This window comes from Phyllobates terribilis, unplaced genomic scaffold, assembly GCF_046119375.1.
Source record: "Phyllobates terribilis strain yellow unplaced genomic scaffold, ASM4611937v1 Scaffold_7__3_contigs__length_470593459, whole genome shotgun sequence".
Taxonomy (NCBI): domain Eukaryota; kingdom Metazoa; phylum Chordata; class Amphibia; order Anura; family Dendrobatidae; genus Phyllobates; species Phyllobates terribilis.
Window position 1 is genome coordinate 426,636,507 of NW_027362767.1, and position 55,339 is coordinate 426,691,845.

The 55,339-nt window shown below is 50.2% G+C and overlaps 1 pseudogene; it reads right to left on the minus strand.

Moving 5' to 3' along the window:
- Positions 1-1,280: 1,280 nt before the first annotated feature.
- On the minus strand, positions 1,281-52,206 carry LOC141155602 (major histocompatibility complex class I-related gene protein-like; annotated as a pseudogene).
- Between the last annotated feature and the right edge of the window lie 3,133 nt (positions 52,207-55,339).

Genomic DNA, 55,339 nt, shown 5'->3' on the forward strand with positions numbered 1-55,339 from the left:
GGACCAGATTCATGTGGTTGCCACGCCACTGACTTTGTTTAAACCTCCCCCCTGCAAGAGGGAACGGTGGGATAAAAACTGTGAGTACATCCACACTTTAGTGTGTTTTCCACTGAGAGACAATCTGTGAAGGTCCCTCCATCAGTTTAATATTTCCTGGACTGTGCATAACATGTCCTGTACAAGCAAGTCAAGAGAACTCTGCTCCAGCCGCCCTGGACAATAACAATGCTTGTCTCATGAGGAGAAAACTATAACTTCCGTATGCACAGTATACTGTGAACTTTGCCTGTAAGAGAGACTGTACCCTGTTACCTCATTCAGTAAAATTGTTATGTTTACAAGTTCACCTGCGTGTCTGTCTGCATGAGATTGCACAAACATCACGGGCCCTCCAAAACCTGCACCCCGACATCACCGCTACAGGGGGGTCCTATACCATCCACAAGTGCCACCTCACGCTTTTGAAATTGTTGTGGACACGAGGGAAGCGCTGAGGGATCCAGCGACCCACTTCAGCTACCGTGATATCATTATCTGCTGCCAGTGAGGTTACACACCCCAACTGGCCCTTCTGCAACATCTGGCGCTTCCCCAGTGGCCCACCACACTCTATTTACAGTATCTCCCTCTCTCTCGCTTTATCTCCCTCTCTCTCTCCCTCTTTATCACTCTCTCCCTCTTTATCTCACTCTCCCTCTTTGTCTTCTTCTTTCTCCCTTCTTCCCTCTCATTTCTGTATCCATTCCATTCTGTAAAGTAAAGAAACTTTGCATTTGAAAAAAACAATAAATCACAATTGTTTATAGCATTGTACACATTTACCAGGGGGCGACCAAAACCTTCTAAATAGAGTGAAATTTATCAATGTGCTATTTTCATATAAATCATCTTACTAATATCAAAGGCTCTGTGCACATGACGTCTTTTATTATCAGGAGAACTTGCTGGGCAATGTGGCCAGATGTTATAAACTTGGGGCGATGGGCCGGATGTTATACACCAGGGGGGTGAGGGTCCGGATGTTATACACCAGGGGCGAGGGGCCGGATGTTATATACTGGGGGGCCGTAGGGTATATACTATCATTGAGGGGCCGGATGTTATACACTAACAGAAATTTAATGATGGATACTTTTGTACATCATCCACTGACTCCCTTTTAAGAGTCACCGTCGCTTTATTTTTTTTCATAAATCAATAGTATACATGAAGATAAGAAACTTTGTGATAAATGTCAGAGAAATCTGTTTCTTTCTCTCCTGGACTGATCTGTCATTCTCAAAAATCTCAATTTATTTGTAAAACCTCTCTTCAGTGATTAGACTTTTCTATTCCTGATATAGGAAAAAGTCAGTGTCCTGGTGAAGTAGACACTAGTGGCTGAGAGCCGGGCAGTAATGTTGTGTAGATGGTCGCTGATGTCACAATAACTGAAGGCAGTGTGTGTTTCCAGCATCATTAGATGCCGCCATCCTGCCGCAGGATCATTTGCAGAATTAGTTTTGGGAGCTGATAATGATCTTCGTGTCTTTAGTGTTCGGGGGTTTGTGACTTGTTCTTTATTCCCGCTCTATTAGTCTCATTGTCTTCTACTGATTAAATATACTGAACCAAATACAACGATGACGAGGACGACAGCCAGGCAGATAGCGATCACGAGGACGACAGCCAGGCAGATAGCGATCACTGCCCCAACAGAGGGGCCAGAGGGGGCGCTGCTGAGATTCCCAAAATCATCAGAAATCCCTGTTTAGAGAAAAAAAAAGCAGAAGGTTTTATGATCACGTCCATCAATGAGTATTTCTATGTCTACACATAAAGGTGAGGGATTGGAGAAAACCTTTTGGCATCTCAATGTAAGAGGAGGAGAATAAGAGGCACCATAGAACAAGAAAGACAGGAAAGGCAAAGGTCTTGTATCTGGCTACGTCTTTTTCCTATCCCTACATAGAACAAGACAGACATTGTTACTGATCTGCCATCTATAGATAATACCTTGCTTTAATGCAAGTGGACGACATAGAGAGGAGCCTCCTGTGGGGTTATTGCTCAGTGACATACAGTGGGTACGGAAAGTATTCAGACCCCTTTAAATTTTTCACTCTTTGTTTCATTGCAGCCATTTAGTAAATTCTAAAACGTTCATTTTTTTCTCATTAAAGTACACTCTGCACCCCATCTTGACTGAAAAAAAAACATAAATGTAGAAATTTTTGCAAATTTATTAAAAAAGAAAAACTGAAATATCACATGGTCATAAGTATTCAGACCCTTTGCTCAGACACTCATATTTAAGTCACATGCTGTCCTTTTCTTTGTGATCCTCCTTGAGATGGTTCTACTCCTTCATTAGAGTCCTGCTGTGTTTAATTAAACTGATAGGACTTGATTTGGAAAGGCACACACCTGTCTATATAAGACCTCACAGCTCACAGTGCATGTCAGACCAAATGAGAATCATGAGCTCAAAGGAACTGCCCAAGGAGCTCAGAGACAGAATTGTGGAAAGGCACAGATCTGGCCAAGGTTACAAAAGAATTTCTGCATTACTCAAGGTTCCTAAGAGCACAGTGGCCGCCATAATCCTTAAATGGAAGAAGTTTGGGACCACCAGAAGTCTTCCTAGACCTGGCCGTCCAGGCAAACTGAGCAATCGTGGGAGAAGAGCCTTGGTGAGAGAGGTAAAGAAGAACCCCAAGATCACTGTGGCTGAGCTCCAGAGATGCAGTAGGGAGATGGGAGAAAGTTCCACAAAGTCAACTATCACTGCAGCCCTCCACCAGTCGGGCCTTTATGGCAGAGTGGCCCGACGTTAGCATCTCCTCAGTGCAAGACATATGAAAGCCTTCATATAGTTTGCTCAAGAACACATGAAGGACTCCCAGGCTATGAGAAATAAGATTCTCTGGTCTGATGAGACAAAGATAGAACTTTTTGGTGATAATTCTAAGCAGTATGTGTGGAGAAAACCAGGCACTGCTCATCACCTGCCTAATTCAATCCCAACAGTGAAACATGGTGGTGGCAGCATCATGCTATGGGGGTGTTTTTCAGCTGCAGGGACAGGATGACTGGTTGCAATTGAAAGAAACATGAATGCGGCCAAGTACAGAGATATCCTGGAAGAAAACCTCTTCCAGAGTGCTCTGGACCTCAGACTTGGCTGAAGGTTCACCTTCCAACAAGACAATGTTTAGCACACAGCTAAAATAACAAAGGACTGGCTTCAGAACAATTCTGTGACCATTCTTGACTGGCCCAGCCAGAGCCCTGACCTAAACCCAATTGAGCATCTCTGGAGAGATCTGAAAATGGCTGTCCACCAACGTTCACCATCCAACCTGACGGAACTGGAGAGGATCTACAAGGAAGAATGGCAGAAAATCCTGGTGTGAAAAACTTGTTGCATCCTTCCCAAGAAGACTAATGGCTGTACTAGCTCTAAAGGGGGCTTCTACTCAATACTGAGCAAAGGGTCTGAATACTTATGACCATGTGATATCTCAGTTTTTCTTTTTTAATAAATTTGCAAAAATTTCTACATTTATGTTTTTTTCAGTCAAGATGGGGAGCAGAGTGTACTTTAATGAGAAAAAAATGAACTTTTTAGAATTTACCAAATGGCTACAATGAAACAAAGAGTGAAAAATCTAAAAAGGGTCTGAATACTTTCCGTACCCACTGTACAAAGGAAAGTTACTTTGTCATTTCCCCTTCCATAAAGAGGATTTTGAGACACCGCGCTGCTCAGTAATCACCGATTGCTGTGATATTTTTAGCAATATTTGCTATTTCATTAATAAAATGTCAATGTTTCTGGATCATGCCCTTCACCATGAATAGTCATCATGAATGTGATATACACCAACGTCAAATTAAAATAGCAGATGTGATGACACATAGGGCCAGAAGGTGATCAATAACCCAGATGTTTGCTCTTTGAAATTTTCCCATTTTCTCCTTTTTAGTTTGTGGTCACTTTGTCATTTCTGTCCATTAAGTAACTGTAGTAGTGTTGGAGGTGATAGTCTTCCCCTGATACTAGAAAGGGTTAAAAGTACGTTCCTGAACTTAGAACCCTCTGGGGCTGCAGTTTGGCCTAGGTAGAGTTAAGTATGACAGCTGACCCAGTAGAGGGAGGGGGAACTGAGTGCTAGTTGCAAGTACAGGAAGTGAGCACAGTCAGTAGTTGTGCAGTATTGAGAAGACCAACAGGCTCTGTAAGGGATGTTAGGGTAGACGTGGGCCTAGTATCCCAGACAGTGGATCGCTAGAGAATCCCTTCACAAAAGTCCCCTTAGGCGGCCTGGGAACCTCGAGAAAGTCGTCGGGGGCCTGGGGGCACATTCTGTCTGCAAGGCTGCAGAAGAAGTTAGGACTCAAGCTCTAGGACGTGGAGAGAATTGGGATCCAGATATACTGTCATTGAAGAGGAAGATTCTCTAGGGCTAGAGGAGAAAGCGACAGAGATGCTTCACCTAGATTGGGAACCAGGGCTGAAGCTGTATCCGGGACCTATGGGAAAGATGACAACCTGTTGGTTGGACCTTTTCCTTTATACCTGCCTGTAAATACTGCCAGTTACCAAGTAAAGTTCTGGTTGTTTTTATGAACTCTGTTCTCTGAATTGATTGCTACCCTGGTTCCAGAAGAGAAATTCCTGGAGTTAGAAGTAAGTGGGAAACACCACATACACAGCAGCACACCAGAGCGAGGACACAGTTTGTCTGTAGGGTGCCAAAGCGAGCATGGGCTACAGCTCGCCCACGACTACCTCATTTTGGCACCTTACATAACAAGAGGATGGTGCAGGAAAAAAAATTGCCCAAAGCAGCTAAATGTATAGCGCTCCTATGAAAGTTTGTACTATTGCCACTATAATCTCCATATAATGTCCCTAATATTTTGGAACAGAAACTTATTGGATGAGTAGTTGATAAACTTGTTTATTAAAGGGGTTTTCACCATAATAAATATTTATTGCAGGAGGATCGGGCATTCTTGCTCCTCCATACAAAGTTTCACCAGTCCCAGAGATTAATAACCCCTTTCTGACGTGGAGCGTAATAGTACGCCCCACATCAGATCCCCCTGTTTGGTGTCGGCTCCAGGGCTGAGCCCGCAGCTTTCCAGGCACATGTCAGCGGATCCATACAGCTGACATGTGCCTGCAATAGCCACGGGTGGAATCGCGATCCTCCCGCGGCTGTTAAGCAGTTAAATGCCACTGTCAATCTCTGACAGCGGCATGTAATTTGCACCTCCGGGAAGCGCATCATTGACCCCTCCCATCGGCGACCCCGTCACATGATCGTGGGTCGACGATGGGTTGGCATGACAACTCGGGGTCTGCGGGAGAGCACTGTGGTTGTCACTGCCAGATTACACCACCTAGCGGTCGGCGCTCATAGCAAGTCTGCTACACACAGGCAATCTGATCAACTGTGTGTAGCAGAGGCGATCAGACAAGTGCAGCTTCTCTGGTCATGAAGAGGTCAAACATTTATTACCTATAGTAGAAAATTGATTATAAATATTTATTCTGAGACCAGGAATATGACAACCTAGGACATGATGGCCATCTGGGGAGTAGCTCTGGGGGATGCACTATTAGAGGCAAAGTCAGTGCTGAAGATTGTGGTAGATGTGTCGTCATGACTCTATATTTGAGCAACAAGAAATCAATATTGTAAAATGAAGGTTTTACTCTACTTCCAGAAGTTCACTGCACTTACTCCAGTCCTGGGTGAAGTCCCGCAGCATACTACTGTGGTTGACCCTACAGGTATACACATCATCAGGCACGGATGTGACGTTGAACAATAAAGAGGTCAGATACGTCAGGTCCAGTAATGGCAGGGTCGTCCTTTCCATCATCTCATCCGATATCTGTTGTCCATTCTTGTACCACATTATGGAGATGTCTTTGGGGTAATGTCCATACGCCCGGCAGTGCACCCTAAGTGTGCCATTGTCTACAGGATAGTGGGTCACCTTCACAACTGGAGCTTCTGTAAGAGGAAGAACAAGTTGTGATGTTCACAAGCTTGGTTGTAGCGTCGGCATCCCTGCCTCCTGCTAGGCAGGGACGCTGTTCCCCTCACCTCTCCGCTCTGTGCCCGGCGTCTTCCTCCTGCTCTGCTGGCAGCGCGTGCTGCTTCCCGGCCACGGTGCTTAGGGCGCGCGCGCGCTCCCCCTCTCTTAAAGGGGCCGCGCGCGCCGTCCTAAGGAGTCCCCGGCCAATGGCCGGAGGACTTCACCATATATAAGGCACCTCCTCCAAAATGGAGGTGCCCGAGCAATGTTGTTGCAAAGCCTTTACTCTGCTTCAGCCCTCGGGTCCCGTTTCCAGTTACCTGCCAGATTCCTGCCTGTTACCTGCCAGTCACCTGCCAGATTCCTGCCTGTTACCTGCCAGTCACCTGCCAGATTACTGCTTGATACCTGCCAGATATCCGTTTACCTGCTTGCAAGCCTGCGGTCCGACGGTCTGCCTTCCGACACCTGTCAGTCTGTCTATGGACCAGCCTGCCCGCTCACCTGGGAGCGCTCATCTGCTACCTGCCTGCTAGCCTACCGGGAGGCTCCGCCATCACTTGCCGTGACCACCTGCCTGTCCAGAGACTCTTGTCTGCTCACCTGGGAGCGCTCATCTGCTACCTGCCTGCTAGCCTACCTGGAGGCTCCGCCGTCACTTGCCGTGACCACCTGCCTGTCCAGAGACTCTTGTCTGCTCACCTGGGAGCGCTCTTCTGCTACCTGCCTGCTAGCCTACCTGGAGGCTCCGCCGTCACTTGCCGTGACCACCTGCCTGTCCAGAGACTCTCGCCTGCTCACCTAGGAGCGCTCACCTGCTACCTGCCTGCTAGCCTACCTGGAGGCTCTGCCGTCACTAGCCGTGACCACCTGCCTGTCCAGAGACTGTCCCTGTCACTTGCCGTGAGTACCCTCCCTTCTACCCAGAGACTGTCCCTGTCACTTGCCGTGACTACCTGCCCTTCTACTCAGAGACTGTCCCTGTCACTTGCCGTGACTACCTGCCCTTCTACCCAGAGACTGACCCTGTCACTTGCCGTGACTACCTGCCCTTCTACCCAGAGACTGTCCCTGTCACTTGCCGTGATTACCTGCCCGTCTTCCCTGGGAGCCACCCGCTTCCTTACAAGGACCGCCCCCTTGTATAGTTGCTCAGAGGTTCCGCCTCCCAGACCCGTTACAGTTTGCTCGGGCCATGGAATCCGGTGGCTCCCAAGCTCCCTCGCTCTCGGACCTATGTCATGAACTGTCCCGTCAGAGGTCCCAACAGGAGTCCATCCTGAGTCACCTGCGGAGTGTCAACTCTCGCCTGGACACTCTGTCTGCTCCACCTGCAACCACCGCTAGTGTCATGACTTGCAACCCGGCAGCACCGCTGCCCACCAATACCATGGTATCCTGTCCCGGACCCCGGCTTTCTGCACCTCCTCGTTTCGGAGGTGACTCCGCTCAAGCTCGGGGCTTCATAAACCAGTGCACCCTGCACTTTGAACTCTTGTCCCACCAGTTTATCTCTGACCGGTCCAAAGTAGCCTTTATCATGTCCCACCTCACGGGGGAGGCTCTGGCTTGGCTAAATCCTCTGTGGGAGAGAGGAGATCCCCTGGTGTCCGACCTGCCAGCCTTTCTCACGGCTTTCCGGAAAGTCTTCGACGAACCCGGACGGAAGACCTCATCCGCATCGTCTCTGCTACGCCTCCGTCAAGGAGATCTCACCGTGGGCCAATATGCCATACGGTTCCGTACCCTTGCTTCGGAGCTGGCCTGGGATAACGACGCTCTGGTGTCTGTCTTCTGGGAGGGTCTGTCCGGCCGTATTAAAGATGAACTCGCCGGTCGGGACATTCCTACCACTCTCGACGACTTAATAACACTTGCCACCCGGATTGACATCCGATTCCAGGAGCGCGCCAAAGAGGTCACCCGTGAGAGGAGGTTTCCACGTCTAGCCCCCACCTTCCAGAAACCCGTCACTCCCTCCGTTACTCCCCAGGCACACTCACCTGAGCCTATGCAGGTCGACCAGACCAAGATGGTCAAAACCCGTCAAGACTTACGCCGTGCCGAGGGGAGCTGCTTCTACTGTGGCAGTAAGGAGCACCGGATCCGTTCCTGCCCAGAGAGGTCGGGAAACGCCTGTGTCTAGGATCGCTCAGAGAGGTCGCCCTAGACAAAAGTAAACCCTCTCCATCTCTGATGCTGTCAGTCTCTATCACCTGCGGAGAGAACCGCTATTTCGAACTGGCTCAACTTGACTCAGGAGCTGCTGGAAATCTCATTTCTCAGTCTCTGGTAGAGAAATACCGCATTCCCACCAAACCTCTGGCCGTACCTTTATCTGTCGCCGCCGTGGATGGGGGCCTCTTACCACATCCCATCCAACTCATCACCGAATCCATAACTCTGCAGGTGGGAATGCTGCATTCTGAGAGCATCTCCTTTCATGTTCTGCCTGGACTCTCTCACGCACTCTTGTTAGGCCTACCTTGGCTCCAGAAACATGCACCCGTGCTTGACTGGCAGACCGGAGAAGTCCTTCGCTGGGGACAGGACTGCCATAGGACTTGTCTAGTTCCCGTTCATCCTGCTCGTCCTTCTCCTACCTCAGTCAGTCTACCCGGTCTACCGGTTCCCTATTGGTCTTATGCAGATGTCTTCAATAAAAAAGAAGCAGAGACATTACCCCCTCATAGACCATATGATTGTCCAATCGACCTGATACCCGGCTCTACTCCTCCCCGTGGGCGTATCTACCCTTTGTCCGCAGCGGAGACCCGGTCCATGTCAGAATATATTGAGGAGAATCTGGCCCGGGGATTTATCCGGAAATCTACCTCCCCGGCGGGAGCAGGCTTCTTCTTCGTCAAAAAGAAGGACGGCTCACTCCGTCCATGTATAGATTATAGAGGCCTTAACCAGATTACAGTGAAGAATAAATACCCCCTCCCGCTCATTCCTGAATTATTTGACCGCCTGAGGGGGGCTAGAATTTTCACCAAACTGGATCTCCGTGGGGCGTATAACCTGGTCCGTATCCGTCAGGGGGATGAGTGGAAGACGGTATTCAACACCCGGGACGGCCACTATGAGTACCTTGTAATGCCCTTCGGTCTCTGTAACGCTCCTGCCGTCTTTCAAGAGTTGGTCAATGACATCTTCCGTGACCTTCTCTACTCCTGCGTGGTGGTGTACCTGGACGACATCTTGGTCTTCTCTCCGGACCTTCCTACTCACCAGAGGGATGTTCGTCAGGTCCTGCTCAGGCTCAGGCAGAACCACCTCTACGCTAAATATGAGAAGTGCATCTTTGAGCAGACCTCTCTTTCATTTCTGGGCTACATAATCTCTCAGACCGGCCTACAAATGGATCCTGAGAAACTGTCTGCCATCCAGAAGTGGCCCCGACCAGAGGGGTTGAAGGCTATTCAGCGGTTCCTGGGCTTCGCCAACTACTACCGCCTCTTCATACCGCACTTCTCTTCCCGGACTGTCCCTATCTCTGCGCTCACCCGTAAGGGTACTAATCCCAGAAGATGGCCGCCCGAAGCTGAGGAGGCCTTTCTTTCCTTAAAACAGGCCTTCTCCTCCGCCCCGGTGCTGCATCGTCAGGACGGCAACAAACAATTCTTCCTAGAAGTTGACGCTTCCTCCTCCGGAGCGGTACTTACCCAAAAGTCATCTTCCGGAAGAATGGTAACCTGCGTTTTTTTCTCCAAACTCTTCTCCTCTTCTGAGCGCAACTATTCTATTGGAGACCATGAATTGTTAGCCATTAAGCTGGCACTGGAGGAGTGGCGTTACCTGCTCGAGGGGGCTCTTCACCCGGTAATAATTTACACGGACCACAAGAACTTGGCTTACCTTCAGAGCGCCCAGAGACTTAACCCGCACCAAGCCCGGTGGTCCTTGTTTTTTGCTTGTGACGCACCCCTGGGCCTGTGTCGCGCTGCGTTGCGCACGCGGGAGCTTACCCGGAGCCGGATCTCTTGAGGGTTGTAGTCTCGTGGCGGTGATCCGGTCCGTGCCCAGGGAGTCAGACTAAGTGGCGCTGTATTAGCGGTAGATGTTGGACGACTACGCCACCCGTTGAGTACAGCTAAGGAGCTGCTGCTGCAGGGCAGACCGCTGAGGCCGGTGGTAGGATTGTGCAGCGTGATAGTATAACCCCCAACGGGAGGGGTATGGCCTCAGGGCAGCCGACGTGGATGATGGGGGTAGCAGGAACCACTCGGAGACGGTACGGTGTAGTTCAGGGTCTTTACTGGTGACAACGATAGACCCTCCCGGAGTACTGGCTAGCGATTGGGGCCTGGTCAGTCCTTGAGCAGATGGGATCTCCCCTGGCCAGGCGGAGTTGTAGGCCTCCCAAACTAACGATACTCTTCTGGCTACCTTGCTAGAAGCGGGTATAAGTAGCCCACGTCCCTGAGTGTACCGTGTGGTGCTCACCCGTATGGCCGGTGACTCGGGGCCTTCTAGTAGCTTCCGCTCCACGACGGCGGTGCTGGTCCCACGCGTGTGACCGTGCCTTCGGGTTTCTGGGCCAGAGGACCTGCAATCCCCTGCCGGTCGGTTTTTGCTGCTGGATAGGAGTTAGTCCCCACAGCCTCGGACTCCGGTGATAACTTTTCAGTCAGGGCGAGCTCTGCAGCTGCCAGCCCCTGACTCCTTGTAGTACTGCTCCCACAGAGCTCCTGATGTTCTTTTCCTATATCTGCTTCTCTGTCTCTACTTCTTCTCTACTCACTAACCCTGCCTCAGCCCTAGGTTTATATAGGGGAAGTTCTTCCCCTCCCAGGACTGGGCAGGAGGTGTGGCATGCATAGGATCCCTGACCAAGAGACCTCCCACCTGCTCTCAGACATAACATTGCCGTTACTGTGGAAACCAGACACCTGGGGTGCCACATTCCCCCCTAGTGAAATTTAGTACTCCGGGACTAAACATATTTTTAGAAAAACATAACAAGGTATAAACAATAATAATACAATAAGAAAAACACATAAAGATGGTTACGGCGTGTCCGCAACCGGGTGCAGTCTTTGAAGAAAAGCAAGGTGTCCATTTCACCAAAACAGGGAGACGTAACCAGGTAGGGGTCTGTCCTGCCCCGAGTCCTTAACAGTCTTTAGTCCGTCCTGGGTTACGCTCCAACTATACACAAAGGATTCCCGGTAAATCCACCAAGGACTCCTATAAATAACTAGAAACACATAATTATACACAAGCAACAAGAAAAACAGGTAACCACAAATAAAACAATTTATACACTTCAAATCCTCCAACGTGCGGGTAACTGGCCTCTAGTGGCCCTAGTGGACCTACGGAGCTGACTGTCTAGCCCTGAACTACAGGGTGTAGGAGCTGTCAAGGGTAAACTGGGCAGCTGTCTACCGGCTCTTTGGCTCACTAGGGGTACGGCAGGCTCACTATAAGCAGAGGGTTGATCCTCCTGTTCTGCTTGTGTGGAGTCTTCTGCCTCCTGGACCGGCTGCTCTTCCAGCTCTACCTGTTGCTCCGTAGGCACTTGGGATGCTGGTTGGAGGAACGTGAGGACGGGTACCACAACTGCACCATTGACTTGAGTCCAGGACCGAGGGAAGTCTCCGAGCACAGTACTAACCATATCCTCCCTTTCCTCTACGGGTCGATGGTCTTCTTGTTCCTCTTCAGGGTTCCGTAGCTGTTCAGGACACTTCTTCAGGTGATCCCGGGATACAATGGCTATGGTCTCCCCTCCGTCTTTACTGATGGTACAGACTTTCGGGTTCTCGTGGCTTGAGGGCAGTACGGTGTACGGGTCCTTCTCCCACTGGTCGTCCAACTTGTGGAGCCGTCTTTTCCTCTTCAAGACCTGCTCTCCGGGTACCAGGGGAACAGCGGGAGCATACTGGTTGTAAGTTTTCTCTTGTCTTTCCCTAGCCTGACAGAGACTTCGCTCTACGCTCTCCTGTACTTTCCGGTACTGCTGCTGCCTCTCTGTGTCCCAGTCTGCTTCTGGTGAAGTGTCCTCGGGTGTCAGGACTCCCATTTCCAGGTCAACAGGTAACTTACCAGGTCTCGCCCTCATTAGGTAAGCCGGGGTACAGTTGGTGGAACCTACCGGGATGTGGTTGTATAGGTCCACCAGATCGGGCAGCTTCTCAGGCCACAGACTGCGTTCTTCCAGGGGCAACGTTTTCAGGAGATCCATTACCACCTGGTTCATTTTCTCACAAAGTCCATTAGTTTGCGGATGATAGGGTGTCGTCCTTATCTTCCGGCAGCCATACAAATTGCAGAATTCCTGGAAGACCTCCGCTTCAAAGGCAGGTCCCTGGTCCGTCAGCACTTGGTCCGGGTACCCGTGTGGACGGCAGAAGTGCTGCTGGAAGGCTCTAGCTGCTGTTTGAGCCGTTAAGTCCTTGACGGGGACGACAACCAAGAACCGGGAGTAATGATCCACAATGGTTAACGCGTAGACGTAGCCACTTCTGCTTGGGGTCAGTTTTACATGATCCAAGGCTACCAGTTCCAACGGCTGCCGGGTGACGATGGACTGCAGGGGAGTCTTCTGGCTGGCACGGTCCTTCCTTCTTAGGTTGCACGGGCCACAGTCTCTGCACCACCTCTCGATGGTTCCCCTCATGCCTACCCAGTGGAACCGCCCACGCAGCAGGAACTCCAGCTTCTTCCATCCGAAGTGTCCAGCCCCGTCGTGGTATGCCTCCATCACCATGGCTGCGTCTCTCCGTGGCACCACTACTTGCCAGATTAGTTCATGCGTCCGGGAGTTAACCATTCTGCGGCACAACTTCCCCTTGTAAAGGAACAGTCGACTCTTCTCAGCCCACAGTTGCTTGGCTTCCTCCGGAGCGTCTGGGTCAAAGCGAGCCTCTGGCCGAGTCAGCATCTCTTTTACCAGCCGGACGGCAGGGTCACTGTCTTGCGTTTCCTCCCAGTCGTAGTGAGGCAAGGGGTTAAACGTAGCGGCTTGCTTACTCCTTACCCGATGGGAATACTGGATAGTCCCATGACGGTGGAACGCGGGGAGTTCGACTTCTTCCAGTCCCTCTGGATCTTCTCCTACGTCCGGTAGGTTTGGCATCCTGGACAGGGCGTCCGCGTTGGTATTGGAGCGTCCTGCCCGGTATTTGATTGTGAACTCGTAGTTGGACAGACGGGCCATCCATCTCTGCTCTAGGGCACCGAGTCTTGCCGTGTCCAGGTGTGTCAACGGGTTGTTATCCGTGTACACGGTGAACCGGGAAGAAGCGAGGTAGTGCTTAAAGCGTTCGGTGACTGCCCACACCACTGCCAGGAACTCTAGCTTAAATGAGCTGTAATTCTCAGGGTTTCTTTCGGTGGGTCGCAGTTTTCGGCTAGCGTAAGCGATTACTCGTTCTTTCCCCTGCTGGATCTGGGACAGTACGGCTCCTAGCCCGATGTTACTTGCGTCGGTGTAGAGGATAAAGGGCTGGCTGTAATCAGGGTACGCCAGGATTTCATCCCCCGTGAGGGCCATCTTCAGCTGGCGGAAGGACTCTTCTTCTAACTTCTCCCATTTGAAGGGCGGCTTCTGGTTCTTGGCCTTCCAGGACTGGCCTATCAGGAGGTCCTGCATAGGAGCTGCCTTTTTGGTGAAACCGGGGATGAATCTGCGGTAATAGCCTACCAACCCGAGGAACTGCCGCACTTCCTTTACACTGGAGGGACTTGGCCATTCCTTAATTGCGGTGATCTTATCAGGGTCGGGAGCCACTCCATCAGCGCTCACCACGTGTCCCAGGTACTGCACCTTTGGTTTCAGGAGGTGACACTTGGAGGGTTTCACCTTTAGGCCGTAGCTTGCCAGAGCTTCGAACACTTCCGCCAGGTGTTTCAGGTGGTCCTCATACGTCTTGGAATATACGATGACATCGTCCAGGTACAGCAGGACCGTCTCGAAGTTTCTGTGGCCCAGACAGCACTCCATTAATCGTTGGAAGGTTCCTGGTGCGTTGCAGAGTCCGAACGGCATGCAGGTAAACTCGCTAAGTCCCATCGGGGTGGTGAATGCGGTCTTCTCCCGGTCCGCCTCTGCTACAGGAACCTGCCAGTACCCACTAGTGAGATCCAAGGTAGAGAAGAAGTTAGCAGATCTTCAAGCAGCCAAAGACTCCTCTATCCTTGGTAAGGGGTACGCATCCTTGTGTGTGATACGGTTGATTTTCCGGTAATCTACACACATCCTCATGGTGTTGTCTTTCTTTTTGACTAAGACTAGTGGAGCTGCCCAGGGGCTACAGCTATCCCTGATCACCCCAGCCTCCTTCATGTCTCTAAGCATCCCCTTGGCGTGTTGGTAGTGTGCAGGGGGTACGGGTCGATACCTCTCTTTTATGGGAGGATGGTCTCCCGTGGGGATGTGGTGTTCTACCCCCTTGACTCGCCCGAAGTCTAACGGGTGTTTACTAAACACTCTCTCGTACTCTTGAACCACCCGATAGACTCCCTGTTTCTGGTGTGAGGGAGTGGAGTCAGTACCCAAATGTAGTTGCTGACACCAGTCCTCCATTGTTTTCTGAGAGCCGTTACCTTCCTCCGGGGAAGATGGAGACAAGGGTTCTACGGACTGTATGGAATCTTGATTGATGGTATACAATTTGGCTAGCGTGGCATACGGGGGCAGGTACACTTCCCTCTTCCCGATATTTATTATGCGAACGGGCACCCTCCCATGGCGTACATTGACCACCCCCCGTGCTGTCAAAATGGTGGGCCTACTGTCTGAGTAAACTGGTTCTACCATTGCCTGGTAATCTCTACCTCTCAGACCAATAGCTGCCCGGCACCAAATCATCATTTCACTTTTCGGGGGCATGGCAATAGGGAAAGGGTCACACATTCGCACGCTACCAATCTCACCACCGGAGAGTTCTAGCTGTTGCCGTCGCATCAGTGCCCGGATCTCTTTCTGGAGCACTCGCTGCTGGCCGGAGCTGGCGTTCTTGGCAACCTGCTGTAAAAGGAAAATCACCTCTGCAAGACAATTTTCAATTACATTAGTTCCTAGAGTTATCTTTGGGTGACTCTCGTGTTTGTCAATGTCTACAATGATCAGTCCCTGTGCTGCCAGTTCGACTCTACCGATTTTAATGGTCACCTCTTTAAATCCAATCTGTGGCACGGGCTGACCATTGCTGGCGATGATACTCAAGTCGTCGTCAGGGTAGCGGGTGATATCCGAGTCATTCCAGTACTGCTTGAAGAGCACGTACGGGATGGTGGTGACCTGTGACCCGGTGTCCAGTAGGGCACTCATAGGAATGCCATCCAGTACCACGGGTAAGACTGGACGTCCTCCCACATATTTGTCGCGCCAGTTCGATGGGCCTGGTGATCTTTTTCCTGGGGGTTGGCCCTCTACCCCAGGTTGTGCCAGTTTAAAGGACAGTACCTTGCCATATGTCCGGGTTGATTGCAGCGGCGGCAGATGGGTCGTCCGTCCTCGTTGTATCGGTCGCTGGGTCTTCCTCTGGCCGGTGGGGTCCTCCTTGGTCGACGCCACGGGATGTCCTCCGGTCCGGATGCCAGCTGGATCTTCCCTGGAGTGGAAACCTGTAAAGACTGCACAGTTCGGGTTAGCGCAGCAACGCTTTTAGCTAGCTCTTGGACCTGATGGTGCAGGTCTGGAGCCGGGTCATTGTTCAAAGCCTGCGCATCAGCCCCCACAGGCCCTGCCGACAAGGGCGCCGCCTCCTGGTGGTAAGTGGCAGTGGGGCGTCTGGGGGTCACAACGCCACCTGGTGCCGGTTCTCGAAGCACCCGAATGGCTCTGTCCTTGAACTGTGCAAATCCCAGATGAGGGTCCTGTAAGGCCATTGCCCGCAACTGGGTTCGGTGGGCATTGCAATATAAACCCTCTATAAATTGTTCAGTCAACAGCCTGTCCTCGTCTCCCACGCCGTCAGGGTCGGTCTGCTTAATAGCTCTCAGGGCCTCTTGTAGGTTCAGGGCATAGTCCCTTATACTCTCATGTGCCCGCTGTTTGCACCCGTAGAATCTAAGCTTGATCTCGGCTGAGGTGCGGGTATCAAAGGTGTCCCTCAGCCGGGTTAGTATCCCTGCGACAGTCCTCCCCCCAGGTGGCCAGGACTTTACCTCCCTTTGGGCTGCCCCGGTTAATTGGGCCACCAGGATGCTCACTTTTTGCTCCTCTGTGAGGGGGTACACCTGGAAGAGGCTATCCAGCTTTTCTCTAAAGTCATGCAGGGTATGTGACTCCCCTGAGTACTGGGGTAGCCAGGCTGCCCCCGGGATATAGGGCATGGTGAAAGGCATGACCGCAACAGCGGTGGCGCTGGCGGGGGTTGAAGCGGTGAAGCTCTCCTCCGTATCCGACATCCTTCTCCCCCCTAGTGGACCGTGGCCTACCTTGCGATGATCCTCTTAGGTAGGCCGCGGCTCCGCAGTGGATCGTCAGGGTTGAGGACCTTCCGTCGCGCTCCTGTGACGTCGGCGTCTGCTGGGCTCCTTCCAGGACCTTACGCAACGTCCGGACGTGAGGCGGGGCTTCAGTTCTCGCGCGCTTTCGGAGTCCACGCCCCTCTTCTTCCCGCGCTTCGTCTTCAAGATGGCGTCCAACGGCGGGAAAACTCCACGGAAGGCGGGAAGAAGGCTGAAAATGGCGCCGGATGGCGGGAATCTTCACCGATGGTAAGTTTAAAAGTCTCTTTTTTCAGGCACGCAGTACCCAGTGGTTGCGGGCACGGAATCCTGCCGACTACGCCAAAAGTTGACGCACCCCTGGGCCTGTGTCGCGCTGCGTTGCGCACGCGGGAGCTTACCCGGAGCCGGATCTCTTGAGGGTTGTAGTCTCGTGGCGGTGATCCGGTCCGTGCCCAGGGAGTCAGACTAAGTGGCGCTGTATTAGCGGTAGATGTTGGACGACTACGCCACCCGTTGAGTACAGCTAAGGAGCTGCTGCTGCAGGGCAGACCGCTGAGGCCGGTGGTAGGATTGTGCAGCGTGATAGTATAACCCCCAACGGGAGGGGTATGGCCTCAGGGCAGCCGACGTGGATGATGGGGGTAGCAGGAACCACTCGGAGACGGTACGGTGTAGTTCAGGGTCTTTACTGGTGACAACGATAGACCCTCCCGGAGTACTGGCTAGCGATTGGGGCCTGGTCAGTCCTTGAGCAGATGGGATCTCCCCTGGCCAGGCGGAGTTGTAGGCCTCCCAAACTAACGATACTCTTCTGGCTACCTTGCTAGAAGCGGGTATAAGTAGCCCACGTCCCTGAGTGTACCGTGTGGTGCTCACCCGTATGGCCGGTGACTCGGGGCCTTCTAGTAGCTTCCGCTCCACGACGGCGGTGCTGGTCCCACGCGTGTGACCGTGCCTTCGGGTTTCTGGGCCAGAGGACCTGCAATCCCCTGCCGGTCGGTTTCTGCTGCTGGATAGGAGTTAGTCCCCACAGCCTCGGACTCCGGGTCCGGTGATAACTTTTCAGTCAGGGCGAGCTCTGCAGCTGCCAGCCCCTGACTTCTTGTAGTACTGCTCCCACAGAGCTCCTGATGTTCTTTTCCTATATCTGCTTCTCTGTCTCTACTTCTTCTCTACTCACTAACCCTGCCTCAGCCCTAGGTTTATATAGGGGAAGTTCTTCCCCTCCCAGGACTGGGCAGGAGGTGTGGCATGCATAGAATCCCTGACCAAGAGACCTCCCACCTGCTCTCAGACATAACATTGCCGTTACTGTGGAAACCAGACACCTGGGGTGCCACACTTGCTTTGATTTTGTTCTTCATTTTCGCCCGGCAGACAAAAACATCAAAGCTGACGCCTTGTCCCGATCCTTCCTGGTATCTGATCTAGAGGAGGAACCTAAGCACATCATTGATCCCGCCAGAGTAATGCAAGTGGCTCCCGTGAATCTAAATCGTCTCCCACCCGGTAAGACGTTTGTAACTGTACCTGATCGGAAGAAGGTCCTACACTGGGGTCACTCGTCTAAGCTAGCTGGCCACGCCGGTCAGAAAAAGACCCTTCAGCTCATTACCCGGCATTACTGGTGGCCTACCCTGCACAAGGATGTAATAGACTTTGTTTTTGCCTGTGTGTCCTGCGCCCGCAACAAAGTTCCGAGACACCTGCCAGCCGGTCGCCTTCTTCCTCTTCCAGTACCTGCTGCCCCGTGGCAGCATATTGCTATGGACTTTATAACGGATCTTCCTGTCTCTGCCGGTTGTACGGTCATTTGGGTGGTCGCTGATCGCTTCTCCAAGATGGCGCACTTCATTCCCCTGCCGGGTCTCCCGTCTGCACCCGAACTGGCTAAAGACTTTATTCGCCACATCTTCCGTCTCCATGGCCTGCCCCTCCACATCATGTCAGATCGTGGGGTTCAGTTCACCTCACGCTTCTGGAGAGCCACATGTAAGTTGCTTGACGTCACTCTGGACTTCTCCTCCGCTTACCATCCACAGTCCAATGGTCAAGTGGAGCGGATCAATCAGAACCTGACCAGTTACCTCCGGCACTTCGTTAATGCCCACCATTCGGACTGGGTGGATCTCCTACCATGGGCTGAGTTCTCTTACAATAATCACGAGAGCGAATCTTCCTCCAAATCCCCGTTTTTTGTAGTCTTCGGTCAGCATCCTCGGATCCCATTTCCCGTCTCCACCTCGGTGGACAATCCGGCTGCGGAATCTCTCGTTCGCGAATTCTCCTCCATTTGGGAGAGTACCCGATCCGCACTCCTTCAGTCGTCCGAACGGATGAAGAAACACGCTGACAAGAAACGCCTGGATCCTCCACAATTCCGTCCTGGAGATAAAGTCTGGCTCTCGTCCAAATATGTCCGGCTCAAGATTCCCTCCTACAAGTTAGGGCCTCGGTTCATCGGCCCACTGGAAGTTATCAAACAGGTCAACCCGGTGGCCTATAAATTAAAACTCCCGGCCAACTTACGGATCCCTAACTCCTTCCATGTATCTCTCCTCAAACCCGTGGTACTTAACTCTTTTTCCAAGTCTACAGGTACGCCTCCTGCTCCGGTTTCCGCTGAGAACGAGTTTGAGGTAGAGAACATTCTGGCCACCAAAAGGGTAAGAGGAAAAACCTTTTTTCTGGTAGATTGGAAGGGGTTTGGTCCTGAGGAGAGAACGTGGGAGCCCCGGGAGAACATCCATGCCCCTCTCATTCTTAATAAATTTCTCTCTGGCCTAAAAAAGGGGGGGCCTAAAGGGGGGGGGTACTGTAGCGTCGGTGTCCCTGCCTCCTGCTAGGCAGGGACGCTGTTCCCCTCACCTCTCCGCTCTGAGCCCGGCGTCTTCCTCCCGCTCTGCTGGCAGCGCGCGCTGCTTCCCGGCCACGGTGCTTAGGGCGCGCGCGCGCTCCCCCTCTCTTAAAGGAGCCACGCGCGCCGTCCTAAGGAGTCCCCGGCCAATGGCCGGAGGACTTCACCATATATAAGGCACCTCCTCCAAAATGGAGGTGCCCGAGCAATGTTGTTGCAAAGCCTTCACTCTGCTTCAGCCCTCAGGTCCCGTTTCCAGTTACCTGCCAGTCACCTGCCAGATTCCTGCCTGTTACCTGCCAGTCACCTGCCAGATTCCTGCCTGTTACCTGCCAGTCACCTGCCAGATTACTGCTTGATACCTGCCAGATATCCGTTTACCTGCTTGCAAGCCTGCGGTCCGACGGTCTGCCTTCCGACACCTGTCAGTCTGTCTATGGACCAGCCTGCCCGCTCACCTGGGAGCGATCATCTGCTACCTGCCTGCTAGCCTACCTGGAGGCTCCGCCGTCACTTGCCGTGACCACCTGCCTGTCCAGAGACTCTTGTCTGCTCACCTGGGAGCGCTCATCTGCTACCTGCCTGCTAGCCTACCTGGAGGCTCCACCGTCACTTGCCGTGACCACCTGCCTGTCCAGAGACTCTTGTCTGCTCACCTGGGAGCGCTCATCTGCAACCTGCCTGCTAGCCTACCTGGAGGCTCCGCCGTCACTTGCCGTGACCACCTGCCTGTCCAGAGACTCTCGCCTGCTCACCTAGGAGCGCTCACCTGCTACCTGCCTGCTAGCCTACCTGGAGGCTCTGCCGTCACTAGCCGTGACCACCTGCCTGTCCAGAGACTGTCCCTGTCACTTGCCGTGAGTACCCGCCCTTCTACCCAGAGACTGTCCCTGTCACTTGCCGTGACTACCTGCCCTTCTACCCAGAGACTGTCCCTGTCACTTGCCATGACTACCTGCCCTTCTACCCAGAGACTGTCCCTGTCACTTGCCGTGACTACCAGCCCTTCTACCCAGAGACTGTCCCTGTCACTTGCCGTGACTACCTGCCCTTCTACCCAGAGACTGTCCCTGTCACTTGCCGTGACTACCTGCCCTTCTACCCAGAGACTGTCCCTGTCACTTGCCGTGACTACCTGCCCTTCTACCCAGAGACTGTCCCTGTCACTTGCCGTGACTACCTGCCCTTCTACCCAGAGACTGTCACTGTCACTTGCCGTGATTACCTGCCCGTCTTCCCTGGGAGCCACCCGCTTCCTTACAAGGACCGCCCCCTTGTATAGTTGCTCAGAGGTTCCGCCTCCCAGACCCGTTACAGTGGTGTTGCTTCATGCCTACAAGTCTTTGCTTAGGCATCTTCTCTTATGTGAAAACCATCATGGGAATCAGTTGATTGTTGCAGATTTGGTTCCCTAGCCATTTTGATTCCTTGGAGGAAGGTTTTTTTTAACTGTACATTTCCCCTCTAGCGACCAGTGACAGCCAGAACATCTGTGCCCATTTGAGTGACAGCTACTGCTTTTACAATTTGCTTGGTTCCATAGAGGGGGTGACAGGCAAGTAAACCCCTCCATGATATCCATGTGCCTTAGTAGGTAAAACACAAAAAAACGCAAGTTAGTGCTGCTTAATCTCCATAAGCCACGCTAATGACCAGATTGTTACTCCACTCACAATTATGTGGCTATCGGTGCGTCGCTGATGGACAGACTTTTGGTCGTGAGGTCAGTAACAAGTGGTCCCTTTATAAAATTTTAAATGATAGAAGAAAATGGAGCAGCACTTTCTTAAAGACCAAGAGCAAACGGGAAGTATAAAGATACATGGAGCCTCATTGTAGAATGGTATTGGATGAACCACTTATATTGTACCTGGTGAGATATGAGGATGAGCTCAGTGATACATTGTTGTTGCTGTTGATGTGACCGGACTATGACATTTACAGGAAGAAATAATATGGAAATAAGCAGACACCCACAAGAAGCCATACACAGTCTGGATAAGCCGAGCCCCTTCCCCGCCTGCCTCACCTTTCCTACTAAATGTGCAGTTTCCCAGTGACAGCAGTTCGGTGATGTGCGGGATACATGTATTCACCAAAATATATTGGATCTCGTGTAGTGCAGTTGTATTAGAATTAGCAATTTGTGCAAATCTCTCGGCATCCGGCGTCTCCGCTATAAACCTCACTGACTCCATATTCAAAGACAGAAACGGTTTTCCATCATAACGATAACTGAATAAAGTCTGGATCGTGCCATTATCGTACAGGAAGCATCCTTCTAATTTCTGCAGAATGTGAAATCCTATACACAGCAAAAACACAATTTTTTTTTATCAGATTATTAAATTAGTCCATGAAAAGACAGAACTTATGTACAGTCTATTCATTGTATAATGCAATTATCTAATAACTGCTGCTCACAAAGTAAAATGAACACTTGCTCATCGCAGATGGCCACTGCACAACAATGGCATGGGAAATGGAGTGGTGAGTCTAAACTACGTCTCCCCTGCCTATCATGTACCACAGCACAAGGAAGGCAGTCTACACTCATCACTGCACTTCCATATGTCACTGTATGACCCATTTTGAAAGCAGAGAGAACGATTTGTCATTCTGACAGCAGAAGGCTCCAGCTAGGGTCGCCATATGAGTAATGTGTAGGGTCACTTTAAATTATCAGACACCCACATGCTAATGTTAAAGCAAACCACAGACTTGTGACCTGATAATGATGGACCTTTAGGTCCTATAAATAGGAAAGAATATGCAAACAGATATTTTATTTATAAAATGTCCAATCTGTATGGATCAACTGCACTAAAAAGTGCAGAATAAACATAAGTGCACCTAGTGCAGTATGGAAATGAAATGCTGGAAATGAATGAAGGCTACTTACCCTTCATGTGTTTCTTATAATATACGACTTCGTGTAGCTTCTTTTGCATATTTTCCTGTATTAAATAAAAGTGTACACTTGCATCCCGTAAAGTGTTATATGGACTTTGAAACCAGGGAACGCTCCACCACTTCATCGTCGCTGTCGTACCACAAAAGAGTGACGTCGTCCAGCGTCCTACTCGTCGTGTATGAAGTCATATTTGATGTCAAATCAATGGTTGCAGTCTCATAGAAATAATGAGAGTGATCGCCTGTGTGAGACATGAAATGCGCCAGAGCTGTATTTATACTGAATTTACATTAATGTTATTTTACATCAATTATGCTTAACCCCTTCCCACCGAGGCAAAATCTCCTTTTTGTGCTTTCAGTTTTTATTTCTCCATCTACATAGCTGTAAGGGTCGCATGGGTCAAAATGTGGCACTGCGACCCCAGTCATAGGTGAAATGGGTTCCTCTGAGCGTGTGTGTAGTTAGTACCTTCAGGTATTCTGTAATCTGGCCGCAGGCCCTCAGATGGTGCAGGAATCGCCGGTGTATTATGAAAACAAGGAAAAAGTCATTTTATAAAAAGAGAACAGTCTTTACTGATGAAACTGGTGTAACATACATACAAGAGACAGCATTCACAAAACTTATTAGTCACATCTTCATCTGTTTTACAGAGGCACAGACATTTGGGTTACACGTGTCTCACTTGTAAGCAATAGTTTAGCAATAGGACATGCCTGTCCTTACCACTCCATTCCTTTTGTCTCACCTTTACTGACAACAACCCTCTCCAGTGATATCCATGCCCAAGCCTGGCAAGTCCAGTATTTATTCACTATAACTCCCAGGTCTGGCCTGCAAGTTGCCCCACTCCTCTACTCCATATCTGCACCCCATCTTCACCAATCACACATTAATGGTTCCCATCGAACACCATATCACATATATAGCCAGCAGCTTTTGTTTTGGCCAAAAGATTTTTTAAGCTGCCACGAGGACAAGGAGACTCTTCTGGCCGGGCCCTACTCTACCCTAACCTAATAAACATTTCATATAATACCCAATACTCTTTTTAGATATAGGGAATGTGTCACATCCATTTTTAAAAATGACCAATAATACCACATACAAGGAACAAATACTGCCACACCACGACCAGACAACATATTACCACCACATAGTGACCGAATACTACCACATACAAGGTACAAATACCACCACACTGTGACAAGACCGCATATTACCACCAGATAGTAACTGAATACTACAATACTGAACATTAATAAAAAACACAATACTAATATTACCATAAGTGCCATTATACATGGGAGCTCTATACATAGTATACAGTGTCAGTGTACAGATAACACACTGACTCACCGGTGACATCTCTAGTTGAAGTCCTTCATCTTCGCTTTTCCTCTTCATCCAGCGCAGACTGCCATCACTTCTTCTCGCCAGGACTCGTCTCTGCATAAAATAACACAGTTATCTAGAGCAGCTTTGCCAGAGCACATTCCCCAATTTTTCCCCAACTTCTACACTACCCCAGTTGAAGAAAAAAAAGCGACATAGGGTCGCCCTTCACAGTAACAGGACCCCCCTCACTGAAAACAGTATACTAAAAAAAAAAATACATCACAGCAGTAATAATATCCATAATTAGCCACTACAGTAATATGCCACATTCTGCCCCCAATGTCTCCATCCTGCCCTCATTGTCTCCATAATTAGCCGATAGTAATAATGTCGCACATCGTGGTCCCATGTCTCCATTCTGCCCCCAATGTCTTTATCCTGCCCTCAATGTCTTTATTCTGCCCCCATTCTGCTCCCATTTGTCTCTATTCTGCCCACATGTATCTCCATTCTGCCCCTATGTGTCTCCATTCTGCCCCCATGTTTCCGTTTTGCCCCAATGTCTTCATCCTGCCCCCATGTCTCCATTTGCCTCCAATCTGCTCCCATGTCTCCATTCCACCATAATGTCTCCATCCTGCCCCCAATGTCTTCATCCAGTCCCCAATGTTTCCATCCAGCCCCCAATGTCTCCCATTCTGTCCCCATGTTTCCATCCTGCCCCCAATGTCTCCATCCAGCCCCCAATGTCTCCCATTCTGCCCCCATGTTTCCATCCTGCCCCCAATGTCTCCCATTCTGCCTCCATGTTTCCATCCTGCCCCCAATTTCTCTATCTTGCCTCCAAGTGCGGCTTTACAAAAAAAAAGTTTTTCCTGAATTTGTGGTGCTCCAGCAGTGTCCGACTCTCCCTTCATCCGAAGCACAGTCGCAGGCACATGACAGTGACGTCATACGCCAGCAACTTGCATGCTGACGTCAGTTGCTAGTCTGTGATTGGCTGGCGACTGTTAACTATTGCTGTGCGGGATGCTTCTGTAGCGCCCCGAGGGTTCGGTCGCTACAGGGGTATTGCACTTCAGGCCAGAGGTGTGATATCCCACTCCCGGGCAAGGAGGGAGTGTGGACCAAGGCTCGGTAGGCTGCATGCATCACCCACACCCCATTTCCGGGGGACAGCTCAACGGTGCTCCCACGAGACAGAAGTGCAGGCACGACAGCATCTGTCCCTGGCTGGAGTGGGGAGGGGGAAGCACACCCAGTGATGTAGGAGCAGGAGGGGAGGGTTTCTGGGCATAGGTAGGAGCCCATTGGTTGCAAGTCACCTGGGCTCATACACAGAGAGGGAGGTATATAAGGTGGGCACCATCTTAGAAGTTCAGACAAGACAGTCAGAGGAGAGGAGTGAGAGAAGGAGTTCAGCCAGAGAGGGCTGACAGAGAGCTATGGCTCAGCCAGGGCCCAGCTCCACGAGGCAGGCCTAGAGTGAAGGCCAGAGCCAGAGGAGAAGGACAGTAACAGCAAGGAACAGAAAGGAAAGAAGGAAAGAAACAGAACACCAAGAGAGGCCCAGAGACACGAAGGCAGAAGGAACCCCAAAGGCCCAGGAGATTGCGGGTGACGGGTTGGCAGAACAGGGTACCAGTGTCACGCTGTCTCTGTATACTGGAGGTAGGGGGCCTAAGCTGACCCTAAGCTGGGGCCCTGACTAATCCCTCAACCTGGAGGTACTGTTAAAGGTACAGAGGTCCAGGCCGCCAGCGTAACCCCTACCTCCTGAGGATCCCTGCACCTAAGTAATCTAGTCCTGAGAAGGACCCCGATCACAACAAAAGGGGACAAGTAATAATATGCCCACACACAGTACTTAGACGAACGAGACAGTACAAGGGAAAAACCAAAACCACCTTGCATACAACAACTACACAACTACAACAGAGGGAACAACAACGGGAAAGGAGATAAATGATAAAGCGAGGAAGGGAAAGAGCACTCCAAATACACTTATCTCAGAAACTCCAAACACCACGATCCGCTCTGTTAGTCAGAATGAAATGCTTTCACCGACGCTTCCCAAACAGACCAGCAGGCATATGAAGGAGTCTCACTACAGCAGTATTGATTGCAGCTGGGCGAGGCTGGACCTCGTCTAGCACAGAGAGAGAGAGAATTAACTCCCTCACTGCCGAAAAACACAAAGCACCAACAAGTCAGCTGCGAGAAGTCAGGCTGTGTACTCGTGACGATCTTCGTGGCGACACACCCGTGACAGTACCCCCCCTTCTACGAGGGGCCTCCGGACCCTCAGGGCCAGGTTTATCCGGGTGAGTCGTGTGGAAGGCCCGAACTAATCGGTCTGCGTTAATATCCGACGCAGGAACCCACATCCTCTCCTCAGGACCATACCCTTTCCAATGAACCAGGTACTGAAGGGACCGGCGATTAAAGCGTGAACGAATGACCCTCGATACCTGGAACTCCAAGTTACCATTGACCACCACTGGAGGGGGAGGTAAAGGTGACGGTACCACCGGCGCCACATACCTCTTAAGCAACGATCTGTGGAACACGTTGTGAATTTTAAACGTAGGGGGGAGGTCAAGACGGAATGCCACCGGATTAATAATAGAACTGATTCTGTACGGCCCGATGAACCTGGGACCCAGTTTCCAGGAGGGAACCTTAAGTTTAATATTCCTGGTAGACAACCATACCCGATCGTTCACACTTAGGTCCGGACCAGACACTCTCCTCCTATCAGCCATACGTTTGTATCGGTTCCCCATAGTATTCAGATTCTTCAGCACCCCTCTCCATACTGAAGCGAGTGATGAGGAAAATCGTTCCTCCTCAGGAACCCCCGAAGAGCCCCCCCTACTGAAAGTACAAAACTGGGGGTGAAAACCATATGCCCCAAAAAACGGGGACTTACCAGTGGACTCGCTCCGCCTATTATTAAGAGCAAACTCTGCCAGAGGTAAGAAAGAAGCCCAGTCCTCCTGGTTCTCTGACACAAAACACCGGAGATATGTCTCCAAGCTCTGGTTCATACGTTCCGTCTGACCATTGGTCTGAGGATGAAAAGCCGATGAGAATGACAAATGCATCCCCCGCCGTGCACAAAACGCCTTCCAGAACTTGGACACAAACTGAGACCCCCGATCAGACACCACCTCGGAGGGTACCCCGTGAAGCCTCACAATCTCCCCAATGAACACCTGCGCAAGAGTTTTAGCATTAGGGAGAGCCGGAAGAGCGATAAAATGTGCCATCTTGCTGAACCTGTCCACTACAACGAGTATGACCGTTTTACCCGAAGACGGAGGGAGGTCCGTAATAAAGTCCATAGACAGATGAGTCCAAGGACGCTCCGGGATCTTCAAAGGTAAGAGGGCCCCAGACGGACGGGTATGTGAGGTCTTAGAGCGCGCACAAACCCCACAGGACGCGACAAAAGTTACCACCTCCTTATGTAAGTTAGGCCACCAAAACCGACGCGAGAGGAGATCCATAGTTGCTTTACTCCCCGGGTGTCCTGCAAAAACTGAGTTATGGTGTGCCTCGATCACCTTTTGTCGCAACTGATCTGGAACAAACAGTCTCCCTGGAGGTCCAACAGGGGCGTCCCCCTGAGCCTCCAATACCTCCTCCTCCAGCTCAGAGCATACTGCCGAAACCACCACCCCCTCCTGAAGGATAGGAATCGGGTCGTCCGTATTCCCGGCCCCAGGGAAACTACGAGATAAGGCATCCGCCTTTACATTTTTTGACCCAGGACGATATGTAACGACAAAATTAAACCTGGTAAAAAAACAATGACCACCTAGCTTGTCTGGGATTCAGACGTTTCGTGGACTCCAGATATAGCAGGTTCTTGTGATCAGTGATGACGGTGACCGGATGGACTGCCCCCTCCAAAAAATGGCGCCACTCCTCAAAAGCTAACTTAATGGCCAAGAGTTCCCTATTGCCGACATCGTAATTCCTCTCAGCGGACGACAATTTTTTAGAGAAAAAGGCGCACGGATGCCACTTACCAGGGGACGAACCCTGTGACAATACTGCTCCCACCCCTACCTCGGAAGCGTCTACCTCTACAATGAATGGCTGTGACGCATCAGGTTGAATGAGTATGGGTGCCGAGGCAAAACATTTTTTCAAGGAGGAGAATGCTTGACAAGCCTTGTCAGACCACCTAGAAAAATCCGTCCCCTTTTTAGTCATGTCTGTGAGAGGCTTAACCATGGACGAGAAATTACGAATGAACTTCCGGTAATAATTAGCAAACCCCAGGAAACGTTGTAGTGCCTTAAGATTCTCTGGCCGATCCCACTCAAGAACTGCCCGCACTTTCCCAGGGTCCATATGAAAACCGGACGCTGAAACCAGGAAGCCTAAAAACTGGAGTTCCTGTACGGCGAACACACACTTTTCCCATTTGGCATACAGTTTATTATCCCGCAAGATCTGTAACACCTGCCTAACGTGCTCCTGATGAGACACCAGATCCGGCGAGTAAATTAAGATATCATCCAGATATATGACAACAAACTGTCCCACCAGGCGGCGAAAAATGTCATTAACAAAGTGTTGGAACACCGCCGGGGCATTAGTCAGACCGAATGGCATGACAAGGTTCTCATAATGCCCCTCCGGAGTGTTAAACGCCGTCTTCCACTCATCCCCCTCCTTCATCCTAATCAGATTGTACGCCCCCCTGAGATCCAACTTAGAGAACCATTTGGCGCCCACGATCTGATTAAAGAGATCGGGAATAAGTGGGAGCGGATACGGATCTCGGACCGTAATCCGATTAAGTTCCCGGAAATCCAGGCAAGGGCGTAGGCCTCCATCTTTCTTCTTAACAAAGAAGAACCCCGCAGCCACCGGTGAAGATGAAGGTCTAATATGCCCCTTAGCCAGACTTTCTGAAATATAATCCTTCATGGCCTGCCTCTCAGGACCAGAAAGGTTATACAACCTAGCTTTAGGTAACTTGGCCTCAGGGAGCAGTTTTACAGAACAGTCATACTCGCGATGAGGAGGTAGTTCCTGACACCCTTTCTCCGAGAATACATCCTCAAAGTCTGCCAGAAATGGAGGTAAGACCCAAGGAGTAACCGCACCGATGACCGTGTTCATGCAGTTTTTATTACAGAATTTACTCCATTGGCTTATCTCTCTGGTTTGCCAATTAATAACCGGGTTATGCTTAGCTAACCAAGGAAGGCCCAACACTATAGGAGTGGGAAGACCCTCCAACACGTAGCAAGACAACAGTTCTTTATGTATCGCCCCCACTTGAAGTTTTACGTCATGCACAGCTTGCAAAAAACTTCCCTGACCGAGAGGTCTGGCATCGATCGAGAATATGGGGATGGGTTTAGCCAACTCACTCAATCGCATACCTTGAACCCGGGCAAACCGAGCATCAACCAGATTAGCCCCGGCCCCACTATCCAGAAGAACAGATATCCTCTCAGTTCTCGTACCCACCACCACCTCCGCCGGTACGAGAAACTGAGACGAACCTAGGGACGAAATACCTACTCCCAGATTGCCGTCCACCACACAACCTGGGATCAACAGTTTTCCGACGACTCTTCACTCTGCATGGGACGGGATGGACACCCCCCAATAAAATGTCCCTTTCTCCCGCAGAAGAAACACCTTCCTGTCTTATGGCGCACCACCGGTCCCCTCCCCCGAAAAGATGTCCCTCCTAATTGCATAGGCTCCTCTGGACTGACCAGGGGAACCACCATATGAGGGGACCTTGTAGGAGGTGGAGTCATCACAGGGGGTAGAGTTATCCCGCACCTCTCCCGAAGCCGTCTGTCAACGCGAATAGCAAGGGCCATAGCGGCTTCCAGTGACGCGGGAGAGTCATACTGTGCCAACACATCCTGTAATTTGTCGGATAAACCATGACAAAACTGGCTCCTAAGAGCCGGGTCATTCCACTGGGTGTCCGTGGCCCACCTACGGAACTCCGAACAGAATTCTTCCGCCGGACGATCTCCCTGCTGGATCCTACGTAACTTAGACTCAGCAAGGGAGATCCGATCTGGGTCATCATATACGAGTCCCAGAGCAGCGAAAAACCTATCCACTGACTGGAGAGCCGGGGAGCCCGGGGGAAGAGAGAACGCCCAAGATTGTGGGTCCCCTTGTAGGAGCGAGATGACAATTCCCACCCTTTGTTCTTCACTCCCCGATGACCGAGGCCGCAGCCGAAAGTACAACTTGCATGCCTCCCGGAAAACAAAAAACTTGTCCCGCCCCCCAGTGAACCTGTCAGGGAGAGCTACTTTAGGTTCTGGTCCGGCTTGCTCCATAGGATGCAAAACCTTGGACCTAACGTCCGCCAGCTCCATGGACAAACTCTGCAACTGCCGAGCTAGACCGGCTACTGGATCCATGGTAGCTGGAGAAAAACTAAGTTGGTCGGTGAAAATGTCACGCTGTCTCTGTATACTGGAGGTAGGGGGCCTAAGCTGACCCTAAGCTGGGGCCCTGACTAATCCCTCAACCTGGAGGTACTGTTAAAGGCACAGGGGTCCAGGCCGCCAGCGTAACCCCTACCTCCTGAGGATCCCTGCACCTAAGTAATCTAGTCCTGAGAAGGACCCCGATCACAACAAAAGGGGACAAGTAATAATATGCCCACACACAGTACTTAGACGAACGAGACAGTACAAGGGAAAAACCAAAACCACCTTGCATACAACAACTACACAACTACAACAGAGGGAACAACAACGGGAAAGGAGATAAATGATAAAGCGAGGAAGGGAAAGAGCACTCCAAATACACTTATCTCAGAAACTCCAAACACCACGATCCGCTCTGTTAGTCAGAATGAAATGCTTTCACCGACGCTTCCCAAACAGACCAGCAGGCATATGAAGGAGTCTCACTACAGCAGTATTGATTGCAGCTGGGCGAGGCTGGACCTCGTCTAGCACAGAGAGAGAGAGAATTAACTCCCTCACTGCCGAAAAACACAAAGCACCAACAAGTCAGCTGCGAGAAGTCAGGCTGTGTACTCGTGACGATCTTCGTGGCGACACACCCGTGACAACCGGATCCCAAGTTGGTGGAGGCGACTAATCCTCAGCCAAGGACCGGGGGTCGCCATCATATCTTGGTGCGACCCCTCACTACACCTACTAGAAAGGCATACCACATAGGGTCAGGGCAGCGAGCACGAAGCCCTCCCAGGAGAAGGCCCGAGGCAGCTGGACAAAAGTAGTGTCACTGGTGGGGCACGGCCAGAGAAAGGAATAGAAGGGAGTCCTGGGCCACACTCCGGAATTACCTGGGGGTTGACCGAGCCCCTTGCCTGGTGGACGCAGCACGGCTCGGGCGGTCCTACCTGCGCACAAGTGACCTGGATGAGAACTGTGAGTAAAGCATTTGAACTGCAACACCTTGTCTCTGTGCTTTCTCACCGCGTCGGCACTATTAGTACTGGGACGCCCGCACCATCACTCCCATCCTCTACTACACTGCCCTGGGGCTGCACTCCTCCCGTGGGGAGTCACACCACCTCAGCTGCATACCCCATCAGCCCCAGCGGTCTGCCTTGCAGCGGCGGTCCGCACTGGCCGCAATCCACGGGTGGCGTAGTCGGAAAATTAACTTAAAACCTTACAAATAGACTGCCACTGAATTGACCACCCTGGGCACGGGCCGGGTCATCGCCACGGAGACTACAACCCCCAGCGATCCGGCTCCGGGTATTCCCCGCACACACGTGCACGTACAACACAGGCCCAGGGGGCGAGTCAACTTTGGCGTAGTCGGCAGGATCGTTACCAGCCCGCCACAAACGGGTATTGCGCGCCTGAAAAGAGACTGTTTTATTGTATTAAAGATGGCGCCCGCCCCAGAAGAACGAGCGCCATAATGTGCGCGCCAAAAGACAACAGGAAACCACTTCCCATCGTGGGCCAGGTCCCAGAATGGCGCCAAAGAAGGAGCCCACCCCCAACAGCCATGAGTGCGGCTGTGGAAATGCCCATCAACGTGGGGGGGCTGCCCCTGAAGGTGATTGTCAGCAGATGGTCCCAAGACCACCCCCCATGGGGGCGGACAGGAAAGAAAACTGTGGGGCAGGGTGCGGTCTGGATCAGTCTGGACACCCCGCACCCAGAGATGGAAGGAGCCGCAAATCCCACCAGCACCCTGGCCCGCAGCCTGCTGCAAGCCGAACCACCGTGCAGCCTGACGGAGTTGCTGGCGCACCTGCCCAGAGACTCGGAGTGTGCGCGAGTAGCGCTAGAAGATCTAAATCGGAGGATGGTCCGAGCGCAGCGAGATGTGTTTGCCGGATGGAAGGAGGAGTTGGCCCAGCAGCATGTAAACCGCCAGCAGGAGACAACACCAGGGCCGAGCCGCACGCCTGCCTCCGAGGGCGGTGAAGGTGGACCGGCAGCTGCGGACGACGCCGCGGAGGAGGCCACAGAGACTGAGGCAGGTAACAGGGACGTCATCACCCCAAACCCTGAGGCCACCAGCCTGCCCCCACCTTCCGTTGCGGGACCTGAAGCCCCGGGGACCGTACCTGACACCACGCCTCCACCGCAGCCAGCTAGGCCTCAGGCTGCCAGCGTCGCTGTCACACCCCGCCCCACGCTGTGCCCTTTGAACCCGGGCGCAGTAAAGAGAGAGACATCACAGGCCGGGACGCAAGGCCTAGTGCACCCGGGCGCCACTGCCTCACCAGCGCCCCCTACCTTGGCTGCGCCACTCCCGGGCACGACCAGCAGACGACCACCGGCCTGGTCGCAAGGCCGAGTGCCCCCAGGCGCTGCTCCCCGACTGGGGTCCCCTGCCATACCACCGCTGGGCGTGGACCTGTTTGCCCACCGTACTGGTCCGGATGGACTGCCGCTGGAATGGCCGGCTGAACTGACCAGCGGTCAGCCCTGGAAAACCCAGCCCCCGCGCGAGCCTCTGATACTGGCTCCGGAGCCTGCAGAGAACACCCCGCTCCCGCTGGAAGACGCCCAATTTGAATGGGACCCCACTGGCGAAAATCTAATGGGGTTCCCCCAAGAAACCCGGGCGGACGCAGCCCGTCGCCTGGAGTCCTGCCGTCAGCAGCTGGCCATCTTCGAGAGAGAGCGGCGGCAGAGACGTTTCAGGGAGGAGCGGCTCCAAGCCCGGAGCGCGGAACAAAAAGCGGAGGGCCCGCCAGGACTCCCAAGCCTTACGCGGTCCTCAAGCCACCGGGACCGTGGTAAAGTTCCAGCTGGAGCACGGCTGGGGCTTCATTAGAGACCCGGAGGCCGCAACCGACGTCTTCGTGACCAGGAGAGACGTTGAGAGTCACCTGCCAGAGGGACATCACGGACATGACCTGTACCCCGGTGACATGGTCACTTACACCCGGCACAGGGGCGCAAAAGGACTGTACGCCCTCCATGTCCACCGCTTGACTGAGGAGGAACTGCAGTACCGCCCAGACACTGAGTACCCAGAGGGTCCGGACGGATCCGAGGACTGCCCGGAAGAGCAAGGAGCATCAGGAGGACACCGTTACCAGTGAACGGTAAAGTGGAACTGTAAATAGTTACCCGTCAGGGTATGAGAATTGATGTTGGAACTGTTATTGGATTGAAGTGTGGTCCCTGTTGGGACTAATGTGGACTGTTACCTGCCAAAGTTACCCCCTATATCCCTTACCTGGCTGGGGACTGAGAACAGCCATCCCTTTCCTTACCTGGCCGAGGACTGAGAGCGGCCATCTTGTAAATAGTTGCGTTTCTTAAAGCGCTCCCTACTGGTTTTGTAAAAAGACTGCAACATCTACCTCAGAACAAATTAATTGGACTGTTGCACCTTTAAGAAGAAGGAACACCTGGTCGCAAGTTGCACCGCGGCCAGAACTCAAGAATGTGTTTTTGAAAAAAAAAAAATTGTTTCACTTGAAAATGTTTTACATGAAAAGGTTTTATATGCTGCTAGAGTAATAATGCAAATGTTTTATGTGATGTTTTATATGATAAAGGAGTTACGGTAGTTTTGACCATAGCTAGTGAAAGAAGAATGTTAAAGAAAAGAAAAAGTGTATCAGTAACGTTAAAAAGAGAAAAGTGCCTCCCATAAAGGGAGGGGTTAAATAGTTAGTGTCTTATATGCGAATGCATTCTAAAAATTTTGTATGTTTTAAATTGTTTTTATTCTTTTCCAGCCCGAGGACGTGCTGTGGTTTACCAGGGGGGAATGTAGCGCCCCGAGGGTTCGGCCGCTACAGGGGTATTGCACCTCATGCCAGAGGTGTGATATCCCACTCCCGGGCAAGGAGGGAGTGTGGACCAAGGCTCGGTAGGCTGCATGCATCACACACACCCCATTTCCGGGGGACAGCTCAACGGTGCTCCCACGAGACAGAAGTGCAGGCACAACAGCATCTGTCCCTGGCTGGAGTGGGGAGGGGGAAGCACACCCAGTGATGTAGGAGCAGGAGGGGAGGGTTTCTGGGCATAGGTAGGAGCCCATTGGTTGCAAGTCACCTGGGCTCATACACAGAGAGGGAGGTATATAAGGTGGGCACCATCTTAGAAGTTCAGACAAGACAGTCAGAGGAGAGGAGTGAGAGAAGGAGTTCAGCCAGAGAGGGCTGACAGAGAGCTGTGGCTCAGCCAGGGCCCGGCTCCATGAGGCAGGCCTAGAGTGAAGGCCAGAGCCAGAGGAGAAGGACAGTAACAGCAAGGAACAGAAAGGAACAGAAAGGAAAGAAGGAAAGAAACAGAACACCAAGAGAGGCCCACAGACACGAAGGCAGAAGGAACCCCAAAGGCCCAGGAGATTGCGGGTGACGGGTTGGCAGAACAGGGTACCAGATCCCAAGTTGGTGGAGGCGACTAATCTTCAGCCAAGGACCGGCAGTCACCATCATATCTTGGTACGACCCCTCATTACACCTACTAGAAAGGCATACCACATAGGGTCAGGGCAGCGAGCACGAAGCCCTCCCAGGAGAAGGCCCGAGGCAGCTGGACAAAAGTAGTGTCACTGGTGGGGCACGGCCAGAGAAAGGAATAGAAGGGAGTCCTGGGCCACACTCCGGAATTACCTGGAGGTTGACCGAGCCCCTTGCCTGGTGGACGCAGCACGGCTCGGGCGGTCCTACCTGCGCACAAGTGACCTGGATGAGAACTGTGAGTAAAGCATTTGAACTGCAACACCTTGTCTCTGTGCTTTCTCACCGCGTCGGCACTATTAGTACTGGGACGCCGGCACCATCACTCCCATCCTCTACTACACTGCCCTGCTGCCCTGGGGCTGCACTCCTCCCGTGGGGAGTCACACCACCTCAGCTGCATACCCCATCAGCCCCAGCGGTCTGCCTTGCAGTGGCGGTCCGCACTGGCCGCAATCCACGGGTGGCGTAGTCGGACAATTAACTTAAAACCTTACAAATAGACTGCCACTGAATTGACCACCCTGGGCACGGGCCGGGTCATCGCCACAGAGACTACAACCCCCAGCGATCCGGCTCCGGGTATTCCCTGCACACACGTGCACGCACAACACAGGCCCAGGGGGCGAGTCACTTCCCGTACGGCAAAAGATTTCAAGTGAACTTGCGTTCGAGGATGCACATTCACAGTACTGAACTGCTGCCGCTGGGGCTCAGTGAGCAGAAGGACGGGGGCCCGACTGGGCCCCCTCTGCTCACTGGGCCCCATACACCAGTAATGGCAGTAATGCCCTGATGACGGCTCTGCCCACAACCCACAGCTTCATTACTGGCTTCAGGTCGCACTCACTACAGCGGAGTTCTTTTGTCTTTTCCACTTCACCACACAGGGTCCAGGATGCTCCGGCCGTATCACTCTCACACTGGATCCAGCTACAGAATCTTGCTACTTCTGTTCTTCTTCCTTTCACACACTCATTACTATGCCGCCTCGTCTATCACACTCCTTGTGTCTGGCTTCACTTCACTACTAACTGCTGACTTTCTGTAACTAGGAAGCAACTCTCTTCTTATTCCTAAACACTCCTCTCATCTGCAGTGCTGGCTAACTGTTAACTTTTCTGTGCTTGCATCTACATACCGTATATACTCGAGTATAAGCCGAGTTTTTCAGCACATTTTTTGTGCTTAATAAGCCCTCCTCGGCTTATACTCGGGTATATACTAGAGTGTATAGAAATTCCAATGGAGGATAATGGTGGTGGGGAGTTGCGGCGGCGGAGGAGCGGGGCACACGCAGTAGCCGGTTGCTGCAGCTACCACGTGTGCCCGCTGATAAAGGGAAATGAATATTCACTCTTCTCCACGCCCATGAGCTGCTGCAGGAGAACAGGACACAGTGCTGGAGCAGAGGTGAGGAAGGAAGGTGAGTATAAGTGTTTCTTTTTTCATGTGTGCAGTGATGGGGTGCGATGCATACCAGGATTGGGGGATGAAGAGGCCATGCATACCAGGATTGGGGATGAGGGTGTCATGCATACCACGATTGGGGATGAGGGTGCCATGCATACCAGTATTGGGGATGAGGGTGCCATGTATACCAGTATTGGGGATGAGGGTGCCATGCATACCAGTATTGGGGATGAGGGTGCCATGCATACCAGTATTGGGGATGAGGAGGCCATACATACCAGTATTGGGGATGAGGAGGCCATACATACTAGGATTTGGGATGAGGGAGCAATGCATACCAGGATTTGGGATGAGGGAGCAATGCATACCAGGATTTGGGATGAGGGAGCAATGCGTACCAGGATTGGGAAATTTACCAGAAGCTGCTTCATTTCCCACCCTAGGCTTATACTCGAGTTAATATGTTTTCCCAATTTTTTGCAGTAAAATTAGGTACTTCGGCTTATACTCGGGTCGGCTTATACTCAAATATATGCCTTAGTTACTTTCACTTTCCCAGCATAAGTACATAGAGGAGAATTAATCACAGGACTGTGTTTCTTCAGCTCTTACATGAAGTCTTGATTTTTATAGTACAAGTTATAGTTTTGAATGACACCATTCATTTTATCATGCAATGCACTGAAAAGTGAAAAAAATGCAAATCCATCATTGTTTTTTTGGCTTTCATTTTTACGGCGTACATTGTGAGATAAAAATGACATAACAATAGGATTCTCTGGGTCAGTACGATTACTGTGATACCAAACTTGTAAAATTTTCTTATTATTTTAGTGGCTAAAAAAATTGTGAACTTTGTAAAAAACATTTGGTGTGTGTCATAATTTTCTGAGACCCTTGACTTTTTACTTTTCCATTGATGGAGCCGCTGTGAGGGCTTGTTTTTTTACATTGTAAACGGTGGTTATAATTATGCAATTTTGGGGCACATACAGTAGAACATTTTGGTCACTTTTTCAGAGAGACAACTGAAAAACTAATTTTCTTATATTGGATTTTTACAGATACAGCAATACTGAATATGCTTATAGTTGTTAATTTCTTTATGTTTAACTAGGGAAAAGAAGGTTATTCAATAATATATATAAATATATTGCAAACATTTTTTACAATACATTGTAGAATAGATGGGAAGGATAGGTTTTAATCCCAGCTCTGCAGGGTCTTGATTAAATGCATATGTATGGTTTTGCTTCATGTAGCTTCATGGAGTGACAATCTCCTAAGGGATTGTCATTCTGCTGTAGGAAGCAGAGTTGAGTTTACTACTGGTGAGCGACCAGCCAAAATGTGAACTGTAGCGGAGGTAAAGACATCCCGAAGTCTCTCTCTGAATGGAGACTGCGCTAAGCAGTCTGTTTGTGAGAGCTGCAGACAACCAATTGGAAGCTCCACCCTGTTCAGTGTCAACTGTGCCCGGAGTTGACCACTTCTGTTTGGCACTGGAAGCTGCTGGAGCTCAGGCTCAAGGGCATACCACAACTGGTGGAATCGCGCCTGTTCTGTGTATGAAATCTACTCTGGGCCAAAGGACTGTGATCTGTTCGAGTGATCCCGCACTGATGTATGTGATCATGATTAAATGCACAAGCCGTGTGCAGAGAACCGCAATGAGCAGTGGTTGCTGTGGAAAATAGTTGTTTTGTTTGACCAAGCTGGGGCTAGCTCAGTCATGTATGAATAGCCAGGGTCTGTTCTGTTTAGTTAGCGCCTGGACAAGGCTAGGGATTTGTGTTTATGAGTTTGTTTTGGTGCTGTGCAACTTGTGTAAAGCAATAAAAACTGCATGTATTTGGACCAAAACTGCATTACCTGTGTGAACACTACCTTACCTAATGCTAACCAGAGAGATTGAATCCCTACAATTGGTTGGTGAAATGCGGGTGTGAAATCCCAAAGAACAAGGACGATTGCAGTTTGCAGTATACACACATACACACACTGCTAAAAAAATAAAGGGAACACTTAAACAGCAGAATATAACTCCAAGTAAATCAAACTTCTGTGAAATCAAACTGTCCACTTAGGAAGCAACACTGATTGACAATCAATTTCACATGCTGTTGTGCAAATGGAATAGACAATAGATGGAAATTATTGGCAATTATCAAGACACCCTCAATAAAGGAGTGGTTCTGCAGGTGGGGACCACAGACCACATCTCAGTACCAATGCTTTCTGGCTGATGTTTTGGTCACTTTTGAATGTTGGTTGTGCTTTCACACTCGTGGTAGCATGAGACGGACTCTATAACCCACAGAAGTTGCTCAGGTAGTGCAGCTCATCCAGGATGGCACATCAATGCGAGCTGTGGCAGGAAGGTTTGCTATGTCTGTCAGCGTAGTGTCCAGAGGCTGGAGGCGCTACCAGGAGACAGGCCAGTACACCAGGAGATGTGGAGGGGGCCGTAGGAGGGCAACAACCCAGCAGCAGGACCCCTACCTCTGCCTTTGTGCAAGGAGGAACAGGAGGAGCACTGCCAGAGTCCTGCAAAATGACCTCCAGCAGGCGACAAATGTGTATGTGTCTGCACAATCAGTTAGAAACCGACTCCATGAGGGTGGTATGAGGGCCTGATGTCCACAGATGGGGGTTTTGCTCACAGCCCAACACCGTGCAGGACGCTTGGCATTTGCCACAGAACACCAAGATTGGCAAAGTCGCCACTGGCGCCCTGTGCTCTTCACAGATGAAAGCAGGTTCACACTGAGCACATGTGACAGAGTCTGGAGACGCCGTGGAGAGTGTTTTGCTGCCTGCAACATCCTTCAGCATGACCGGTTTGGCAGTGGGTCAGTAATGGTGTGGGGTGGCATTTCTTTGGATGGCCGCACAGCCCTCCTTGTGCTCGCCAGAGGTAGCCTGACTGCCATTAGGTACCGAGGTGAGATCCTCAGACCCCTTGTGAGACCATATGCTGGTGCGGTTGGCCCTGGGTTCCTCCTAATGCAGGACAATGCCAGACCTCATGTGGCTGGAGTGTGTCAGCAGTTCCTGCAAGATGAAGGCATTGAAGCTATGGACTGGCCCGCCCATTCCCCAGACCTGAATCCGATTGAGCACATCTGGAACATCATGTCTCGCTCCATCCACCAACGTCATGTTGCACCACAGACTGTCCAGGAGTTGGCGGATGCTTCAGTCCAGGTCTGGAAGGAGATCCCACAGGAGACCATCTGCAACCTCATCAGGAACATGCCGAGGCGTTGTAGGGAGGTCATACAGGCACGTGGAGGCCACACACAAAACTGAGCCTCATTTTGACTTGTTTTCAGGACATTACATGAAAGTTGGATCAGCCTGTAGTGCATTTTTCCATTTTAATTTTGGGGGTGACTCCAAATCCAGGCCTCCATTGGTTAATAAATTTGATTTCCATTGATGATTTTGTGTGATTTTGTTGTCAGCACATTCAACTTTGTACAGAACAAAGTATTCAATGAGAATATTTCATTCATTCAGATCTAGGATGTGTTATTTGAGTGTTCCCTTTATTTTTTTGAGCAGTGTATATTATATATATACCGTATTTTTCGGACTATAAGACGCACCGGACCATAAGACGCACCTAGGTTTTAGAGGAGGAAAATAAAAAAAATCAAAATTTAAGCAAAAAATGTGGTCATGATGCACTTTTAAGGGGGAGGGGGTCTTCTGCTGACACTGGTATAGGGGTAATGTCCCCCAATTCTGACAATATCCCCCATCCTGGTATATATGCCGCCCCCCTTCCTTTTATATGTGGTCCCCATCCCCATCCTGGTATGCCTGGCATCCCTCCATCCTGGTATGCATGGCACCCCTCATCCTTATCCTGGTATGCGTGGCACCCCTCATACCTATCCTGATATGCGTGGCACCCCTCATACCTATCCTGATATGCATGGCACCCCTCATCCCTGTCCTGGTATGCATGGCACCCCTCATCCCTGTCCTGGTATGCATGGCACCCCTCATCCCTGTTCTGGTATGCATGGCACCCCTCATCCCTATCTTGGTATGCATGGCACCCCTCATCCCTGTCCTGGTATGCATGGCACCCCTCATCCCTGTCCTGGTATGCATGGCACCCCTAATCCCCATCAGGCTGCACATTAAAAAAAATAAACACTCCTACTCACCTCTCTTCTCTCTCCTCCAGCGCTGCGTCCGGTCTGCCTGCACTGATCTCTCCATGCGAGCCACGCATGACGTCAATGCCATGCGCGGCTCACATGGAGAGATCAGCTGCCGGAAGTCACTGCTCTCCACGCCGGGTCTGTGTGCGCGGGGAGCAGTGACTTCACTCTCCTTCATAGACGGCACACAGCGGAGCCGCGCTGCGGCTGCTGCCGGCTATCTCCTGTGCCCGCTCATTAAAGGGCATGAATATTCACCCCCTCCCCACGCCCATGGGTGTGGAGAGAGGTTGAATATTCATGCCCTTTAACAGCGGGCACAGGAGATAGCCGTCAGCAGCCGCATCGCGGCTACACTGTATACCGCTATTAAGGAGCATGAATATTCAGTGCTCCCCATGCCCCATGGGGCGTGGGGGCAGTGAATATTCATTTTCTTTAGCAGCGGGGACAGTGTAGGCTGCTGCGGGCAGCTGCTGCCTCCTGTGCCCCACTCCTCCACCGATACCGCTCCCGCCACACCACACATAAATATACTCCCCCCCCCCCAACATTCGGACTATAAGACGCACCCCCATTTTCCTCCAAAATTTTGGAGGAAAAAAGTGCGTCTTATGGTCCGAAAAATCCGGTATATATATACATATATATATAGATTTTTTTTTTTAAATCTTCCCTCCACTCCCCAGACTCCATAAGAAAACCGGAGTCTTTGCGGGCGGGAGGGATGGAGGTATCCCTGTATTCATTTGTATTAGCATCTTTAAGATGGTAATAAAACTGAAAGTCCGTGTGTGCTGGTACTTGCCGGGTCAGTTGCGCTCTAGTCAGCTCCCTGACCCCTCGTGCTGTGGCGTGCGCATGCTGCTGATATCACTGCAGTGCAATGAGGAGACCGCATCACGCTGCCGACATCAATGCAGAGTGCTGCGGAGGAGGGCAAGCCAGAGCCTGGAGCAGGTAAGCGCTCACAGAGCTGAAGATGCAGCCTGGGAGAGAAGCTATATGGAGAACCTGGGGAGGGGGGGAGAAGCTATATGGAGAACCTGGGGGAAGAGCTATAAGAAGAACCTATATGGAGAACCTGGGGAGGGGGAGGACCCATAAGGAGAACCTGGGGGATGCTATATGGAGAAGCTATATGGAGAACCTGGAAAGGGGGGGAGCTATATGGAGAACCTGGGGAGGGGTTGAGAAGCTATATGGAGAACCTGGGGAGGGGGGAGAAGCTGTATGGAGAACCTGGGGAGGGGGAAAAGCTATATGGAGAACTTGGGGAGGTGGAGAAGATACAGTACAGACCAAAAGTTTGGACACACCTTCTCATTTAAAGATTTTTCTGTATTTTCATGACTATGAAAATTCTACATTCACAATGAAGGCATCAAAACTATGAGTTAACACATGTGGAATTATATACTTAACAAAAAAGTGTGAAACAACTGAAAATATGTCTTATATTCTAGGTTCTTCAAAGCAGCCACCTTTTGCTTTGATGACTGCTTTGCACACTCTTGGCATTCTCTTGATGAGCTTCAAGAGGTAGTCACCGGAAATGGTCTTCCAACAATCTTGAAGGAGTTCCCAGAGATGCTTAGCACTTGTTGGCCCTTTTGCCTTCACTCTGCGGTCCAGCTCACCCCAAACCATCTCGATTGGGTTCAGGTCTGGTGACTGTGGAGGCCAGGCCATCTGGCGTAGCACCCCATCACTCTCCTTCTTGGTCAAACAGCCCTTACACAGCCTGGAGGTGTGTTTGGGGACATTGTCCTATTGAAAAATAAATGATGGTCCAACTAAACGCAAACCGGATGGAATAGCATGCCACTGCGTCAAAAACAACAGCGTCACCAGCAAAGCACCCCCACACCGTCACACCTCCTCCTCCATGCTTCACGGTGGGAACCAGGCATGTAGAGTCCATCCGTTCACCTTTTCTGGTCGCACAAAGACACAGTGGTTGGAACCAAAGATCTCAAATTTGGACTCATCAGACCAAAGCACAGATTTCCACTAGTCTAATGTCCATTCCTTGTGTTCTTTAGCCCAAACAAGTCTCTTCTGCTTGTTGCCTGTCCTTAGCAGTGGTTTCCTAGCAGCTATTTTACCATGAAGGCCTGCTGCACAAAGTTTCCTCTTAACAGATGTTGAAGAGATGTGTCTGCTGCTAGAGCTCTTTGTGGTATTGACCTGGTCTCTAATCTGAGCTGCTGTTAACCTGCGATTTCTGAGGCTGGTGACTCGGATAAACTTATCCTCAGAAGCAGAGGTGACTCTTGGTCTTCCTTTCCTGGGGCGGTCCTCATGTGAACCAGTTTCTTTGTAGCGCTTGATGGTTTTTGCAACTGCACTTGGGGACACTTTCAAAGTTTGCACAATTTTTTGGACTGACTGACCTTCATTTCTTAAAGTAATGATGGCCACTCGTTTTTCTTTACTTAGCTGCTTTTTTCTTGCCATAATACAAATTCTAACAGTCTATTCAGTAGGACTATCAGCTGTGTATCCACCAGACTTCTGCACAACACAACTGATGGTCCCAACCCCATTTATAAGGCAAGAAATCCCACTTATTAAACCTGACAGGGCACACCTGTGAAGTGAAAACCATTTCCGGTGACTACCTCTTGAAGCTCATCAAGAGAATGCAAAGAGTGTGCAAAGCAGTCATCAAAGCAAAAGGTGGCTACTTTGAAGAACTTAGAATATAAGACATATTTTCAGTTGTTTCACACTTTTTTTGTAAAGTATACAATTCCACATGTGTTAATTCATAGTTTGATGCCTTCAGTGTGAATGTACAATTTTCATAGTCATGAAAATACAGAAAAATCTTTAAATGAGAAGGTGTGTCCAAACTTTTGGTCTGTACTGTATATGGAGAACCTGGGGAGGGAGGGAGAAATTATATGGAGAAGCTATATGGAGAACCTGGGGAGGGGGAGAAGCTATATGGAGAACCTGGGGAGGGGGTAGAAATTATAAGGAGAAGCTATATGGAGAAACTGGGGAGGCGGGGAGGCTATATAGAGAACCTGGGGAGGGGAGGAAGCTGTATGGAGAACCTGGGGAGGGAGGAAGCTGTATAGAGGTGATTCATGGATTGTCAGATGACGTCGGAGCCGTAAATGTGGGAAGTGACGGCTTGTCAGCTGAAATCCTTCACTTGCCTGTGACCTGCAATGAATAAAAGGATTTGGATGCCTGTAAGGGTGCAGCCTGTGTTCCCGCCCCCATGTATGAGTAAACTAAGGGTGGCAACATAACTGGAGTGCCCGTTGTACATGGTGTGTGCCAGCCTCCCCGTGTACAAGTAGACTAAGAGTGGCATCACAGCTGGTGTGCCCATTGTACATGGTGTGTGCCAGCCTCCCCATGTACAAGTAGACTAAGAGTGGCATCACAGCTGGTGTGCCCATTGTACATGGTGTGTGCCAGCAGGGCTGGCATCAGCTCCCAGGCAAGTGCCGGGGCCCTGAGGAAGTGGGATGGCCCACTCGCTGTGGGGGTCCCTGGCACGCTATGGGCCCAGTGAGTAGGAAGAGCCCGGCATCAGCGACCGCGAGTGGGTCCCCCTGCTTCCTCAGGGCCCCAGCACTTGCCATACTTACCTCTCTTCTATCCTCCGCAGCTCTGACGTCTTCCGCGTCTCCTGAGGAGTCCTGACCTGCCGCCAGCGAGGAGAGGTGAGTATTTGATTTTTTTTTATTTTTTATCCATGGGGCTCATATTGTATGGAGCTATATATGGGGCCCATTATACTACACGTGGATATATATGAGGCCCATACTGAAAGGAGCAATATATGGGGCCCATACTGAATGGATCAATATATGGAGCCCATACTGTATGGACGCACAGATGACATCGTGCTGCCCTGAGTGATCAAAAGCCGCGCAGGGGACGCCGGATGGTTAGAGATTCACAGTCTCGTCTCCAGCTGCCAGGTAGCACTGACCTGGATGCTGGACCGGAGTCCCGTGAATCGATCCGCTCATCTCTAGTTCCAACCATCCTGGATATAGTGGACAGTCTTGGCTTTTGGGCTGCGCCCTGAAGTCTCGGGCGTCTGCCAAATGTCCCTCATTACCAATGCCCCTCTGACAACTCCACCTGCCAGGAGAGAAAGAAATTGTAAATGGACGTGGATTGAGGTATGGCCATGGGCGTGGCCCAAATTTGCGCCGCATGATGTGTCCCTCTTTTTATTCTTCAAAAGTTGGGAGGTATTGTGGGGGGCTCTGTGTGGAGAATGGAGAGGACAGTGTGGGGGTGAGGGGATGCTTTGACTATCATATCACAAGTCTGGGGTCATTTTTTTAAGGGAGCACTGACGGTTCTGGTGATGTATTGCTGCACTGATGGAGGTTCTGGTGATGTATTACTGTACTGATTCATTCTGGTGATGTATTACTGTACTGACTGTGATTCTGGTGATGTAGTCATGTAAATGTTGTAATCATTAATTTATAAGACTTGATACTAAAACATTATAAGATCAGTGCGTGTTGGACTAAAAATACAACTGTCTGAATGTCTGTCAGATGAACAAGAAATTGACTAAGCCCCCATACACAGCTGTCCAATTGTCCAATCGGACAGCTGTCCGATTGTTCGGCCGACAGCTATCTTGCCCCGCTCTCCCATATACAGGATTGCTTACTCTGCCGAGCATTCATGTGTTCTCTATCAGAGCAGTTGTTAGACATCTCTGGCAATAGCTTATCACTTAGAGAACAAAAGGATCTACAGTCCAATACCAGACAGATTGTTATCTCCCCTGACAATCGTCAGTCAGAGGCCTCCATACACATTGGACTGTCAGCGGAATCTGTTGATATCAGTGGGTTTGGCCAAATTTAGTCTAATGTGTATGGGGGCCTAAACTAGTATCTGAAGGGTATGACCACTTCAGGTATGGGCACACGACTTCTTTTAGGCTTCTGCTAATAAGTGGAGATTTTGAGACGGAAGATGCTTCAGGACACAATCTTTTTTTTTGCATCTTTTTGGTCATCTTTTCTGACATCTTTTAGCCATCAGTTTTTGTTTATTTATTTTTTTAAAATGGATCAGTCACTTATAGCCGCTTCATGTCTTAGGAAACCTGAAGTGGTTAAGAAAACTCAAAAGACTGGACATATGAACAGCGAGTCGTTTTAACAGTGCAGTGTTCATTGTTTTAGCATATAATTAGCACTTTTTCAGGAGGGTTACAGAGCGGATCCACCTGAAAAAAATGCGGTGTACACATACCTTTAGTCTGACTGATCTGTAGGGGGTGTGCTGACACTTGCTGACAGTGGTCAGACCAAAATGGAGTAAAGACATAAACATAAATGTCACAATCTTTAAATGATGGAGCACGTGTAAGACTATGGAATACTCAGGCTCATTTAAACACACTATTAGAATATTAAGAGGAATAAAAAGGAAACATCTCACCCATATATGGTTTTCAGAGAATTCTTGTTACATGCACGCCGCTAGGTTCAGATAGGGGCGAGACAGGTTACATGAATTCTTTGGAATCCTGGGGGAACAGTTACTCAGGGTGACCATAGACCATGTGCTGCAGCTTCTCTCAGGCACACAGGGGTATTGACCCTCAGGCACAGACATGTAGATTGTTTCACTTGCTGACCAGACACACTTGACAAGAGTCTTCATAAACAGTAGAACAGTAGCATTTAATAAGAAGCCGCACAGCCAGTGTAAGTTAAGTCTTATCAGAAACAGGCTCCAGTGACAAACAGTACAGTTTCCTTAGTAGCACAGCAGTTCAGTTTTCCCAGTAGTACAGGACAGCACAGTTCTAATACAAAGGCACATTAATGAACACAGCATTCATTACAGCACAGTGAGATGGAGGAGGGGGGAGGGTTTGCTGAGGGAGATAATCTCCTTGACACCATTTCTTACAGTCCTTATCTTTCTGCTTGACAATACTCTGCACTGCTAGTCCAGGAACTCTACCTAACCTGTGCTTATCTTCACTCCTGACTTGAATCCTTTTCCCTTGCAGGAGTGTTTCTGTCAGAAGCAGAACACACACACCACCTTTCTCTTTGGCTCCAGCCAGACAGTAAACAACTTCCCCACAATCCCCGTGGGGCTCTGCTAAAATACTCCCCTTCTCCTGTGACTGTGTTAACCCCTCTAGTTGCTGGATGGTTCTGGAGCACAATACGTCCTGTCTCATGTGTTTGTGTTACTTCTAGCAGTTGCTGAATGCTTTTAAAACAACAGCACTACTTCTGCATGTCAAACTCTGCAACAGCACTACTTCTGCATGTCACACTCTTCCCTCCTTTAAGAATGTCGTCCTCGACATTCGTCTTAATTGGTCAATCTGACCAATTCTGAGACAGTGTGAAAGTTGGATAGCTGTAATGCAGGTGCCGGAATGCAACACACAGAGACACAAGGCGAGGACAGTCAGAGATGAATATAAACAGTTTATATATAGATATAACAGGTATTCTGAACAAGGGGATCGTAACAGGGGTAATGAACGATAATTTGAAATATTAATAAAATGCGAAGTCTCTCAAGGTAGTGTGGTGCACCCAATCATAGGAGTCACCAAGTCAGTTCTTTAACTCTATATATGGCCCTAGCTGCGGACACCGGTTATTCCTGCTAGGCCGAAAGTCTTTTCTGGACAAAGTCAATTAAATCACGTTTAGCTTCTTCCGCTCCAACCGTTCCCCTACCAACCTGAGTACCTAAACCCAAATGGCCCCCGTACCGTGAGTGAACAGTAGAAGTGACGGCCCTGTTCATGTATTCAGCTCCTCTGCTTTCACTGGCGTGATTTTCCTGGTGCAGCCGTCTCCCAACTCCTCTCTTCCTGGCTGTTGGAGGCAGCCTCTCAAGCCATGGATAGGGCAGTCCAGACCTCGTCTGTCGGCGGGCGACGTCGGGTTCCGCGAACTCACTCAGCACCGCAAGAAGGTTCCGACTTTCCTCAGTAGGCACAGCACTCGGGGCACATCTGTGAGGAATCCGGAGTTCATCCACCAGTCTCCGGCTGTGGCACCTCGCAGCCCTCTGGCTTAGGCCTTCCATGGGGGGATTCTCAGCACGTAGAGAGCACATCTGCTCCTCTCTGCTGCTTGGCGCCAAAACCACCTCAGGCTTGGCCCGCTGGCCTCTTATACCCAGGAACTCCTTCCTGGAAGTCACCTGACTGGGTCCAGCGTCTAAATCTGCTCCCCCTTCAACTTCCCTTGCACATCTTGGTTCCGTTTGATTGTGCCTGACCAACAGATGGCAATCTCTCTCCATCTTTGAAGCATCCTGTAAAAATTCTCTTAAAGGCTCTCTTGCCTCTACTACATTCCTCCCTCCTTTTTGTTCGCCAGTCCTCGGGCAAGTGGATTTCTTGCGGGATTGATGTCTCTTTCCCGACAGGAGTTGGGCACACTCCTCCGTTTTCTGTTGGATCTGAGACCAGATAAACTCTTCTTGAGCATACCAGTTAGGAGGAATTCCGGCAATAGCCCACTCAGTTCTGCGGGGCTCCTCCTGCGGAGGTGACTCCGGGGTATCCGATGAATCAACCACTGGGGATTGCAAGTCACTTCCCGATTCATTCTGGGTCCCACTCAGGGTTGGCATCGACGGTTCTGATGGGCCCAACTGCATTGTGGTCCATCCTTCTTCATCCCCCAAGGTTCCCGTATGTGTCACTTCAGCCACTTCGTTTGAAGGCCCAACTCCATTACAGGCCTCTGCTTCAGAGGAGCAAGGTCGCAGCATCCCCTTCGGGCCTAACCTTGTAGGCTGGGTTGTCTGGGTGAATCTTCTTCACTACCCGATATAGTATTGCCTCCCAACGATGGTCCAGTTTACTCCCAAATCGTTTGACTTTTACCAGCACACGGTCTCCTGGCTAGAGTGATCCACCCGCGGTCGGGGGCTGATCTGCATGCTCTACTTCCTGAAACTTCTGCGCAACCAATCTTCTCACTGTATGAAGCCGGCGCTTGTGTTCTCGAATCCAGGTACTTGGGCTACTGCCCGGGCCGCAGTCTTCTGAGTCTAGCTCTAATTCAGTAATTTCCAGCCCACTCCTTCCAAACAGCAACATGTAAGGGGTGTAGCCAGTAGTTGCATGAACTCGATTATTATACACCCATACCAGCTTGGACACGAATTCGAGCCACTTCATCTTTTTGTCCCCAACATTTGCAACAGGGTTCGGTTGAAGCGCTCGCATGTGCCATTCCCGTGACGGTGGTAGGGCGTTGTTCGGGATCGGTCGATCCCATAGATACGGTATAGTTCATCCATCACTCGTCCTTGGAAGCATGCCCCCTGGTCAGAATGTATTCACTTCGGGCACTCATAAATCCGGATGAAATCCTGACAGATGGCCTTAGCTGCGGCTTCTCCTATCTGGTCTTGGGTAGGCGACACCACTGCGAACTTGGTGAAGTCATCAGTCATTACCAAACAGTGTCCGTAACCATTGTATGAAGTTCCGGTCATCAGGTAGTCAATCATTAGGACTTCCAATGGTGCAGAAGTTCGGATGGTCTTAATGGGAGCTCTTTGTTTCAGGAGCTTATTCAACTCACACTGGCGACATGTTCGGCAGACCCCTTCGACTTCTTGCCACAGTTGAGGCCAATACACCAGCCGTTGTAACCATCGAAAGGTCTTCTCCACACTGAAGTGAGCACCTCTTTTATGAGCTTCCTGGGCTTGCTGCGTTACCAGCGCTTCTGGAACTACTACTTGCCAGGTAACATCAAATTCTTGAGGTAACTGGATTCTTCGGCATAGCAAGCCATCCTTCATGAAGAGCCTCTCCCACTGGCCTAGAATTTGTAGGGTAGTTGGAAGTGAAGTGGCCCTGGCTTCCTGGTCGGGTCTTTGACCCAGGGCGGCCCATTCACTCAGCTTTGCCAGCTCTGGTTCGGATTGCTGCAGATGTATCCACTCGTCTCTTGAGCGGCACAGAATTTGAGTGGGCCTCGGCTCCTCTCTGGTCTCCTGGGCGTCGACCACGGCAGTAGCGAACTGGCTGAAATCCGGAATCTCGTCGCCTTTGAGCTCCTCATCTCTGTCCCTCTTCGGCCCTGTCTGAGTGACCTGCATGAGTGTTCAGAGCCCTGGACCGATAGGCGATTTTATACTGGTATTTGGACACCCTTGCGACCCACCGCTGATCTAACGGCGTTCTCCAAGTGGGCCAAAGGGTTGTTATCTGTCCGCACTTGCATTTCTGACCCCGACAAGTACTCAGCAAATTTCTCGGTCATGGCCCACACCAGTGCCAGTAGCTCCAGCTTGAACGAACTGCAGTTGTCCGGATTCTTCTCCGTATCTCAGAGAGACCTGCTGGCATACGCGATCACCCGCTATTTTCCTCCTTGCACTTGAGCCAGCCCTGCTCCCAGTCCATGCAAGCTTCCGTCAGTGTAAAACACAAAAGGCTGCGAAAAGACAGCGTAGGCCAGAATTGGGGCATCCGTTAGCGCCATTTTCAATGCTCGGAACGCCTCTTCTTGTCGTGGGCCCCACTGAATGGGCTGCCGCTTGGCTCCCCCAGCCATTCCTCTCAGCAATTCATTGAGCAGGACTGCAATCTTAGCGAAGTCTTTAATGAATCTGCAGTAGTATCCAGCGAGCCCCAGGAATGCCCTCAGTTCTCTTAGATTGACAGGTGTGGGCCACTTCTGCACGGCAGCTACTTTCTCCGCAGTGGGTTGCACTCCCGCACTGGACACAGTGTGCCCCAGATATTCAATATAAGAATACCTGAAGACCTGAAGGGATGCATCTTTTTATACAGTGGTGGTCTGGCTTGTGAGAACAGATATGGATGTATTCCCACAATACTACACGGACATATATCACTGATCTGCTCAATTTATCAGTACATTGCACTCCAGATACCTCCATATCTGATCCAATATTCCAAAAGAATAGAAATCTTACAAAAAAACGAAAGGAAAGCTCTTCTCAATCTTCAAAAAAATAAAAATATAATCATTAGATCGGCTGACAAGGGAGGAGGGATTGTTATACAAAATTATAGTGACTACATAGCGGAGGTTATTAGAATTTTCAACGACAGAAAATACTATAGAGAAATTCATTACAATCCATTAGAAGAAATTCAAGCGATATATGTTAAACTTATTAAGAAGGGTTATGAAGAAGAAGTCCTGAATGAAAATGAGAAAAAATTCTTGCTGGTACAAAATCCATGCATGCCTTTTTATTATCACCTTCCGAAAATTCATAAGGATCAGAGCAAACCCCCGGGGAGACCCATCAAATAAGCCATAGGCTCATTGACCAGCAACCTAGCAGAATACATTGACATTCTCCTACAGCCCAATGTTAAGAATTTGGGGAGTTATCTTCGTGACTCGAGTGACTTGATTGGGCTCACCAAAAGCATAAAATAGAAAGACACGCATGTTTTTTTATCCCTAGACGTCACATCACTATATACTAATATTGACTGGGAAATTGGTCTCTTATACATTGATTACATAATCGCTGAGGACACTCTTTTGGCCCCCACCCACAAGTCATTAATTCGGGCTGGCTTATCATTCATTCTCAGTAACAATTTTTTCACCTTCCTCCATCGCACATACCATCAAATCAAAGGGACTGCGATGGGGTCGAAGGTTGCCCCCACTCTCGCAAACATCTTTATGGGGGTGTTTGAACTCGTGTTCATTTATGGAGGTCCTTTTTGGAAGGGGATTGTTTTTTACCAAAGAAATATTGATGATTTGATTCTCATCATCAATAGTAGCATCATAGAACTTCACCAAGTTCCGTAACAGCAATCGGTGGGGCATTACCTTCAATTCTGAACTTGGCACAAATAGTATCAATTTTTTAGATCTCACGCTTTTTGTAGAACATCCGACGATTCACACAAAAACCTTTTTCAAAAAGGTAGATACCAACAGTTATATCCACTATAACAGTGGACATTACAACAAATGGCTGCGTAACATACAGTGCCGGCAAAAAAAATCTTTACAAGTTCAATGAAACCACAAAATCTTAATATTCAAGTGGATTCAAGTGTTTTATTGTGGATATTTTATTACAATTAGTATTTTGTCATGTCACCCTTACATTTTATCACCATCCGCAGTCGTTTAGGCATGGATTCAGCAAGGCTGGCTAAGTATGTGGAGTCCATGTTTACCCACAGTGTCTTCAGCACCTCCTTTAGATTGTTGATGTTGCTGGGTCGTGTTTCTTGAACCTTGTTTTTCATTAAATTCCAGGCATTTTCTATGGGGTTAAGGTCAGGGGAATTACCTGGCCACTCTAAAATGTTAATGTTATGGTCACTGAGAAACTTTCTCACGGCCTTGGCTTTGTGGACAGGGGCTCCATCATGCATAAAGTAATCACACTAATGTATGACCCAAAAAGTAAGCATGTGTTCTTCCAAAACAGTAATATAATTGCTTGCTTTCATAGTTACAATCTTGGGAAGGAAGTACAAACCTGCCCTGCCCATGCTTCCACTGAATGCACCCCACACCAACACACTGTCAGGGTGTTTAACAGTCTTAACTGCATATTTTGGGTCATACCGTGACACGGTACTCGGACGACGCACAACCTTTGAGCCTCCTCTGACCAGCCTGAAAGTGCTCTCATCACTAAACATCACTTTCTTCCACTCTTCAGATGTCCAATCTTGATATTTCTTACAAAAGGCAAGCCTTTTCTTCTTCATTGCTGCTGTGAGCAGGGGCTTCTTTGCGGCACGGCAACTTGGTAGACCCAGGTCCTTCTGCAGGCGGTGACGAATTGTCCTAGTTGCTATGCTCTGGAGGAGCATAGGGTACTTGTTTTTTATTTCAACGGCAGTTATAGAAGGATGTGACATCACTTTACGCTCCAGAAGCTTATCAGTCCTTGGTGAAGTCTTCTTAGGTGCGCCAGAGCCTGACTTCCTCTGCGGTACCATCCCAGGACGCAATGATGCCGCCAACCGCTTCAGTTGATAAATTGCTTCTCTTGACACTCCCAGATCTCTAGCTACAGCAATCACCGAATCCCCCTTCTCGAGCAGAGTCAAGGCACGGGATTTCTCTTCCATTTTAAGCTTCTTTCGACCCATTGTGGGAGATAATAAAAAACTGAGGGAGATAATAAAAGACTGCCTAATAGCAAAACTGGCTGAGCTGCACATAACAACCAATGAGAGTGCAGCTTTCGCTTTACCAGAGAAGTGAAAACTGAGCGTTGATTGGTTGATATTTGCAACAAAGCCAGCTTTAATATTAGACAGTTTTTTATTATCTCCCCCATTGTGTACACTTTTAAAAAGTGAAATAATGATGTGGATTTTATATGTAAAGATTTTTTTTGCTGGCACTGTACCATACGATCAATTTCAAAGGATCAGGAGGAACTGTAGTTCAGAATCAGATTTTAGTGATCAAACGGGTACCCTGAAAAAGAAATTTCTCAAGCAGGGTTACCACATGGACCTGATCATGGATCTTTTGAAAAAGTGAGAGATACCTGTAGCCAGGACTCCCTCCTCACAAGTTCTAATACAGATAAGACAAAGTTTGAGCACAGTGTGAAATTCATCACCACTTACAATTGTCAACATAAACTATTCAGAGAAATTCTACAAAAGAATTGGTTCATCTTATTACTGTATATATCTATCAATGGGTACCTTCACAATGGTACTCTGTACTTTCAATGTATATATTTGTACTCCCTCCATTATAGCCAAGTGGCATGTCAGTGGTAATCCAGGCATAAGCATAAGAAATCAGACCATAACAGAAATTTTACATGGTCACAGAAGTTGTACATGGCACAGTACCTTAAAATAGACACCAATATAAGGGGGGGGGGGGGGCTGCAACCTTTTTGTGCATCTTCCCTAACACGTGTTTCGGACCAGCCTTTGTCAGGGGGCTTCGTCATGAAGGCTGGTCTGAAACGCGCATCGGGGTGGAAGCATATAAAGATTGCAGCTCCCTTATATTTTTGTTAAGGTATAGTGCCAAAAAATGTAAAAAGAAAAGTCACAAAATGTGGACAATGCTCTTTAAGGTCTGTTGTCCAGTTGTCCAGGAGGCTGGGCAGACAGTGTACGTGACAGACGGAGGTTATTTAGGAGCTGGCTCACCCTTTTTGTGTATCATTTTGAACTGTGTGCCTCTGTGACTGTCATTTGCGTAGGAGACACTATGAGGAGACTGTGAGGGCACTGTGAGGAGATTGTGAAGTTACTATGAGGGCACAATGAGGGGACTGTGAGAGAACTGAGGGCATTATGAGGGGACTGTGAGGTCACTATGAGGGGATTGTGAGGGGACTGTGAGGGGGCTATGAGAGAACTATAAGGGAATTATGAGGGGACTGTGAGGTCACTATGAGGGGATTGTGAGGGGACTGTGAGGGGGCTATGAGAGAACTGTGAGGGAATTATGAGGGGACTGTGAGGTCACTATGAGGGGACTGTGAGGGGGCTATGAGAGAACTGTGAGGGCATTATGAGGGGACTGTGAGGTCACTATGAGGGGATTGTGAGGGGACTGTGAGGGGGCTATGAGAGAACTGTGAGGGAATTATGAGGGGACTATGAGGGCAGTATGAGGGAACTGTGAAATCACAATGAGAACACTGAGGGCAATATAAGGGCTCTGTGAGGACACTACGAGGTAACTGTGAGGGCAAAGGACTGAAGCGCAGAGACACAGAGAGTGACTGGTGTGGAGAGCAGCAGAAAATTCCACTTGGATGCGAACCTCACTGGATCTGGATATGGGTGATCACCTGTGATAGAGGGGTATAATGCCCTGGAGAGACACAAACTCGGGCGCGACGAAAGGAGGAGATATCAGAGACTGTATATATTTGATGTTCTGCAATGTTAAAAGTGCAAGTACCTCCACATTGTGTAATAGTGGGGAAGGACGTAGCCTTCCCTAGGCACTGAAGTAGTTAAGGAAAGTGTTCCCTTAATTAATCCTCTCTGAACTGTGGTAGGCCAAGCTAAGGGGTTAGCTCTGGCATAGTTCCTTGTGGGCTGCAGTACCTGTAATCAGCCACAAGATGCCACTGTCCTGGGTGCAGATGTCAGGTTGAGTCTGCTAGCACTGTTATAGACAGTGATGGGTTAAAGTTCTGTGATGACAGCTGCCGCGATAGTTTCCGCAGCGACAGGGGGCCCAAGGCCTGAAGGGGATGGTGCGGAGGCGAGGCCCCCTAAATGGAAGGCCGCACGGGAGAGTTTTTGGCAGCTGGCAATGGAGGCCGTCAACTCCCCTTCGGCAAAGCGTTATGCCGAGCTCGGGAGTCTGAAGTGAACTACCCGCAACCCCCTGATGACGCCACGAGAGCAGCGGCGATGGAGCAATATTTTCCTAAGACGCTGGCTGGAGGGGTCCAACGCAGCAAGGAGGGAGTCGGTGAAGGCGTCCCAGACTCGGGGGCGAGTCCTCGAGTTCCATGTCCGTGAGAGGTATGGATTCTTAGAAGAGGAAGATTTCCCGAGCTGCAGTGGAGCCGACTCTCCCAACGAGGCTGATTCCGCAACCAAACACCCAGAAGGGGCTGAGGCGGTTAAGCAAGGAGCCGTCGGCAGGGCTCAGGCTGGTGTCAATCAGAAAGTTCACAGCTTTACAGTGACCAGCTATGGCCCTACTCAAGTTGGCTGTGGCAGCGCTACCTCCTCGGACGAGGACCCCGGGCCTAGCCGATATCCTGACCAGCCTTGGAGGTGGAGGAAGCCACCTTCATCTGCAGCATGGGACGCCTTCATGAAGGAATGGGGGGAGGCCTGGAAGAAGTGAGCTGGCTGGCTAAAAGGTCCGTTGACCTTTCACCTTTTCCTTTATCAGGACCCACCAGTGGTGGTCCAGTTTCTGGGACTGTTACCCAATGGGGGCGGAGTGCCTCATGTTGAATTGAGTTGGAGAGAAAAAATGGAGGACTGTTCCCCTACCTCCCAGGCCAGGAAGGCCCTAAGCAGCACTAAAAGTTGTGTGCCCAAGAGAGCTGCTCTTTTTGTTTTTACTTTTTATTTTTATTTTTGTTGCGCTTGTTGCGCCTTTTTCTGCTGGAATTTAAAACGCTGAGGCACACCTTGAGGATGGATATCCTCCAAATCTAAGAGACTTGCGGCCTAGCGGGAAGAACCAGTGACCCCCGCTAGGGCCAAGAAGAAAGAGACTCATGGAGTGTTACCCGTGACTGTGTGCCTCAGAATGCAGCCCTTGAAGAAG